At 38.8% G+C, this 55,550-nt stretch overlaps 1 protein-coding gene and 1 non-coding gene across 2 annotated transcripts; both read right to left on the reverse strand.

Annotated features, from left to right (window-relative positions):
- Window positions 1–3,349: 3,349 nt before the first annotated feature.
- GTF2A1 (general transcription factor IIA subunit 1) lies at window positions 3,350–46,931 on the reverse strand. Its single transcript, XM_049770449.1, has 9 exons — window positions 46,866–46,931; window positions 40,514–40,615; window positions 25,339–25,543; window positions 22,573–22,637; window positions 18,567–18,642; window positions 16,623–16,756; window positions 12,462–12,782; window positions 5,452–5,541; window positions 3,350–3,964 (listed from the first exon to the last, which is right to left on the reverse strand). The coding sequence occupies exons 1-9, from the start codon at window positions 46,893–46,895 to the stop codon at window positions 3,857–3,859; spliced, it is 1,131 nt and encodes a 376-aa protein (XP_049626406.1). The 5' UTR covers window positions 46,896–46,931; the 3' UTR covers window positions 3,350–3,856.
- On the reverse strand, window positions 23,573–23,717 carry LOC126005319 (small nucleolar RNA SNORA79). The gene has a single exon (XR_007494456.1). It is a non-coding gene; the product is annotated as a small nucleolar RNA SNORA79 (small nucleolar RNA).
- Window positions 46,932–55,550: the final 8,619 nt, after the last annotated feature.

Raw genomic sequence — 55,550 nt, forward strand, 5'->3', positions numbered from 1 at the left:
ACAGAATGAATTTTACAAACATAATAAATATATTTACGCCCTTACACATAACAGTATGTACAACAGCAGTTGACAATAGTAGCTCAGAACAGCAAAAGGATTAGTGCCCCTACCCCCCAAAAAAAATTGTACCCATGACACATATTAGACAGATTTAGGGAAATTTGACTAAAATAATTATCATAACTCAATGTACTTCTCCCTTTACAAGAGAATAATCTCCGTTGTTTTTCAAAATAAAACAAAAACACTAAGTCACGTGTTTTTCCTTAAACCACAGAAAATGTCAAAAGATAGACTAAGGCAGGCATAAAAAGGGAATATAAACTTCAGAGTAATTTCCATAGCATAATAGATTATTCAAATGCAAAACTATAAACATAAGCCCATGAGAAAATATATAAAGTAATTTTAACCAAAAAAATTCAAAATCTGAAATAGCTGACTCAGATGATAAATGAAATAAAAACAAAAACATACAAAGATGGATCAATAAAATATAACATTGCACAAAAGTTCCAAAAAGTTCAAGATGAAAACAGGAATTTTCTCAAGTTGGAGAAATGCTAAGTTATAAAGGGAACTCCCAAGAGTAAATTTATGTCTGTTTCCTTGTACAAGGCATATTTTATATTTCACCTTATAAAGGATGGTGACATTATTGCTATAAGGTAATCAAAAATTACTTAGAAGGAGGCAACCCTTTTCATTCTTCAAAAAAAACCCAGAAAACAATAGAAAACCAAAACCTTGATTTTCAATATAGCAAAAGAAGATCTTTATACAAAAGATATTGTACTTTTGTGTTCTTGCTTTCTAAAACCTGAATCTATTAGAGTATACTTTTCAAGAACACATTTCAATGACTACATATACTGTTTAAATCTTGATGTTATCTTAGGAGAGTCACATCAAGGTGGCTTTGATTTTGAGAGGCAACATCACTGTGTTATTCTGATGACATTTAATTAACAGAAAGAAATGTGAACATTTAAAAAAATATAAAAGCCCAATATAAAGATCCCCCTCACAGACATTTTACTCTAGAAATTAATTGCACATTAAAGAGTTGGTTTAGCCAAATGTGGCACTCCACAGAAATTAAATGTGCTCTTGGGTATTCAAATGGTCTGATTATCCAAATGACAACCAACAAAGAGTACAAATACTGAAAGGCACACATTTCCACACTTTATCTAGTACTGTATATATTTTGCTTAGCACTGTTATTATTAACCCTTTATTAAAGCAGAAGGTGCCATGACCATTTGTGCAAACCTAAACAAATCCTCCTCCTGAAACCTTATTTTTATATTGAGTCTGAACTACTTTCCTCTATGAATAAACATGTTCTTCTTTAAAAATTCTGAAAGTGGGAATCCTTGCCTTTTCAAAGGAATGACATCTTAATAGAAATTAAAATCATTTTTAATATAATGGTAAAATCATGATTAAGAGTTCAAGTACAATAAAAGATAAGCAAGTGGCAGTTCTTAAAGTAAGCCACTACAAGAAAACTAAAACATGCTATTTGATTTAAAAGAACACGATGCAGTGATATATGAGTACAATTTGGTATGCAGTGTTGTTTGGACAAGCTTTCAGAATCTTCACAGGTAAAAAAGCATTTGCCAAAATGCCATAATTAATAAGCAATACACAGGTGCAAATACAATGTCCTGCTTCAAAATAACCCTCATGAGTCACTCCCAAAGCAGTGATTGCTCATGTTTGAAAATAACATTCTAAAAAAGGGCCTATGCACAATTCTATGAATATAAAGGTTCGCCCAAAACAATGAGCTGAATATCATAGTAAATAGCCAAAGTTGAGTAGTATGAGAACTACGAGACAGCCAAAGGATTTCATCAACACTGCAGCACAGCTAAACTTTTATAGGTAGTTTAGGTCACTGACTTCTTTGCTGGGTAAATATAAATCTACTAGCAACTATATTCAGAACAGCAACTGAGTAACATGACTTCTGTGATTTCACTCCCACCTCTCTTCTGTCTCATTAACAAAAACAATAAACAAAAATCTGTGTGTGTTTTGTGAGTAGAGGGGAAACAAATAAGCCTTCCCCCTAAAATCTAAATTAATGTAGCAAAAATAAAAACCGTATTACCAATTATGGCCTCTAAATAAAAAAAACTTTCAGCTTGCTAGAAACCACAATTTACAGCGAAGTTCAGAACACAAGTTAACCAATGAAAAAATGAGGTGGGAACTAGGCCAAAAAATAGAAGAATTCATTAGCCTTTCTGTGCTAAAAAAAAAAAAAAAGAGAGAGAAAAATATGTAATAGCTCACAGTTTAGTTTTTCTTTGCAATATACTTTGTTTGCTACTTCCAGAAACACACATCAAAGGCAAAAGACAAAAATGGAAGACTTATAAAAATTAATATACAAGGAACTTAAAACACATGTGAATTGTCAAGGTAAGTCATGAAAATAATTAGTTGTAAGAACACAATGGTGAAAACTAGAAGTGTTTCTACAGTTCTCCCAGGCAACTAAGCTCACCCCAAAGACAGCAGTGCCACATCGTTCTTTAGAGCCCCTTAGAGAATACAGAGCTATGCATTCTTAATATACATATTAAATTTCTATTAGTTTTAATATACAAGTCAAATGTCTATGCTTTTATTCCAATGTGCAAACTGGATCCCATGTTTATATTATCAGTGGCCTGAAAGGACCACCAAATGAGAGGTAAATAGGTATTAGTGAGCGACTCCATCTAACCCCAAATTGTCCCCTCAAATTACAAAGTTGCATTTAAAAAATTGTTTAATTAGAATAAGAGTTTTTAAATTCTTTACTAGATAGAAACTTTTATAATTGCTAAATTGCTTAATAAAACTCCAGGTCCTCGCAACATGTCCTATGCTTCAACCAATACAAAGTATGTTATATGAATCTGTTTAGGTTAAAATAAAACACATACATAAACATGTTTCAGTCCAAAAGAAAAATGATTCTATTTTCATGTGCATCTAGTATCTGCTAGATTTACTTTTGTGAAACAAAACCTATGCCAAGGAGCCAATATGGAGTTTCTTTATAAGGTTTGAGGCTAAAATAAAAATATACTATTTTTCTTAAAGGAAAGTAAAGTTAGCCTTTTACTTCTACTCAACTCAGACTAGTAACAAGTCTTTATACTTAATAAGTATGAAAAACCTAATTAAAATAAATAACCATTCCGGGGTCAATATGTGTCTCGAAACTGCGATTACTTCCTTTACTTTTAAATAGATGTTTCTTAAAGCAGGGAAGAGGTATATATTACTGAGGGAGAATAGTAGGTAAAAATATTTAAGACCTATTATGAGAATTCTAAACTGTTCTCTTATACAAGTGAATGAAAATTCAACAGCATAATTCTTACCCTTTTGTAAAAAGCTCACACCCAATTTTTACCAAATATAACCACATACAATAAGCAGTTTTACTTCAATCTATCAAAAGGTAAGTTTCTTCAGTTCATTCCAACAAGTATCTGCTGATCAAACCCATGTTGGAGGAAGGAATATAAGACAGTTTTACATGCTAATTATCGGTGGCAGGTACCTGTATTTAAAATGGACAATCATGGTTTACCTACACAAAACCCCAACATCCCCCCGCCCCCCAACAATCCCAGGTGCTACAGTTCCATGGCTTGCCAGTTAGAAGTAGTGTGTGTTATCAAGGTCTCTGTGTTCTGTGTTCCAGTAGCTTGGCTTCAATGGCACTTTTCTGACATGCAGAAATTAAGTTTTGGTTGGTTTATGTCCCATGTTTCAAACTGTCCACTTAAAATTTTTTAAGTTTCTTTCATTTTATTTATAAAAGAAAAGAAGCAACTCTTCACCATTCTGCATCTCCAATGGCTTTGGAAAATATATAATCTCTTCCATTAAGATTCATAATGCCATCCTTGAGGTGAAATTTCCATTTGTTTTTACTTCTGTGTATCTAAATAAAAAAGATAAAATCAAAAGATAGAAAATAAAAGCACACAAAAATGTTGTATACATTACACATCACATTTGAAAATTGTAAACTGAGATCGTTTATATTAGACACTGTATTAGTCTCAGATCTATAGTAATCCTGTACTCACGTGTATCAGAGATATGATGGTGAATACATCAACCATAATATTTAGCAGCACCTTATTTTTTTGTAATGCGAATTTTTGATTTCTATTCTTTGAAACTATTATTTTTCTTGGTGACAGATTTAGTGGGCCTAAAATAGAGGTTACTCCAAGCATCACTTTGAACAAATGATTATTGATTAGATGCTTGATTCACCAACTGCCTGGGGACCACCAGGATACCCAGCTGTTCTTCCAAGCAACCTGCAAATATCCAACCAATATTGTCCACTACAATCACCACACTATATACGGTATTATTCTTAGCAATCACCATCTTTTCTCTTTCTACAAGCTAGACTTTTTGCATATTTAGATTTCACACATATGGCATGTTTTTGCCTTATTTCAGGGGTCTTAAACTCGCGGCCCTCCACACAACATTTTGTAGTCCTGCCCTAGAGGAATCTTTTTTTTGTTTTGTTTTATTTTAATTGTTTGGGTCACACCCCCAATGTTCAAGGCTTACTACTGACTTTGCATTCAAGGATCACCCGACTTTGCCTCCTGCGGCCCCCAGGTAAATTGAGCTTGAGACCCCTGCTTCTTAGCGTAATGTCCTTCAAATTCAGCCAAAAATGGCAATATAATATTGTGTATATATTCATATACAATATTTATAACATTCATTTCTATAAAAGCAACACTAGTTTAAATTGTTCATCAACTTGTAAAAATATTCAAGATACAAATTAAGCATAATCGGGCTCGGAGAGATAGCACAGCAGTGTTTGCCTTGCAAGCAGCCAATCCAGGACCAAAGGTGGTTGGTTCGAATCCCGGTGTCCCATATGGTCCCCCGTGCCTGCCAGGAGCTATTTCTGAGCAGACAGCCAGGAGTAACCCCTGAGCACCGCTGGGTGTGGCCCAAAAACCAAAAAAAAAAAAAAAAAAAGAAAAAGAAATCTACAATTAAAAAAGCCATACATTTTCTTTCATTATTTCATTAACTTATTTTTCAAATGTAACGTGACACAAACAACTTTTCCATTTTATTAAGGGGCCTGAGCAATAGCACAGTGGTAGGGCGTTTGCCTTGCACATGGCAGATCCAGGACTGATCTTGGTTCCATTCCCAGCATTCCATATGGTCCCCCAGTCAGGAGTGATTTCTGAGCACACAGCCAGGAGTAACCCCTGAGCGCCACCGAGTATAGCCCAAAAACAAAAAAAGATCTGGTAGACTCTAAAAATGTTTTCAATTAGTGTATATACTTCATACTGCCCAAATACCTAAAACAAGGCAAAAAGGTGACAACTAAGTTACAAACAGAGAATGTCATCAGAGTGATGAAACCCTTACTTTATCATACTGGCACACGACAACGTTTTCGGTATCAAAGAGTTCCTGTCCTTCTTCATCACTCACATCATCTTCACTATTAAGGGGCTCCTAAAAAAAATTAAAAGTTTATGCCTCATTTATTACTGGAAAAAGGTACTTATAGTAGTTGAGAAGAAACACAATAGCCTTTGAGAACTACCGTATTTTTCGCTCTAGTCTAGAAGATGCGCCTGGCCATAAGAAGCAAGTAGTTTTTAGATGCTCTTCTCCCCTGCACTCAACTTCCAGTGGCATTCACGCCACAAGATGCACTGGGGTGGGGGGTGCATCATATGGTACGAAAAATACAGTAAATGCCAGGTAGATGAATACATACTCTACAAATAAGGCTTAACCAGTGTTAATGAAATTTCAGCAATTAAATATCCAATTATTACATAATTTGCCAATCTGAAAAAGATGTTCAACTTTATTTCCTTCATTAAGAGTAACATAAGATGGGGGGAGTGGGGGGGGGGGTGGAAGAGTAACACAAGATACCTGGTAAGCAGATACCTGTAAATAAGGAAATATGAAAATTTAAAGACATAAGCAATAGCATTAGTAAAGAAATAGTGCTTAAGGAAAAATGATAAAATTGGAGGGGAAAGCAAAAGAAAAAAGAAAAAAATGAGCTAGCATTCTAAAAGTAAAGAATGAAACTGAATGTATTACAATTGTGATGGTAATAGTAGATTATAATTAAGATAATTCAACTATGAGAGGAATTTCCTTCTGATACCAAAAAGTAAGTAAAGTTCATGATTTAACTAAGTGATCTTCAATCTCTGGTAGATATAAAGATTAGAAACTACTGATTTAACTAGAAAATAAAGTGGTATATTGTTAAGTAAGACCTCAAAGACAGCAATAATATTAAGCCATGGCAGATAATTACACAAATGTTATATATAGGTATGTGTATATATGTATGCATATGTATATATATACACATATGTATATATACATACAAATACACTGTCCTGAAATAGATTAATCACGATATACACATGTATAGTAAAATATAATTATACATAAAATATAAAAATAAAAAATAAAATATAAATATAAAATTCATTTTAAACTGTATAATTCAGCCATACATAATGGGTGCAAACATAATACTAAATCCAAAACAATTTCACCACCTTTACCATTAAGCGTTACTCTCCTTATACCCTTATCCCCAGACCCTGACAATAATTAACCTGCTTTCAAGGATTTGCCAATCCTGAGTATTTCATACAACATACAGACACATAATACCATATATACTCAAGTGTAAGTTGACCCACGTATAAGCTGACTTCCCTAAATTTACTCTAAAATCAGGGAAAACAGTGACTCAAACCAAGGCAGAAAATGCAGCAGTGACTGGTATATTTCAAAAATAAAAATATATACCAAAAACAATTACTATAATTGAGGAATCAGTAGGTTAAATGTTTTTCAGTATTTATTGCTAAAGAAAAACTGTAAACTAGAAACAAAAACTTTAAAACCTTAAAGTGCAGAAAACCATAGCTCAACAGGTATTCAAGCTAAATCACAAAGTTTTGTTAAAATCTTTCAAAACTGGATTCCTCCTCCTCATCATCTGTATGTCCAAACAGAAATTCAGCTGTATATGATGTGAGGGTAATAGCATTGGCATTGTCATTATCACCGAGTTCAAAGATATCATCAGCACTGCTATTGATCTCATCCAAAGCACAGTCTTCTCTGCCATCCATTGCATTACTAATGGCGCATTTCTTGAAGGTGTGTTGCACCATTTCCTCTGGAATCTCTTCCCATGCATCACGAACCCACTTTTCTATCAGTTCTATCATGGGCTTCTTTAGATTTCTGACTTTTGTCAATTGGGCTTGACCAGATGGCATCCGACATCTTTTGCACATGGTCTTTACACACATCGAGGGTCTGCAATGCAGATGTTAAGTCCACCAAGAATAACAGCCAAAGTAACCTGAGATGACTTTGTCAGTTTTTTTTATGTCATCAGATGTGTAAGCTCTAACATATCCCAAACCAGCAGCGATGGTTTTTCCTTCAAGGCAGCTCCTAATCATCATGTGTTCCAAATTTCTTCCAGCCATTGTTTTCTTCCGTCCTCATCCATCCAGACTTTTTCATGTGCACGCACTGTAATTTCTGGTGGGTATTTCAGCTTTTTAGTCAAGGTCTTCCTTTTAAAAATAATGACAGGCCTCAGCTTAGTTCTATTAGCCAAACATAAAAGAACGACTGTGAAATGTAAAATAGTTTTCTCTCCCAAACTTGCCACAGTTCTATTGCTTGGAAGATCACAGGCCATAGGTGTTTCATCCATATTCCCAATATCTCCCAGGTCATAGTTATGGATCCTTCTTTGTTTTATGATAAATGAATGAAATCACATCACTCTTTCAACCTGGTCTTTTGGCAACTTCTGTGAAATTTTTGTCCTTGCCATAAACATAGGACATACCTATTCATGAAGTGGGTACACCATCCTGTTGACGCAACAAAATTTTCAATGCCTGGTGCGTAAGCAAATTCCTATCCATAACTCATTTATGCAGTTCAGTCTCTAGAGCCCCATATGAAGTTGTCAAACCATGTCGAGCATTTTCTGTCTTTGGAATCCTTTCCAAGTCGGCTTTCATTTTCTGTCATTCCCTCACTTGTTTTTCGTCAACACAAAATTTTCTGCTTGCAATTGTTTATTATTGCTTTCTTCTGCTCTTAACACAACCTTGAGTTTAAAACCAGCTTTATATGACTTGCCTTTTTGTTTTGACCCAGAATTAAAAGTAGAGAGCTTCATTTCTGACATGATTAAAAAAAAAAGCCTTTAAAAAAAATGTCATCGTTGGGGCCGGAGAGATAGCACAGCGGTGTCTGCCTTGCAAGCAGCCGATCCAGGACCTAAGGTGGTTGGTTCGAATCCCGGAGTCCCATATGGTCCCCTGTGCCTGCCAGGGGCTATTTCTGAGCAGATAGCGAGGAGTAACCCCTGAGCACTGCCGAGAGTGGCCCAAAAACCAAAAAAAAGTCATCTCAGTTGAATTCTCAAAATATATTGTAAGCCTTATTCCAAAATAAGCCATATTAAAAGTAGTATATCAGAGTTTATACCATAACACATAATATATACACTGCGTTGCATCTGCAGTCATTGCATGCGCTGTGTTACTACATATGCTGCATGACTGTAAGGCAGTCATCAGTAGGTATAGACTGATAGCAATAATGGGCCATCTATCGAGCCAATAACTGATATTAGATAGCCAATATTCCTGTACATTTAAAAGGTGTATTTTTATTTTGTGTACATTTAAAAATATTTCTGTATGTCAAAGACTTTATTTTTAATGACTGGATCTCGTTAGATCAGATTTGGAGTCTAAAAGACCGCAAATGTTTCTAGGGACCCTAAAATGGGTAGTAGCAGAGTAAGAGGAAGTGTTTGTGTAACTACGCTAAGATTTTTTATTAAGGTAAACATTTAAATACATGACTATTTGAGATACTGTATACCATTAACATACCACATTAGCCCATAGTATTCAATAGCAACTTTAATAAAGTCAATAAACCATCGAAGACAGTAAAGCATTATAATTAAGTGGTTAAAAATCTTGAATCCTTATACTCCAAAACCCCTGATTATAAGGACTCAGGATTTATAAATATTTATTTACACAACTTTACTGTCTTAAATGGGTTTTGCTTAATTAAATGTGCCATTGAATATTGTGGGTTAAATAGTTCAATGGCATACAGTTCAGTTCAGCCGCCTACCTATTCAGTCAGCCAGGATTTGTGGACTGAGCTGAGGCACTGGCCCCTCCAGCAGAGGGCAGAAGACAGCTGGAGACTATGTGCACAAGTGTCAGAAAAACTTGCTTATACTTGAGTATATACAGTATGTATTTTGCCTATTTTAGCTGTCTATGATTCACCTATGCTACACCATACAGCAGTAACTTGCTCCTTTTCCATGGATAAAATAACTTTCTGCTGTTGCTATGCTATTAGTCCACTCATCAGCTGGTAAGACATTTGGATAGCCTATATTTTTTAGATTGAGTGAAAAGGGCTGCAATAAATCTGTATGTACAAATTTTTGCTTGAATACCCATTTTCAATTTATATATATATACTTATATATAAACACTTAAAAACTTTAATTGCAAGATCATCTAATTCTGATTTTTTGAGAAGCCAATTTTCCATAGCAACTATTTTATATTCTCAACAGCAATACAGGAAAAGAATGCCTATTTCTCCATATCCATGCATGTTCCTTTCTCATCTTTTTAATTATAATAATTCTAGTCGATGTGAAACAGCATCTCATTGTGGTTTTGAATAATGCTGATGAGCATACTTTCACAAGCTTATTGCTATTTGTCTATCTTTCTCTGTATGCCAGAGAAAATTTCATTCCTATTTTTGAAAAATGATTTTTGGTTGAGATTTTTTTTTTTGAATTTTTGGGTCACACCCGTCAGTGCTCAGGGGTTAATCCTGGCTGTCTGCTCAGAAATAGATCCTGGCAGGCACGGGGGACCATATGGGACACCGGGATTCGAACCAACCACCTTTGGTCCTGGATCGGCTGCTTGCAAGGCAAACGCCGCTGTGCTATCTCTCCGGGCCTGAGATTTAATAGTTTAACACATTAATTCCGTATCAAATATGATTTGTCTATACCGTTGTTATACTTTTATACCAATACACAACTATTTATAATTACTGTTTCTTTGCTTATGCTTTTAATTTTGTATCTAAGAAACTTTTGTGAAATCCAATTCTGTCATACACTACCTTCATTTCTTCTAAGAATTTTACAGTTTTAGACAATATATTTAGGTCTTTGATCCAACTAAGTATTTGAATATGGGGTAAGGGTTCAATTTCAGTTTTTACATGTGAATCATATCTAATCACCATTTACCGCAGACTAATTTTTCTTTACAAAACATTATTGTTCCACGTAAAATTTTTCTAGTATGATACATACTAGAACCATACATAGCATACTCAAGAAAACAGATACATCTAAATTTAAGTATGAAAACAGTTTGAAAATTAAAGGTAAGAGTCATAACAGAAAAACTCTAAATAAAGCCGAACTAGATTCATTCTTAGTTCACACAAAATGACCCGAGGTGAGGGAGTGGGGAGGAAATTCTGGGGATAGGGGGACACATTACTGGAAGTAAAGGATAATATAATCATAAGAACTCATTTTTAGGCTCTTAATATTTTAAGAAAGGGAAGAGAAACAAATACAGTGTCATGTAATACTTATATATTTCACTATACTGTTAGTAAAACAGCATATATATATAATATATATAATATACACACACACACACACACACTTAAATATATTTCACTAACTCAGTACTTCTCAAATTATTTTCTGTCATGCCCCCCTAGGAAGAAGAAAACATTTTTCACGGCCTCTTGCGAGTAAATAGTATCTTTGTTTAAAAAATAAAACTTTAACCTGCAAAACAAAAATATATAAAATAATTTGAGCTGATTTTTATCATTTTTTATATGATGGACATTACTAATTTTTGTTTTCTGATTTGAATGGTAATTAGTAGTTTAATATGTGTCTTGGTACACAGAAATTGCAAGAGTTCCTCTAAACATTAAATTGTTAGATCCTAAGGCATTCACATCTTCAACTTTATGATAATGGAAGTCAGATTGTACTGATAACACTCTTGACAGACAGTATATAATTGGGCAGATATCTGTATGTCTTTACCAAAACTCAGTTTTATTAGGTTTTTTAAAAGTTTCTGTCACTCTAGGTGTCTTGTTTTGATTTTAAATTTACATCTTGCTGGTTAGTATAGTGCCTTTAATTCATGTTTCTCTATGGACAATAAAGTTAAATATGGAAAATGACAGTTTTTCTATCTTGTTGACCAATCTCTCTACAACAACTGATTAGAAATGGTAATATAAGATAGTCATCTCCCGTCCTTAATCTAAAAGAAATCTTTCTATGATTCACAGTGCTACTTATTGTAGGTTTTCATGGGTGACTATTAGTAGTAGTATTTAGCACAGTAGGTGATTTCCCTTAGAGTAGAGCACTGCAATAATTTAGCTGTAGCCTTAGGGCAATTGGGAAGGTGCTTTGTGTCCTTGTTCTCTTAGAAAGTGATTTCCATGGGACTGCCAAGTGATTTGTTTTCAGAGAAGCTGGCCAGACAAATTTGTAGACCTCTGATTTAGAAAGCTTTTGTATGTTCCACCAAGCCTACCAGGAGGGATCTCTGAGAGAAGAAACAGCAATAAACCCACAGCACAGCTCTGGTGTGTCCCTAATATATATAAAAAGTTTCCTTTGGGGCCAGAGATAGTACACCAGGCAGGGCATAAGTTGCCTTGATCCCTACCACCCCATTCATTTATCCCAAGCCCTGCGAGGAATAATCTGTGAGTATAGTGCCAGAAGTAAGCCCTGAAACTCCCATCAGGTATAGCCGACAAACAAGCACCACGCAAAAACTTTTCCTTTTATAAATGAATACTGAATTCTATTAAACCTTTGCTCTGCAACTATTAATATTTTTAAACTATTTTTTTGAATTATGTTTGATTTTAGTTTGTAAAATAAAATTGAAGTCCTTTTGTGCTCAGGACTTACTCCTGGACTCCTGGCTCTATCCAGGTATCACTCCTGGATAGAATCACTGAAAGAAGTAGACTCTTCATTTTATAAATACAATATAACTTGGTATACATTTCTTTTATTACCAGCTAAGTGGAACAATGCTTTATGAAGATGAATAAAAGTAAGCCTAGTTTAGAAGCTGTATTGTCAGAAACATCTAACTTTATATTTAAAATCTTACGTTGTGTAGCACCCTAACAGCTCTAAAAAAAAAAGGGGGGGGGTAAGTGGTAATAAATATGTCAGCTTGTCACCAACAAATGAAGTTCTCATTTCAAGTCTTTTACTAGAAACTTACTTCTTCTACCTGCCCATCTTCAGCTCCATCTTTTTCTTTATCTTCCTCCTCGTCATCATCATAGTCTTCCTCCTCATCTTCATCTTCTTCAGATGATGTATCCCCAGTTCCATCAACTTGTAACACTAAAGGAGTTTGTTGCTGAGCTGGCTGAGCCTGTGGTTGCTGCTGGCCTGTTGCAGTTATCTGTGCTTGTGCTGGTGTAGGTGCAGCTACAGTTGTTGGAATAACTTGAGTCTTATTTCCTGTAAATAAGATTTGCTGAGGCTGGATAATGACTCCAGTTTGTGGTGAGATCCCTCCAGGAAGAGGAGCAAGTACCTAGTACAAAAGAAAAATACATATCATCCACTATTTGCAGGATCAGGAAGTCTAGTTTTCATTACCTGGTACACAAAAATAGGACTACATGCTAAGGAAACAGCAAAAATTGTCCTATCTCATGCATCAATATTCTTCACCACCAGTGTGCAGGAGTAAAAAGATTAAAGAGTGCTTCTATACATAGGTAAAGCTTATCAAAACACTAAAATGTTTAAGTTCTGTACTGACCTATTAAATCTCTGAAGCAAGTGTTTTACTTACTTGTACTTCTATGGATATGCCATATTTCTTGGACCAGAATTCTACATTATTCACTTAGCTTGAAGATTAGTAACTTGTATTTACTAACCTTGTAGTTACCAGAAGGCAAAATTTGAATTCAGACTCCTGGTTCTACTCTTATTATGTCAGATGGCCTCCATAATGAAGATCATTATACTGAAAGGCTCTAGATGAATTCTAGTACTAAGATCAGAGATATAGCAGAGAGAAGTAACTGACCTCTCATGGTTTTAGTCATTTATTGCTGAAACAATAGATGTCAACTCAATACTGACTGCAAATAAAAACACCCAGTAAGGGGCCAGAGAGATAGCATGGAGGTAGGGTGTTGGCCGGAGAGATAGCATGGAGGTAGGATGTTTGTCTTGCATGCAGAAGGTCGGTGGTTAAAATCCCGGCATCCCATAAGGTCCCCCTGAGCCTGCCAGGAGCAATTTCTGAGCATAGAGCCAGGAATAGCCCCTGAGCGCTGCAGGGTGTGACCCAAAAAAACAACAAAAAAAAAAAAAAAAAAAAAAACACTCAGTAAAACCAGAGTGTAAAGGGGAGGGAGAGGTAGAGAGGGGAAGAGGGAGAAACAGAGACAGAGAATGGGGAATGGGAGTGGGGAGGGAGAGGGAGAGGGGGGGGAGAGAGAGAGAGGGAAAGAGGGAGGGGGAGAGAGGGAAAGAGGGAGAGGGGGGGAGAGAGAGAAGGAGGGAGGGAGGGAGAAAGGAAGGGAGAAAGAGAGGGAGAGAAAGTGAGAGAAAGAGGGAGGGAGAGAGAGAGAGGGAGGGAGGGAGGAAGCAATTTGCTTGCCCCAGGAGCAAGGCAGGAGGGTGAATGGGAGACATCAGTGAGAGTAGAGTGCACTGGTAAAGAATGGTGTACACTATATGAATGAAATCCAATAATGAACTATTTTGTAATCATGACGCTTAAATAAGCAATTAAAATATAAACACCCAGTATTTTTATCTATTAGTAATATAAATTCCATTCAAAATTCATTGAGATGTGCGATATAATTTGTTCACTTTATTTATGATTCACCAGATGGTATTTTTAATATGCAACCATGGGTCTGAACTACCAGATCACATGACTTCTAAAATTCTACCATCTACATTTCTTATTAACATACTCTATTATAAATATCACCTTTACTTTACAGATATTCAAATAGTTTTCTTCTAAACAATTCCCAACCAGGATCATTCTCCCCGTGTGTGCAGGTTTCTCCTCCCTATGGATTCCTTTTCTTCTAAACAAGACATTTTCTCCATCTGAGTGAGTGTGGGTGTGTGTGAGTACATCTTGTGGAGGAATGGTAAAATATCCAGGTTTAGTTTCCTGGAGACTTGACCTCTAAGTCACTGTTGTGATTGGCTTCAATCACTCCCACTCTGAACCATAACAAGCAGATTGAAAAAAAATAAATGAAAAAAAAAAAAAATAGGGGTAGTTTGGGGCCAAACCCAGAGGTGCTCAGGGGTTATTCCTGGCCTCATACTCAGGAACCATTCCTGGTAGGCTTGGGGGACCATATGGAAAACCAGGGATGGAACCCAGGTCAGCAATGTGGAAGGCAAGAGTCTTATTACCTGCTGTGCTATAACTCTGGCCCCTTAAAAAGTATTTGTAAAATTAGAAAACCTGAGTGCTTGAGTTTTGCGACAAATGTCTGTGTGAGTTTAACACTTATAGGTTTTCTGTTTTTTAACTTCTGGGTCACACTGGGCAATACTCAGGGATTCCTCCTGGCTCTACACTTGGTAATCACTCCTTGCAGTGTTCAGGGAACCATCTGGGTGTTATGGACCTAACTCAGGTCAGGCATGTGCAAGGCAAAAGCCTTACCTGCTGTACTTTCTCTCCAGCCCCCAGAATTAACACTTGATAATACCATTTAGTATATGGTAAGATTGGTTTTGTTTTGTAACCATCATTTCATTTCATGGTATAGTTTTAAAATATCTATCAATGTCACTGAAAGTATTTAAAACACAGTATCTATATCTAGTAATTAAAGAGCACTGACAATTATTTGTCATTTGATTCAAGAAATACAAAAATTGAGTTTTTTCTCTTAAGAATTTTACAGAATAATACAAGAAATAAGTAACAAAAATATTTTTATTATGAAAACAGAAGAGTATACTACAACAAATTCATTATGAAAATTTATTCATAATAGTTAAGGAAATCCTCCTACGTGGGTATTAGTATTTGTTGTAATTTAGAAGATTAACAAGGTTTTTCTGCTTGATTAATTTAAGAGTATAGAGTTGCTAGAAAAAAAGCCAAAAATTTACTTTCTAAATTGAAGGATAATATCAAGTAATACCCAGAAATAATTGCAGGAACAAAATTAGAAAGCCGTGAGTAGACTTAGTTCATATTCTTCTAATCTAACCTCCTTACCTCTAGCGCCACCTCACTGGCCCCATATGTACAGTATTTTAAAGTACTAAACTCCTTAAAAAATACCATCTGTCGGGCCCGGAGAGATAGCACAGCGGTGTTTGCCTTGCAAGCAGCCAATCCAGGACCTAAGGTAGTTGGTTCGAATCCCGGTGTCCCATATGGTCCCCTGTGCCTGCCAGGAGCTATTTCTGAGCAGACAGCCAGGAGTAACCCTTGAGCACCGCCGGGTGTGGCCCAAAAACCAAAAAAAAAAAAAAAAAAGAAAAAAAAAAAATATATATATATATATATATATATATATATATATATATATATATATATATATCATCTTTTTTATCTTTGTTCTTATGGTACCTCAAGTTTTTAAAAAATTTTTATCTGAACAGCAGATGAGAAATTTAAAAATTCAAGATCATACACATATATTAATTATGCTATGGTATTCAAACTTTTTACAATAAGGTATAGAAAGTTATAAAATATTTTAAAATTTTCAAAAGACTGATTCCAAATATCTAAGCATAGTACTCAGGTTAGAAGGTATAATATTAAAGACAGAAATTAGGGAGACTAAGGCTCAAACAGAATTTAAAGTGAGAAATTATGAGCAAACACTAAAGAAATAACAAAAGATTTTGAGAAAATATACTTCAGACTCATTAAGGTAACAAACAAGTTAAAAATCTCAGGAAATGAAGTAAAATAATACAAAGTACTAAAGAACTGGTAGAACTGTCATGAAAAACTTGACTTTAAAATACAAAGGACAAAAATATATGATCAATATACAATATGATCAACAATAAAATAAGTATCTAGTTTCATGATGGCTTATATAAATCTTCAGCTCTTTGCTAAAAACCCTGATATTCAGCCACTTGATAATTGCCTGCTAAATAAATACCAAATAACTAGCTCAGAGGTGGTTGAACTGATAATAGTTCCACCAAAAGAAAAACCTGTTCAGGAAGATCATTTGGTTTTAAGCTAAAATAAACGTTAAGTGTGAGGAATAAAAGGAATGAAAACAAGATTTAATGTGTATAAAGATCATGGGAAGGTAAGGAAATAGTCCACGGAATGTATACAACAGGCGGGGGTGAGGGATTAGTAATAATGCTTAGTTCTTGTAATTCAAGATTCATTTACCTGTTGTATAACGGGAGCTTGAACTCCACCAGGCTGCATTTGTGGTATAACCTGTTGTTGTAGAACCACTGATTGTTGAGGTTGAAAGATATACTGGGCACCGTTGGCTGCTCTGACCACCTGAAGCAGCTGGCCTAAAGCAAAATGTATATTGTAAGTTACTGTTTTAGTAGTGTTCGTCTCAAAACAAATTAATTAACAGTAAAAGTAAAGCAACCAAAAGGACCTAGAAATTTCCAAGTAAAAAGTTTTAACGATTTTATTAAGGTTTATTGTAAACTAGAATCATTATCTTCTCCAACTTCCTTTCATATTGAAATACACTGATTGGGTGCTGAATAATCCTTATTCTTATAAAGCTCTTTTCCAGTAAGTTCTTTTGGGGAGAAAGTAGATTCCTAGTAGTGCTCCCCACAAGTGACATTCAGGTAATTAAGCTGATGGTTCAATACTAGGTTACAAAGACCACCTCCTCCATGGTACTCTGTGGTCTGTAGGACCTCCCCTGGCAGAGTTCAGGGGAACCCAGCCTGAACTGGTTCAAGTTGCACCTAGAACTTCTTGTAGTGCCAGGGATAGAACTGGATTTGGCTGTATACAAACCATATGCCTTACTTTTTCCCCAGTACTTCCGCTAAGGTTTTTTTTTGTTTTTGTTTTTTTTGTGTATGTGTGGTTTTTGGGTCACAGCGCCAGCAGTGCGCAGGGGTTACTCCTGGCTCCATGCTCAGAAATTGTTCTGGCAGGCACGGGGGACCATATGGGACGCCAGGATTTGAACTGATGACCTTCTGCATGAAAGGCAAACACCTTACCTCCATGCTATCTCTCCAGCCCCTCCTGTAAGGTTTTAATAACTAATTGAGTTTTAATTTAAAAGCTTAAATTACCTTTCCTATCGTGCTAGGAGTCACGAGAGAGCAGTAAGTAATATCAGATTATTTCAGAGGCTGCTCAATATTAAAGCTTTAAAAAAAGTGAAAGCGTGGGGCCGGGCGGTGGCGCTAAAGGTAAGGTGCCTGCGCTACCTTGGAAGGACCGCGGTTCGATCCCCCGGTGTCCCATATGGTCCCCCAAGCCAGGAGCAACTTCTGAGCAGATAGCCAGGAGTAACCCCTGAGCGTTACTGGGTGTGGCCCAAAAACCAAAAAAAAAAAAAAAAAAAAAGTGAAAGCGTAATCATTCAGCAATCTACTGACCAACGCTACACATTACTTACTAGTTTCTATTTGCTTAAAAACGGTAAATGTGCTGAATCACTGCCATATAACAACTGATTACTGATTTATGCACACAGAAGTCGTTTCCTATGTTTTGCTTTAGATGATTCATAGTCTTTAAAAAATAAAATTTAATGTCAAGACAAACCCTTAACTATAAACAAATTTACAAATTAACAAGAAAATGAGCACAATTACAGAAAGATTCTTGAATTCATTGGAAAGTAATCCAAATATTAATATGCCAAAACCTGAGTAAATTTTGTCAATCTAGTCACTAATAAAACAAAATACAATAAAAATGCTTTTATAATAGAATTTAGTCTGGCATCACAAATTAATCTAAGCAAGCCAAGATTAATTTAAGCAGGTGAAACATGTCTTCCAACAACTAAGTCCATAGGACTGAAGAGATAGTACCGGTATGTGTTATTATGTTTGCCTGGGATGCAGCTGACCGTGGTTTAATTCCTAGCTCTACACTTGGTCTCCAGAGCACTGTCAAAGGTCTGAACAAAGAGCCAGAAATAGCCGCTAAACACCAAGAGGTAAGGCCTAAATACCCCACAAACTAAGTAAATAAACATTTGTGTGTATTTCAGTGAAGAATAGGATTTTCATTCATGCAGTAACCTACATGAATTAAAATTTCATTCAATCAAAACAAAGTCTAGAAAGCACACTGCTGAGTTACATACATAATGCTTCTGTAGTTCCTTATTACCTGAATTTGTTAATATCTGTTGAACAGGAGTCACACCTGCAGGGAGTGCCAAAGTAGCAGCTGTAGCAGCAGCACTCTGGAAAAAATTACCCAAAGGAAAAAAATACATCAAAATTATTGCATAACAGCATCTGTTTATCTGGTTTATTTTTAATAGTATTTGAAATTGATCGTTTTATACTAAAATAAAAAATTCTAAGAATCAGATTAAAATTCTAATCAATGAAACAAAATTCAATTTTATGACTGACCTAAATGCCCTAATTAATTGAAGCCATTACGTTCGATAAATAATATTGGTTTCTATCTTTAGGGAAGGTGCTCTAAGGTGCTGTTTCTCAACTTTTACCAAACCATGGCCCTATCTTTTAAACCTTGTTACTACCTTCCTTGTCCCCTAATCTCTCATCTTATGGACACTCCTTTATGCAACTTTCACCCTGTGGACCCTTAAAATACCCTGGAGGTCACAGGCGCTATGGATCCAAGTTAAAAAACAATATTCAAAGGAACTCTCCTATTTATCAGCAATATACAATATTCTCAGAATTCAGCTACAGTCTACCAGGCTCTCTTTATGAATTGCAGGTTTTGCATTTCATGTATTTTTAAAATCTTATCTGTATAGTCAAATAAATTAAAGGTTAAGAAACACTGATAACATACTGAAACATATACTGACACTGAAGTGCCTATAATTCATATTTTTAGAAGATTAGTAGATCTCCCTCTACTGGTAAACTGATATAAAAGTTTCTATATAGCATATCTGACACAGTAAAAATACACAGCACTATATATTCAATAAATAATGAATGATGTATAACTTATAACTACTAAAAATAACTTTATGAAATAACTCTTACATAGGCATGAAAGCAATTATTTCACAAAAAAACCCTGCAAAACTATTATTTAAAGATCGTTTTATAAAAACTAGATAAGTCTCTAACATAGTGTATATCATATATATTAACATTCTTATAAATTTATGCATTTTGTTATACTTATTTCCAAAGCATATATATTAAGATCTATTTTTAAGAACTGTGAACGGGAATAGCATACGCAAAAAAACCCAAAGGCCTTTACCAGTAGTAAAACAATGCTTTCTCAACAAATAAGAATCTTACGGAAAAGTTATTGTAAAAGAGCCATGCCCTATACTATTTACGTTTCTAAACATGTTAAAGAACACAAGTAAATATAGAATGCAAAAGTAAATAATATACTAAAATAAGTTGGGAGCATCGCTCAGTGGCAGAGTGCACTGCTTGCCTGTGTGAAATTCTGGATTCAATCTCTGGCACCTTTATTTTTTTAATGCTGAAATACATGCAAATGTTAATCTCTTTATTGATTTATGTCTGACCTAGTTTCTGTTTGGACATACATATATGCTCTTCACATTCAGCAAAAGATTCAGACATTACTTTTTAAAGTGGTTTCTTTAAATACAATCTTAATTCAAAACTCATAGGCCAGAAAGATAATTCAGAATGTAAAGTATTTGGCTTGCACGCAGCTAAATCTGGTCTGAAGCCCCAATATTACACATATGGTGCCTCGAGCACCTATAGAGGTTACATCTGAGAATAAATCCCTAAACAGCATCAGGTGTGGCCTAAATTCTACCCCAAACTCCTCCAAGTTCATTCACAAAGCATTTGAAATTCTTCAAAATCAGTTATGTCTACCACAAATGATTAAATCAAACTTGGTTCTAAAATGACACAAACAGATCCTATAATGAGATTTTTTTATTTTATTGGGGGGGGGGTTGGGCCACACCCAGCAGCACTCAGGGGTTACTCCTGGCTATCTGCTCAGAAATAGCTCCTGGCAGGCATGGGGGACCATATGGAACGCCAGAATTCGAACCAACTACCTTAGGTCCTGGGTTGGCTGCTTGCAAGGCAAACACCACTGTGCTATCTCTCCGGCCCCTAAAATAAGATTTTTATGTTTATGGGTAAAAGAGAAAAATTTGTAGCCATTAACTGGAAAATGGAACTTTTTTAATAATAAAAATTCTTGTGAGAGGGGCTGGAGCACTAACACAGTGGTAGAGCATTTGCCTTGCATATTCAGCCAACCCAGGACAGACCTGGGTTTGATCCCTGGCATCCCGTGAGGTGTCCTGAGCCTGCCAGGAGCCATTTCTGAATGCAGAGCTAGGGGCATCCCCTGTACATCACTGGGTGTAGCCCAGGAAACAAAAATAAAATTACTAAAAAATAACTTGTGAGAATTGATAGGCATGAAATGTGGGGTTTTATGCTAAGAAATTATTCTAATAATATCTTATATAAGTACAGAGATTCTTAGTATTTATTTTGGGGGGGTCACACCCAGCAGTGCTCAGGGATTACACTTGGCTCTGTGATCAGAAGTCACTCCTGGCAGGCTCAGGGGGCCATATGGGATGCTGGAATTTGAACTGGGGTCCTCCTGTGTGGCCGCATGCAAGGCAAAAGCCTTACTGCTGTGCTATTGCTCCAGCCTTGATTCTTAATATTTCTAAATACTACGCAGTTACAAGAAATGATGAAACCACAATTTGCTGCAATCTGATTGGAACTAGAAAGTTATCACATTGAGTGAAGTAAGCCAGAAGAAGAGAGAAAACACAGGATATTTGTGATATATAGAACAACTGGATGAAGAAATGTAATTAAGGGGGGATGGGCCAGAGAAATAGCACAGCAGTGGGGTGTTTGCCTTGCACACAGCCGACCCAGGACAGACAATATCCTGGCATCCCATAATGGTCCCCGGAGCCAACCAGGAGTAATTTCTAAGTGCAGAACCAGGAGTAATCCCTGAGTGCTGCCAGGTGTGATCCCAAAACCAAGATATAAATACATAAATAAACGAATATATAAATAACTCTTGCCTTCTTAAAAAAAGAAAAAAAAGGACAAGAAGAAAAAAAACAAAGTGGGAAGAAAGAAGAGGAAAAGGAAAGTAATGGGAGTCATCAGGATTTGTTATACTGATGATGCAAAAGGGTGGTACAATACTAAACCCAAAAACACAGAGACTCAATACTGATAAATGAGATCTAAGCTACAGCAACCAAACTGTGTCATGAATCTGTCAAGGGGGCAGGAAGGGAATGGGAAGTGGGGAGATGGGGGAATAATGGGAATATGGGAACACTGGTCATTGGATTTGACACTGGTGGTGGAACTGATGTTGAAATATTGCCTAAAACTAACTATCAATAATAAATCACAGTTCCTTATCTTAAAAATTTTAACTGGCTAACAATGAAATGTCCAGCCTTGGACCGGAGCAATCGAGCAGCAGTAGGGTGTTTGCCTTGCATGCTGCTGAACCTGGGTTTGATCCCTGGAGTCCCATATGGTCCTAAACGAAGAGCGATTTCTGAGCACGTAGCCACGAGTGACTCTTGAGCATCACCAGGTGTGGCCCAAAAACAGAAACAAAACAAAACAAAAAGACAAAGAAATGTCCAGCCTGAGATAACATTGTCTATAAATTTTAAATAAAATCAAACAGCCACTTATGAGAAACGGCTGAGAAATTAATCATACATTGTTATATGTAAAGACTTTCTAAGAAACCGTAAATGATTCTTTCAATACTTTTACTATGATGATTTACATTTAATGGAAAACATTGTATGTCCTAAATGAACTTAAAAAAATATATGAAAATGAAGCGAGTCTGATAGTGTAGTGAGTACAGAATTTTCCTTGCATGTAGCCAGCAAAAGAAAAATCCTATCATCCCTAAGCACCACCAGAATTCCATTCCTGAATGCAGAACTACCAGTAAATCCTAAACACTGCCAGGTGTGGGCCAACTTTTATTTTTTGATACATCAGTAGCTATCCTTTAGAAGCAGTAAACTCTAGTAAATAAAAGTCATTTTGCTTGTCTTAAATTTCAAGATGCTAAATTATAAAATACCTAGACATAATCAAATTTTGAGTTAGAAATAAGTACTGCTAAACAAAATGCTTTTTCTGAGTCTTACCATGTTTGATGCATTCATATGCTGTATGAGCTTAGACTCAGGAACAATAACTTGTGGTGCAGCAGCTATAAAAAAAACAAACATACATGCAAACCATGACTATTTAATAACCATAAAAATGCTATAAGAGGAGTCAAGGAGATATAAAGTACATGTTAACATATGTGAGGCTCTGAGCTTAATTCCTAGCACCTGAGCATTAATGGGCAATTCATACACCCCTTTCAAAACAAGTATGAGATGGAGCTTGCAATAGTACTTCGGATTAGGTATTTGCCCTACATGCAACCAACCTGGGTTGAGCCTACACACGACATATGGTCCGTCCCCTGAGAACTGCCAGGAGTGATCCCTGAGTGCACAACTAGGAGTAGGCCTTGGATACCACATGTGTGGCTCAAAACAAAAAGTATATGCAGCATTTTAAAAACTCTTACTAAGCTTTCTACATTTTTTCTGCATTCAAATGTACTTAATTATTGGTTTTTGAATGCTTTTAATTTCTATTATAAATAACTCTAACAATATCAACATTAAACTGGAAAACTTAAAATCAAAGATTTAAACAATAACAATCTGGGTATATATATAACAACTAAATATATTATCTTGACAAATTAATTCAAAATTAATTCAATTTTAATGATATCGTGAATCAGTTGAAATGAACATTAACTCATTAAAAATAATTCTTAAAAATGATTTTCAGCTTGAAAGTTACCAGAATGTTACTTTTAAGAGCACTGAAAAAAAAAATTAAGAAATGGAAATGATTCTTAACAATAAAGGAGGATCTAGAGAGATAGCACAGCTGTAAGGTGTGTGCCTTGCATGCTGTGACCCAGAAGGCACCCAGTTTGATTCCCGGCATCCCATAGGGTCTCCCAGCCTGCCAGGGCAACTTCTGAGTGCAGAGACAGAAGAAGCCCTGAACGCTGCTGGGTGTGGCCCCAAGCCCAACCAATCAATCAATAAATAAAGTTTAAAAGAAAAGAGCACCATTTGTTTGATTTTTGCAAATTTCAGAGAACAAGCAGATAATCCCATTATCACAATATTCTCTGAGTAAAGAAAATCAATTTTTAGTTTATGATGACCTAAAATCCTAGTGCCAGCACTCTAGGCAATAGGAGGAACAGTCATCAAAACAAGTTAAAAGAATAAAAATATCTGAACCATGCAACAGACTAAAACAGTAATGTCATGTTTTAATATAAAGAATAGGAGAACCGGACATTTTGACTATGTGTCACTATCAGGCTTAATATATGTCAGATAAACAAATGAGGCAATTGGGTCACAATGCAAACTTTTCTTTTCTTTTTTTTTTTTTTTTTTTTTTTGGTTTTTGGTTTTTGGGCCACACCCGGTGATGCTCAGGGGTTACTCCTGGCTATGCGCTCAGAAGTTGTTCCTGGCTTGGGGGACCATATGGGACGCCGGGGGATCGAACCGTGGTCCGTCCAAGGCTAGCGCAGGCAAGGCAGGCACCTTACCTCTTGCGCCACCGCCCGGCCCCACAATGCAAACTTTTCATTTATCTTCACTGTCCTCGACAGTAACAAGAATTACAAAATGTAAATGCCCAGAAATTTTTTTGTTGTTTTTGGACCATCTCCAGCGGCACTCAGGTTACTCCTGGCTCTGTGCTCAGAAATGACTCCTGGAGGCTCAAGGGACCATATGGATCCCAGGCAAATACCCTACTGGCTGTGCTTATCACTCTGGCTTCATGTCTAAGAAATTTTCTTTTTCTTTTTTTTTTTTTTGTTTTTGTTTTTGTTTTTGTTTTTGTTTTTGGGCCACATCCGGTGACACTCATCGGTTACTCCTGGCTTGGAGGACTATATGTAACACCTGGAATTAGCATGCGAAAGGCAAATTTACTTTTGCACCACAGCTCCAGACCCATGCCCAAGAAATTTTTAACATAATTTTTGCCACAACCAAAAAAAAAAAAAAAAAAACTACGTGTAATGGACCAAATGCCTTACATTTTTCCCAAGGGCCCAGACTTTTCAACTGTAAAATACTGACAAGAGCTACTTCAGAAGGCTTTTGTAAGGCTAAATAAAACAACAATGGGACAAAACAAAGCACTAGGGATAAAGTTTAAAAAACTTTATTTCTTAACTTGAAATATAAATTAACTTTAATCCATACATACCACTTAGAAAAAAACCTGAATTTATAAAAATTACATAGAATAGAAATTTCAGACAGTCAAAGTATAATCACCGTTCTTTAGAGTTTAAGAGTATTTATAAAAATGAAACCCAACATGGCCAGAGTGATAGTATGGCGAGTAGGGCACTTGTTTTGCACATGGTAGACTAAGATTTGATCCCTGGCTCCCCTTTCCACCAGCACCCCTAAGCCCTGCCTTGCTGAGGAGTGATCCCTCAACATAGAGCCATGAGTAAACAAACCCTAAGCACTACTAGTGTAGCCCTCAAACAAAAGACCAAAACATAAAACAGTTTTGAAAAAACAAATCATTTTTAGTTTGCTTTGACATAGCGATTATACTATATAATTAGATTTATAAATCAACTTTCATAGGCCTAATTTATTTCAGGAAACCTACAAAACCTCTATAAAAATATATAAATATAGCTTAGAATTTCCATTAATAATCAATTCACATTTTACACAAATTATTAGCATACACACAAACCCATCCGCCAACAGAAAAGAGATACCTAGACTACCTGACTGACTCTTCCCAGTGACAAACCTCACTTGTGAAAACCAACCCAGTCTTACCTTGCTGCGACGCAGGAATGAGGACCTGCTGTGTCTGTGCTTGTTGAGGTACAGTCGGCTGTGGCTGAGCTTGTTGGTGATGGTGGTGGTGGTGATGCTGCTGCTGCTGTGGTTGATGTTGTTGCTGAACTTGCAGTAGCAGCTGCTGCTCTTCGGAATGAAATCCATCGACTGCTCTGGACTGCATTAATTTACTCTCCCAGAGCTAAGGTCAAAGAGCATTACAAAGTTTTAAGTTCAACATCACCTGGAAGCAATCCTCTACCAGGGAAGAAGACCCTACCGCTCGCTCCCCTGGCATCAACTTACTCCGAAGAGGATTCCCTTAACACCCAGAAGACTTAATTGCAACAACAACCTTCTTTCAGGACAGGGCTCTCCGCATTGCCCTCTAATTGTGAGGTGAAACCAGAGGACACTCCCCATCATCCTGACTTGGATGTAGGATATGCACAGAATCCAGGATCTTTAACTACAGAAACCTGACACCAACAACAGCGAATGTGTGAAAAAAATTTTACTGGGACCACAGAGATGACTCGGGTTGGACAACCTAGTATGCCTGGAGCCCAGAGCTGGTCTTATGCCAGAAAATTTCAGGGGTAAGGTCTCATATTTAGGCCAAGGCTTTTCCTTTCCATTTCCCCCATATTTTGCTGTGCCTATGCAAACAACAACAATCGCCACTTTAACACCATTTTTACTGTATTTCTTTAACTCTTATCTTTAAAAAAAAAAAAAAATAGAGAAGAGCTTACTAAACCTTTAGCCAGGTAGGGTTTTAATGAGTTCATTGGTGATTCAGTAATTTTCAAATTGCTACTGAATTTCTTCTTATTTCCTTCCTCTTTCATCTCTTTAGTATTTCTATTTGAATAACTTTGCCTTTGTTCTTCCTGAGACAAATGTATTATGATCAATTGTGTCAACTATGTCTTTTTCTTTAAATAAAAAAAAAAAGCTAAGTTCAAGTCGGAAGATGACTCCATAAATTTGAATAAAACTTTTTCTATTTATAAATCTCCCCATTTTCAAAGGAAATACAATAAGTGTATGCAATAATGAAATACCTGCCTATAACCTCATTTTCTCTATCTTTTCAAAATAACTTTAATTGCCACGTAGTTTCATATAAAAAAATGTTTGTAATTGAAATTATACTTATTAAATAGCCAAATCTGAGCTGAATCATGGCATAGTGGGCAGGACATTTGCCATGCACACATGGCCAACACAGATTCAATCCCAGGCATATCATATGGTCCCCCAAGTCTGCCAGGAGTCATTCCTAAGGGTAGTGCATGTAGTAGTACAAGGGGTAGTATCTGAGCACTGCCAAGTATAGCCCAAAACCAAAACCAAACAAATAAAAAACCCAATATCAAACCTATTGCTGTTTGGGTCCTAGAGCAGTGGCACAGAGGTAGGGCACTTGCCTTGCATATGGCTGACCCAGGACAGACTGTGGTTTGATCCCCCTGCATCCCATATGGTTCCCCAAAGCAGGAAAGATTTATGAGCGCATAGCCGAGTGTCATCGGGTGTGGCCCAAAAACAAAACAAAACAAAAAAACCTACTGCTGTTTATAGAAATCTTTCCTTAACTATTTTCTAGCTTTTAAACTTATATAAAACATAAAGTTATCATTGCTTGAGTAGAACAGTAAGAAACACTATACAGGCATCTGAATTTAAAAGGTACAGGGGTAGCAGGTAAGGCACAAGTCCCTTCTTGATCCCCAGCACCATATATGGATGGTCCCCAAGTATAGAGAGAGCCAGGAGTAATCCCTGAGCACAGACAGGTCTGCCCACAGCTTACAAAAAAACACAACTTCTGTCTGTAATCCTACTCAAGAAAAATGAGTCAGCAATGCCCTGTATTTGTTAAAGGTCTTGACTACTCATCACACTTCTTGAAATTTTCCACGAAGGACCATCTTTTTCTGCCTAGCTATTTCTTTTTTCTGTTTGGCCTTTCTACTTCTTATCTCACTCATCAATACTTCTGTGACAGGGAGGTAAAAGGAGGGGCAGGAAAATCAAGCAGAGAAAAACAAGAGGAAGAAAGTATTTACAACTAAATAATGAAAATCGGTAATTTTGTACATACAAAGGGCTTTTGTAATCTCCTGAGACCTGCTCCTGGAATACTGCCTAACTCACAAACTTCAACCACCAATCAATCCACAAGCCAGTGTCAGAAATATCCTGATTTTTGAAAAATTATTGTCATGCATAACTTTTTTGCAGAATGGCAGAAATTTTTTATGACGTGGAAGGTACAAACTACGATCTGACTCGCCCGAGGCTTCCACCAGATCCTTAAGAGGCTACCTTTACCACAGTCACAGGAATTCTAAAATTTCCTTTTACTTCTAGTCATTTTAGAGATTCTAGCTTTCAATTTACATATTATCAATATTTACAGCACTAAAAGAGAAATTCCCCCCCAAACAACCCTGCGGCCTAGTATTTAGATTTGAGTCAACAATATTCTTACAAAGATTGTCAGAGCAGTGACACAAGAGGTAAGGTGCTTGCCTTGCACATGCTGCCTAGGACAGAACTGGGTTCGATCCCCCCAGCATCCTATATGGTCCCCTGAAGGTCATCGGGTGTGGCCCAAAAACCAAAAATAAATAAATAAATAAATAAATAAATATATATATTCTTAAAAGATAGTAATAATATCTGTATCTCATGGTCTATATTAAAATAACCAAGTAAAACATTATAAGTCTACCATAAAGGTGGCAATCAATAAATGTTATCATATGGACATAGTATTAACTTATAATGAAGTATTATATTAGAAGTCAGAAAAATAGTAATTCCTAATTATTGGCCTCTATGTTTGTGGACAAAATTATCTTTTTCATGCCATTTTCCTCACTTATATAATGGACGACAGGAGAGAGGCTGAATTAGCCAACTTCTGGACTCCCAGATGATAACTCTAAGACTGCAAATTCCTGACAAAATAACTGGGTTTCTTCCCCAAAGCAGTAAAACAATACTTTTAGAGAGTCCAAGTTTTATCTGTCTCATCACTGTAGAGTACCACCTAGCATAGGGCACAGTATGCCCCATACAAACTTTCCCTGAGAGATAGCACAGCGGCGTTTGCCTTGCAACCAGCCGATCCAGGACCTAAGGTGGTTGGTTGGAATCCCAGCGTCCCATATGGTCCCCCGTGCCTGCCAGGAGCTATTTTCTGAGCAGATAGCCAGGAGTAACCCTTGAGCACAGCCAGGTGTGGCCCAAAAAAAAATTTTTTTCTTTTTTAAAGAACAGTGATTTACCAAGTTATTGATAGTTAAGTTTTAGGCATATTTCTACACCAATCCCACCTCCAGTGTTAACTCCATCACCAGTGTTTCTATACTCATTATCACCAAGCCCCTGCCTGCCACCTTGACAGATACATTACAAAGTTTGGTGGTTGCAATTTAGATCTCATATTTTCACTGTTGTTAGGTCTTTGCTTTGGATTTACAGCTATACCACTCTCTTGTATTACCAATAGAACAGGGGGAATACCCTCATAACTTCCCTTTCTCATTTTCTTCCTTCTTGCCTTGATTTCTTTCCTTTTCCTCCTCCTCCCTAAGATCTGGGGGTCAAGGACAATCTATGCAATCTATTATTCTATGTATCACATGTAAGTGAGATCAACCTATATTTTTCTTTCTTCTTCTGGCTTACTTTACTCAACATGAAGTATGGAATCTTCCAATTCCAACCAAGCTGCAATTAATGATTTCATCATTTCTTGCAGCTACATAGTATTCCATTACCCTAGCCCTAACTTTCCTTAGACTCCTTCCTATTCTAAAACTAAACACACCGAGCTTCTAGCCAAAAATCAAGGTGAAAGAGTATGTCAATCAATAAACATTTAAAAGTCAAATTTTGAGGGGTGGAAAGAGTTTGGCAGGGGGTGGAGTGGTGGGGAAGAGTGGTGATTCAGTCCAGTTCAGGCAGTTCCAGAAGTGACACCTCAGCACAAAGCTAGGCACTGGTCCTGAGCACACCCAACACCCCCTCTCCAAAGCTTTTCTTAAGCCAAAATGGAAATAACCCTGGTGACACCACACACACACACACACACACACACACACAGTTTGTGTTAGTATTTACAGTACAGTATATACAGTATATTGTTCCATATGGGAGGAAAGCACTGCTTAAACCCAAGTATCTATAATGCTCAGCACCACCGGGATAGGGTCACCAGGAATAGTCCACGAGGATCCCTAACACTGCTGGGGAACCCCCAAATCCAAGAATTAAGATGCTGCTGCTCTTGTGGTACTAGGGGAACAAACTCAGAGCCTCACAAAAGATATTTGCACTCTACCACCAAGTCCACCCTTTGTCAAACAAGATCATTTTTTAAACCATAATATTATAAATTTAAAGTTTGTTTTAGCTGTTTCATGGCAAACAAATAACAAGCTATTTGTGGTGCTAAGCACTTGGTTTATACCCCAAATCAACAACCTGTAAGTCAAAATTCATCCTAACACTTTCATTGTTATCAATTTTCTTTCTGAGGTACTGTTCCAATCTATCCCAACCACAGTGGCATTGATTCAAGTTCTTTCTAACCAATGGCAGTAATGCAAACAAGTAGTCATTGAGCTCACTGAGCTCTCCTTATCAAGCCATACACTGTCAACGTAATGATTTGCATATGCTTTTATACTAGACACAGTTAGAGACATTGAGAACAGTAAGCAGATCTGATAAAAATCCTTTCACATAACATATTCTAATAGAAATTTGTCCTTCTAATCTATCAATCAATGATCACTGATCCTTAAAATGTGATCCTAGGAATAATACCAGTATAATCTAGAATCACAAAATTCCTACCCTCAACGTTCCATCAACTCTGGGGACTAGGTAAGCTATCTGTTTCAATAATCTGTCCAAGTTATCTACTACAGTGAAGTTGCCAAACAATCTGGCTAATCTTCTGGGAGAAAAAAAAAATTAACTCAATAAAATCCCTCCAATAGGATGGGAGATGGGGAAACAAACATGGTATCAACCACCTTGAGAATCACTTTTAATACATGCTAAATTGAAAAGCCATCGTTTTAAAGCCAAAACCAATGCTTTCCAAGCCACATAACCCATTAATGAATCATAAAAGTCAGTCTATATACTCTTTTTAAATGAATTCAAAAGAATCTCACACCACTGCAGTTGTCTTTTGCTTCTGTTAAACACTCACTGTGTACGCACATATGTCTAATATTTCATCAAACTATTAAATTTAAAATAGCACATATGTTCGCCACTGAAGTCTAGTTTCCATCTTTCACCATATAACTCTTAATTGAAACCAAGTCACCCAATTCCACTGTTATTTCTTTAAAGGAGTTCTAGCCATTAAATCTGAGAAATATCGCTCTACACTATCACCAGGTAAAGTTTCTAAAATTCACAAATATGATGTCTCTCCTTAATTATTATACCTACAGCAGATCTTAATCTTACTCTGCAGACATCAATTCTAATTATCTAGAATATACAGAAAAAATACCTGCTTCACACCTTAACCCCAGACTTACCCCAGAAGTCTGAAAACACCAGGGGCCAGAGCAGTGGTGCAAGCATTAAAGCGTCTGCCTTGCCCATGCTAGCCTAGGACGGACCTCTTTTCGATCCCCTGGCATCCCATATGGTCCCCCAAACCAGGAGCGATTTCTGAGCACATAGCCAGGAGTAACCCCTGAGTGTCACTGGGTGTAGTCCAAAAACAAACAAAAAAACCTGCATTTTAACTGACATCCCAGAGACTTGACTTCACTCTAAATGGAATACTACACATATAGAATAGTATATATTCTTTTCCAACTGCTGCTATTTTCTAATGGTCTCAAACTTCATCAGTTCTCTTTAATAATTATGAATATCTCATATTTGAACCTTAGCAAATTACTCCTTATCTTCTTTTACAATCCTTAAAACAATAAAAATGTCAATATCAAATAACCTCAAAGAAATCACTAGAGTTCTACCTTCTGGGTTTAAGTATTAAATCCTTCAGGGAGAAAACCTGTCTTACTTAATAATAAACAGTATACCTAAACACTTAGTATTTATTACATATAATAAGAAAGGCAGACAAATTAGTTTTCAGAGTAGTGTTTCTCAATAAGAATGCCACTCTTTACTGAACAGGCTAATACTGCATAATATATATAAGTCAACATTTCTAGTCTTAGACTTTTAAATGTCGTGAAAGCAAAGTCCCAGACATTTTCCAACTGCACTGAATAAGGGGGTGAGAATAGGTAAAGTAGGGAAGGTTGGAATAATGCTCTTTTGAAAATTGACATTCACTAAATACTAAATGCTATTTATTCCAGGTATATGAAAAGCTTCAAAACAGTATAATATTTAATTTATTACATATCATGTCATTTTCAAATTAAATACTTTTAAGTTTCCAATTATATTTTTTGTATAATCTTCCCTTCATTGTCATATTTTATCAGTTATTTGAAATCAATGACAATTTTGGCCAAAGTAATCATATTACTACTTCTCTAAGACAACCAACCAGAAGTGCTATTTTTTTTACCCTTCATTTGCATAGAAAATCGGAAGAACAAATGAAAAAAGAAAAAAGAAAAAAAAGAAAATAGGAAGAACTTTCAATCACTTTTTTTTCTTTTTATTTTTTGGTCACACCTGGTAACAACTCAGGGGTTACTCCTGGCTTGGGGGACCATAAGATGCCAGGGATTGAACCCCAGGTTCATCCTGGGTCAGCCGCCGGCAGCAAGACAAAACGCCCTACAGCTGCACTATTGTGCCGGCCCCTTTTCAATCACTTTTTTAAAAAGCCCAAGAGTGGTACCAGGGATCAGGTCTGTGTGAGATGGCATACATTGTTATACTGAGCAACATCCTCAGCCCTCAATCTCATTTTCTCTTTAATTTTTTTTTTTGATGGCGGGGGGGTGGAGGGGGGCCTTTAGCTGTGCTTAGGGATCACTTCTGTCAGGCCTGGGTGCCAGGGATTGAACCAGGTCAGCCATGTGCAAAGCAAGCACTTTGCCTAATGTACTATCTCTTTCGCCCCACTCTTGAGGTTTTTGTGTGGGCACTGTAATTTTCAAAAACTATTTAACAGAGGTTCAGGAATACAGTGTTCTAACTCCAAATCTACACCAGTCCCTCTACTAATGTCCCATGGTTCCCTCCCACTCCGCCCCCATTCTACTTAGTAAAATCACTTTTAAATTTAATTGTTATAGGTCAACTGTTTTAGTGTTTTTAGGTTTTGATGTACAATTACCACCAAAATGTCCAAGACCCTCCTCGACCAATATCCAGTTTGCCTCATCATCTCCCTTCATTATCTATCCTACCTCTTACTTAGTGGGCCCACTTATGTAACCCAGAGCCAAGGGTCTGCCATCATTTGATAGCTCCCATTCTCGTTACTCTATATACCACATGGTGAGCATATCCAGAGTTTTTTGGGGTTTTTTTTGGGGGGGAGGGGGGAGGATAGGTCACATCCAGCGGTGCTCAGGGGTTAATCCTGGCTCTGTGCTCAGAAGTCTCCTGGCACGCTCTGGGGACCATATGGGATGCCAGCATTTGAACCGTGGTCCATCCTGTGTTGGCTGCGTGCAAGGCAAACGCCTTACTGCTGTGATACCGCTCTAGCCCCTTTATCCCATCCCCCCTTTTTTAACTTCATTTTACTACTACTCTCTCTTCCCCAACACAGCAGCTGCTCTTGGAAAGCTGTCAGTCTTTTCTGGGAACTAGATGTTCTGTAATCACTCAACATGCAGCCAGGGAACAACTGATCTAATACTATTTTAAAGATCAAAAAGGATATGGGGGGGGGGGGGGGGAGATATTGCAACGTACTATCTCTAGTAAGAAAAAAAAAGAAATTTAAATTTAAAAAAGGCATCTGCCTTGCTCACGGTTAACCTAGGTTCAATCACTAGCATACTATATGATTCCCCAAATTGCTACCAAAAGTGATTCCAGAGAGCCAGGCCTAAGCCCTGGGCAGTGCCAAGTGTGACCAATCCCCACTCTCTCTCTCTTTTTTACCTCTCCTTCCTCTCTCTCTCTCTCTTCCCCCCCCCCCTCTCTCTCTCTCACACACACACACACACACTCGGCCCTGGTTCGATTCATGGCACCACACTATTCAAGCATCACTGGGTGAAGACACACACACACACACACACACACACACACACACACACACACTATTCAAGCATCACTGGGTGAAGCCCCCATATACCATTCTGGTTACCTGAGTTATCTTCAGCACCACAGGCGCTATGTATGTAGTCTGGCATCCTCAGTCCAGTGCCCTGAATTGTCACCCTGCTGGCAGAAAACTACCACGAGGGTCCCCTTGCCTAAGCACCAATTGGAAGCACTCCACCCCATCCTAAACGTACTCAAAAGAAAAAGGATTGGTGGTGTGGGGAGAAAATAGCTGTCTGCAAAGGCAAATGAAGTGGAAAGATAATTTGTTGCTCAAGTTCTATCCCAAGTACTAATTATATGCCGAGTTTATAGTCATTCTCAGTTGGGATAGGTTTTGTTTCTCTAGAGACATTTGATACATAAGACATTTTTGGTTGTTACAAATAAAGGTAGTACTGCATATACTGTTAATATCCCACAGTAAGACAAGTCTCTCAGAGTTCAAAATATGCACTCCATGTTCATTTAAGAATGATTTGTAACAGCCACAACCTATTAAAAATTCAAGTCCTGGAGGGTAGGTTAAAAAAAAAAATGAAGGGGCCAGAGAGGTGGCGCTAGAGATAAGGTGGCTGCCTTGCAAGCGCTAGCCAAGGAAGGACTGCGGTTCGATCCCCTGGCGTCCCATATTGTCCCCCCAAACCAGGGGCTATTTCTGAGCACTTAGCCAGAAGTACCTGAGCATCAAATTGGTGTGGCCCAAAAAACAAACCCCCCCCCCCAAAAAGAAGTACCAAAATTGAAAAACGAGATATAAGGTGGATATAATGACTTTTAAATTTGAAATTATTGTAAATTTAGTTTTGTTTCACTTAAAATAGATATATGCCTAGTTTTACAACTATTATATTTATCATTTGGAGATGAGTATAAGTTTAGCAGGCTAGAAATATAATTTACCTTAAAAAGGATTTATACATTTCTCATCTCCAATCTCTTACCAGAAACTTGATTTACATTCAAATACAGGTTTAATGAAAATCAAGACTTATTTCACAGTTCAAACACTAACAAAGGTCCATAATGTTTTAAGAGATAACCTTGAGAATGGATTAAAACTTTGATCAAATCCTATGTAATTAAGCTTCAAATTACATGTACTCTCAATACTCATGTTCATTCTTAATAGACCTCACTACTATAATCATTCATTATTCCCAAGTTATATGAAAATCTTTGATAAGTTAAGAAGAGCTGGAGGTTTTTAGCTCAGTCATGAGTTCAAACTTTGTAATATATAAATGCTCTAAGACTGTGTCCTACACCACCTAGAAATGTAAGAGTAGGAGATGAAGCTTTTTTTTTTTTTTTTTTTTTTTTTGGTTTTTGGGTCACACCCGGTACCGCTCAGGGGTTACTCCTGGCTATGTGCTCAGAAGTCGCTCCTGGCTTGGGGGACCATATGGGACACCGGGGGATCGAACCTCGGTCCGTCCAAGGCTAGCGCAGGCAAGGCAGGCACCTTACCTCTAGCGCCACCGCCCGGTCCCAGGAGATGAAGTTTTAGCAAGACTATCTAAACCTCTGCTTTAGACCAGTCTGTCCCGAAGTGGAAGCTTTCCACTTCCAACAAGGAGGCACTGGAATAATCTAGAAATAGCTTTGGGTACAACTGAGAGTAGTTTGCTCACTTGAAGAAGGCAGACTTCTAAAGGTTGCATGCTGGTGCTGAGTTAACTCTTTTGTTAAAAGAGTTAAGCCAAGTAAATATGAAAACCTCTAGTATAATTTATGTATCTAGAAATGATATTAAATAATTAGTTCAATCAATTCCATTAATGACATTTCAAGTGGCTCCACTGCAACAGAAAGTTCTACTCACTAGTGCTAACTACCAAATCGCTAAAACTAGGGCATATTCAGGAAATTCTTATGAAATCCTGAAGAAATTTAATGCAGGGAATTAAATACTTAAGTTTTATATTAATCTTACAAACCAAAATAAAAAATGTCCACTTAAAAAATTATATAGCAAAACTACAAGAGTTAATACAAACAGTAAAAGTTTCTTTTTATGCAATTTCAGCATCTACAACCCAACTCCACAAGGTACCAAGAAGTACTATAGGATTCTGAGGTTCCCTCTTTCCCCATGAAAGTTTCAGCTTTTGGGGCCAGAACAATAGCACACCAGTAGGGTGTTTGCCTTGCATGTGCCGATCCAGGACTGACCGTGGTTAGATCCCCGGTGTCCCAGATGGCCCCTGAGCCAGAAGAGATTTCTGATCGCATAGCCAGGAGTAACCCCTGAGCATCACAGGATGTGGCCCAAAAAGCAAAAAAAAAAAAAAAAAAGTTTCTGCTTTTGTTAAACTGCTTCTGTATAACCCTTAGTTAGCAAGTTAGCTTGTTAGTTTGTGGGAATGAGGCCTTCCGATAGAGTTGGAAACAAAGGAAAACTCAAGATCCGGAACACGGCACCCACGTCCAGAATATGGCACCCACTTCCGTGCACTCGGGATAGGCCTTAACAGATCAGCCTTGTAACATCTGAATTATGTATCTTGTGGCATTTGAATGGTGTATCCCTTTTATCTGCTTCATGGGGCTGTACATTCAGTTCCAACCCATGGATGTGATGGCTATTCAACACGAGTAAAAAAGTGACTCGGGGTCCTTGACTTTCAGAAGCCTGTGCCCAGGTGGAATTCTTGGACCCTTAGCTAGCTAAGCATATAAAACTCGCTTTGTGACTTGCATTGCAGGTGGTCTCTTTGTCTAATCACTGGGATGCTAGCACGAACCCAACAGTACTCCCTGAGAAACAGAGTCAAGAATACACCCGGGGCCGGGCGGTGGCGCTGGAGGTAAGGTGCCTGCCTTGCCTGCGCTAGCCTAGGACGGACTGCGGTTCGATCCCCCGGCGTCCCATATGGTCCCCCAAGAAGCCAGGAGCAACTTCTGAGCGCATAGCCAGGAGTAACCCCTGAGCGTCACAGGGTGTGGCCCAAAAACCAAAGGAAAAAAAAAAAAAAAAAAAAAGAATACACCCTAAGCTCCACAAAATTCCTGTACAAACAACAAAAAATTCTTGTTTTACAAGAATTTTACATATTCTCTGAAACCCATTTCACAACCTTCAATGTCTATTTTCCTCTATGTTATTCTAAATAAAACTAATTTTACTAAAAATAAATAAATTACTTTGGTCAGCTAGATACTGGAGTCACGTTTATTATTCATCAACTTCAGTTAAATATTTACTAAATGCCAACTACATATGTAAAACATTGTGGTTAGAAGACTGGGTTTCAAAAATATGAAGTCATGGGCTTTTGTCATTAAGAACCATTAGGGATAGAGAGGAAATACAGAGAGTAAGGCACTACTAGCCTTGCACACAGATAACCCAGGTTCAGTTCCTGGCATCATAAATGGTCGCCAGAGTATCATGAGAAGTGATTCCTGAATACCCACCACATGTGCCCCACACCCCAAAAAATTAAACAGAAAACCAGTTCACAAGACTCAACATGTACCCTATAAAACACATATATACACATCTATAAAGTTCAATATAATAAAAAAAAATTAAGGTGGAGATTCTTGGTCTCACATATCGCTCACTCACTTTGTCAAAAATGTCCTGATTTACCAGCGAACAACATAACATCAATTCCCCAATCTTTTGTGAAAAACTAGAGTAGATAACAAACAACCTGGAATATGGACGAGGTTTTCTATACCTGCTGTGCACAGCAGGTAGCGCTTTTGCCTTGCATGTGGCTGACCCAGGTTCAATCCCCAGCATCCCATATGGTCCCAAAGCCTGGCAGGAGTAAACCCTGAGTGCTAATAGGTGTGGCCCAAAAAGAAAGCTGTATCATCTATGATTAGTCAGAGAAAAAAGATTATGAGTCTAACAAATTATCATACATTCTCTCCACAAACTTAGAGAACTAAAAATAAACTTATTCTCCTCTTACTCAAATCCGAGTCATTTGAGCAATTTATACTGCTACTCTTCCAAGTCATGTCTCAGAATTGGCATTCTTTCCTTTTCATTTTTAGGTACTACTCTTCACTATTATAATTTTCTTAAACATGTATTTTCTCATTTCCCTTATATTTTTTTCCTTCCTCACAAATTCTTAAATACTTCTTAGCAATCACTAAGATTACTTGCTTAATCATAGTTCTAACAGATCTCAGCTTCCAACTCAGCAATTATGAAACTTTTTATTTTAAATAGTGACCTCCCTAGTAGTGCAAGCTTCTATTATACTACCAAGAACATATTCAATGATGCTGGGGAATTCTTTATTGCAAGAACTATAGCCTAGGCCTACCAAGTGCAAAGCATATGACCCAAACCCTTAGAGAACTATCGTCCTAAGATACCTTTTTTTAATGTTTACTGCCAGTTATATTTAAAAATAAAACCAAAGCACTTCATCACCTAGTGGTGAGATGAAACCAGAAGACATTGTATCCTAGATCTGTGAAAAAAACCAAGATCTCTAATTACAGAAGACTGACGACGACAACCGTGACTAAGCAGAACTTTTCTGGGCCAAAAAGAAAGACCTAACTAAAGACCAACTAACATGCCCAGAGCCTATAGTCTGTTTTATGACAGTATGTTTCAAGGGGAGAGACACCCTGTATCTCTTAGGCCAAGAGAATTTCCTTTCTAATTTTTCCAGTTTACTGTGCCTATGCCCCCTCCCCAAAATGCCACATCTGCCTCCCCTTTTCCTTCTTTTAATTTTATTTGTATCTTCTAGATAGGGGTTCCCGCCTTTTTCATAGAATCTTAGAACATGAATCATTTTGTTCTGCCTCATATTTTAATGTCTTCCTACAAATCAAGGGGAAAAAATGTAGATGGGACCCAGGGGTCAAGTAAATGGTCTCAGGAGCATTGAATGGGGAGAGAGAGGAAGTCAGATCTAAATACCCAAGCCAAAGTCAACAATAGAATCAAGAGACCCGGGGGCCGGGCGGTGGCGCTAAAGGTAAGGTGCCTGCCTTGCCTGTGCTAGCCTTGGAAGGACCGCAGTTCGATCCCCCGGTGTCCCATATGGTCCCCCAAGCCAGGAGCAACTTCTGAGCACATAGCCAGGAGTAATCCCTGAGTGTTACCAGGTGTGGCCCAAAAACCAAAAACCAAAAAAAAAAAAAAAAAGAATCAAGAGACCCAAACTGTAACAAGCTAAATACAGAATGGACCTGCTACACTAGTAGTCAAGGGGCAAAGGCCTGGGGTACAAGCAGGGAACTATGGTGGAGAGAAGTCAACACTGGTGATGGGACTGGCCCTATCACTACATGCCTGAAATACAACTGTGAAAGACTTGTAATTCACAATAGTCTCAATGAAAAGATAAAAAAGAGAAAAGAAACAGGGCATATAAATAAAATTTTACATAAAAATATTTTCAAATTAAGTTTGTGAGAAATGACTTAAATGAAGATAGATTCTCAAACAGCTTCAGCATTCACTGTGCTATTTCAATTGAAATGTGAAAAGTTGACTTCTTACAGTTAAAAGAGTTAAAAAAACATTTTTTAATGGCTTCTTCAAAGTTTGATGTAAGGCACTCTAAAATCACAAGCAAAAGAACTTTTCACTTAGCTTGAAAGCCACTAAATACTTCAAAGCAATAAGTAAATTCATAGTCATGTTGTACTTATGATATCAAATAATTGCCATTTCTTTTTTCTTGGTTTTTGTGCTATAGCTGGCAGCAGTCAAGGGTTAGTCCTGGCTCTGTGCTCAGAAGTCACTTCTGGCAGAGGACCATATGGGATGCCAGGGATGCTGGGAATCAAACCAGGGTCTGTCCAGAGTTGGCCGCGTGCAAGGCAAATGCCTCACTACTGTGGCTGTGCTACTGCTCCAGACCCTCGCCATTTCTTAATAAGGAAACTAATTTCATATTAACCCTAAGAATTTATCTTTTGGGTTTTTTTTTTGTTTTGTTTTTTTGGGCCACACCCTTTTGATGCTCAGGGGTTACTCCTGGCTAAGCACTCAGAAATTGCCCCTGGCTTGGGGGGATCGAACCGCGGTCCTTCCCCGACTAGCGCTTGCAAGGCAGACACCTTACCTCTACCGCCACCTCTCCAGCTCCAGAATTTATCTCTTAAATATTCAGTGCATCAAAATAAGAAACATAAAGCATTCCTATTCCTGCTCATTTGTAAGTTATGCAGATTTGAGCTGGAAGATGAACTGGTAATTAACTTACCCTCATCCCAATCCTGAATAAAATTTTTACAGGAATACAATAAAACATTGTCATTTGGCCAACCTCCTGAACCTTTTGAAAAACTTAGAAAATGCCAGAAGTCTAAAGACTCGTTAGAGAACTACTGTCTGAATATTCTGGAATATGGTAAAAATCTCCAATTTCATGAGTCATTAGAAAAAGGCATCAAATGCACAATAAAAGGTCCATGAGAAAAAAATACCAGCACCCAAATTTGCATTATATCTGGCTCATAAAGAAATTCAAGAACTTGAAATTCTTTATTAAGGGCCCCATAATCTCTAGGTATTTTAAAATATAAGTGCATTAAGACCATGAAAAAAGAGATAATATACATTGAGGTATGTCAATTAGGCCATAAAATGCAGAATGCAATCCGTTAAGAGCTAACGCAATAGCTAAGTACTGTCTGTGCTAAGCACTTTATATGGCTATTAGACTTAATCCTCAAAACAACCCTAAATGCATATATCTTCTTCTACTTCTACTACTACTAATCATTTCTCATGTACATAACAGAAATAGAAGTTGTTTTCCTAAATAAAAAGAACAAGTGGTAGGATTGTGATTTAAACCTGTTCCCTTCATGAAACCATTTATTCATCCTATGGAAAAAACATGGATTACTAACTAGGCTGAAGGAATATTGTTATTTTCTTTTTAAAATGATTTTTTCCAATAAGCATACTCACAGTTTTTAGTTCCATCAGAACTTGCTCATCAACTCCATCATCCAGAAAGATATCTCTTACATCATTAATAACATCTTCGATCACAGATCTGTATAATTTAGGCTATAAAGAAAAAATAAAGAACTGTAAAAAGTTCATCTGTACATACATTAAAATGTTGCAACATATTTCCTCAAACTCAAAACAAGGACAATATTCATTTTAAACCTAGCTAAAACTGATTTTAGAATATTAAAAAAAATGATTTTAGAAGCTAAACTTAAAATACATGATCCAGGAGACGGTGAGGTGGCGCTAGAAGTAAGGTGTCTGCCTTGCAAGCACTAGCCAAGGAAGGACCGCAGTTCGATCCCCGGCGTCCCATATGGTCCCCCAAAGCCAGAGGCAATTTCTGAGTGCTTAGCCAGGAGTAACCCCTGAGCATCAAACAGGTGTGGCCCGAAGGAAAAAAAAAACATGATCCTAGGGGCTGGAGCAGTGGTGCATTTGCTTTGCACACGCTGACCTAGGAGAGACCACGGTTTGATCCCCTGACATCCCATATGGTCCCCCCCAAGCCAGGAGCAATTTCTGAGCACATAGCCAGGAATAACTCCTAAGCATCACTGGGTGTGGCCCAAAAACAAAAAAAAAAAAAAAAAAATACCCTCAAAAACATCATTAACCTTAGTTAAAATAAATTTTTTCATATACTTTGAGTATTAAGAACTATATAATAATAATAATAATAATAATAATAATAATAATAATAATAATAATAATAATAATAAAGGGGGGGGCAGAGAAATAGCACAGCGGGCGTTTGCCTTGCAAGCAGCCAATCCAGGACCTAAGGTGGTTGGTTCTCCCGGCATCCCATATGGTCCCCCGTGCCTGCCAGGAGCTATTTCTGAGCAGATAGCCAGGAATAACCCCTGAGCACAGCCGGGTGTGGCCCAAAAAAAAACAACAACAAAAAAACAAAAAAAAAAAAAACTATATAATATAGTACAAGGGGCCAGAAAATTAACACAGGGGTAGGGCATTTGCCTTGCACATGACCAACCCAGCATGGACCCAGGTTCAATTCCTGAGCTAGGAGTAACCTAAGTGCCGCCGAGTGTGGCCCAAAAGGGAAAAAAAAAAAGCTATCAGTGCAATATGCAATAAAACCTATAGTTCAAAAGCAGATCCATATGTATGTCAATGCATGTATGTATACATATACAAGATCCATACAATTTCATTCTAATTTCCTCTATAATATACCAAAGCACCTCATGCAGGGGTCTCAAACTCGGCCGCAAACATACATTTTGTGGCCATGCCCTCGAGGAATCTTTTTTTTTTTTTTAGTAGTTTGGGTCACACCCCCAAGTTCAAGGCTTACTACTGACTTTGCACTCAAGGATCACCCTGACTTTGCCTCCTGCAGCCCCCAGGTAAATTGAGTTTGAAACCCCTGACCTAATGTGACCTTATAGCAGCTTTCTAGGTTGCCATTTCTGCTTCCTTTTCTTCCTGTTTAGCTTCACTCCTATTACATAACCTCATAATCTGGTTACTGAGTCTCACATTTCAGAGAAATCCAAGTCTGATAGTCATGTACCTGGTAGTAGTGATCAGCAACTTAAAGTACATTCAATATAAGAACTACCCAACTTGTTTTCCTTAGTCAGCCTGCAACTTGTTTTCCTTAGCCTGCACTTCAGATGCCTACAATAAAACAGTAAAGCTCCAAAGAAGCAGGAATACAGATATTTCCGGGCTCTCTTTTCTTCTAGTATCCACATGATGCCATAGAACAATCAGGAACAGTTTATCTATGTATTCTGTTTATAGTATAGTCGAAAGGAAAAGGAGGGAATTAGAAGGAATTTGAGGCCAAAGTGATAAAAAGTAGAGCTGCCTGCTAATAAATACTATCAGATTTAAAATAGCCCTTATCTTTTAATGCTTTGTCTTTATTTTGGGTTTTATGTTATTTAAGTTGCAAAAGTTCCTGGCTATCCAATAAATCCAAAGTTCTGCAATCTAAGCAAAATCATTTTCACTGGTATCTCTACCAGCTATACCTCTAAGAGGAACTTTTTAGGGGCCAGAGAGATAGCATGGAGATAGGGTGGTTGCCTTGCATGCAGAAGGACGGGGGTGGGGGGGGTGGGGGGGTGGGGGGGGGGGAGGGGGGGGTTCAAATCCAGACATCCCATATGGTCCCCGGAGCCTGCCAGGAGCGATTTCTGAGCGTAGAGCCAGAAGTAACCCAAGCGCTGCCTGGTGTGACCCAAAAACCAAAAACCAAAAAAAGACAAAAAACTATCCCTTTTTAATACAAGCAACTAAACAGTTCATGAGGTTCAAGTGATAGTACAACAGGTAGTGGTGTGCTTGCCTTGTATACCCGACCCACTGGGGTTCAATGCCCAACTAGCCCTAGAAGTGATTTATTAAGCACAAATCAGGAGTAAACCCTGAACACCATTAGTGTGTGGTCCAAAACAAAAACCAAAAAGCAATTTATGCATCTAACTCACTAGTTCACTGACATCTTCCCCTCTGAACTGTATTCATGTCAAACATAAATCACACATTTAAGATGTGCCTCACTACAGTAAGTCAACATTTATTCTCTTTATAAGGAAAGTGTAGCTGATTAAAGGTCTCATTCATTTATATAACTAATCTCTACATAAACAATCAAGTAGCAATTTAACTACAGAATTACAGTACACTAGAAACTGAATTTTTGAAACCAATTATGACCCTCCACTTCATGGTATTACAAAAGTTTTCCGATGTTTATTGAAGCACTAATTATGATAGCCAGAATCTGGAAACAACTCAAATAAATGCCCAAGAACAAATGAGTGAATAAAGAAACTTTGGTATATCTACACAATAAAATACTATGGAGCATGTTAGGAAAAAGTCATGAAATGTGCTTATCTGGATGGATGGATGGATGGATGGATGGATGGATGGATGGATGGATGGATGGATGGATGGATGGATGGATGGATGGATGGATAGATGGATGGATGGATAGATGGATGGATGGATACAGAGTATTATGCTGAACTAAATGAGTCCGAGGGAGAGGGATAGAGAGAGATAGATGACCAAACTCATTTGTGGAATATTAAAAAAAAATAGTATGGTAATAATACCCAAAGTCAATAGAGATGAGGACCAAGAAGACTGGATCACAGTAGGCAGTTTGACACAGAAAGCAGGGGAGTGCAGTTAGGGCAGAGAAAGGACCACTGTGACAATAGTTGGGAATAATCACTCTGGACAAAAACTGGGCATTGACAGGATGTAAAGTTGATATGCATGATACCCTTTTAGTAACCATATTGCAAAAACCAGTGTCTAAAAGTAAAAAACGGGGAGATAGAAAAACTGAAAAATGTCAGCCACAGAGGCAGTTAAAAAAGAGGAGGCCAGGAAGCAAACCGGGGACAATGGGGATGAAGGGAATGAACACTGCTGAAGGGATGGGTGTTGGACATTGTATAACTGAAACTTAATCATGAACAACTCTGTAACTATATTTCATGGTGATTCTAAATATATATATACATATATATGAGCAATAATAACAAAGTTTCGTATGTGAGCACTGTAAGTACTAAAAAAAAAGCAGTGTTATCTTAAAAGAATAGTACAAGTATGAAAGTTAAAAATCAACTCTGATTCATAATAGATATTGTTTAGGTGTTTCAATCACCTCTAAAAACCTGGCTTGGAGTGCTCTAGATATTTACAGCTATAGAAAGTGCTTTCTCCTAACATACCCCATTGAATGAAGTAATCTTGCTCCAAATATGTTTTTGTGTTGATTAACCCACAACTAAACCATTTAAGTCATAAGCACTACTGCGAAGGGCAAATAATACCATTTACAAAGTATACACCTACAGGAAATTTTAGCCCAAGTGCATGGAAAAAAAGTCCTCAAAAAACTGACGTTACCAAAACGTGGGCACTTTAAAGAAATAAGGGAACAAATTGTTTAAAAATGTTTAAAAGTAAGTTTTACTTGAGCCAGATATTTTTTTCCTCTTGTGAAACAAAACAATTCAGGCTTGTCCTGGTTTTCAAAGATACTGCAAAGCTCAAAACTGGTAAATTACAGGCCAAGAGAATTGTCTAATGATTAATTAGGTTTCGTGCTTGTTCCCTGATGCAATGCTAAAAAATAATCATATTCATTTCCTTAGTGATTATCATGTTATTATTTAATGTAATATATAACACTAGGAAACTTGATTTTATTTTTCCTTTAAAAAAATTCAGCTTACATTTTACCTCCTGCCCCCTCCTGACTCACAATTCACCAATAAATACATAAAAAGCACAGTGGGTATAGACAAGCCTTGAAACAAACAGCAATGAAAAATGCAAGCATTCAGCTCTTCTTTTTTTTTAAAGCTTCTATTTCCTAGGATCCAGGAAAACATCATGAAATACTTCCCACCTCTACCTAGCTAAGCTATTGACAGAAACCTTCATAAAGAACAAAACGCTAGCCACAACAAGCCCTCTGCAAGCTAACGTGCAAGGCAGCAAATGTTTTTTTTTTCCATCTCCAACAATGGCATCTTCCCATAGCAAAAACCGCTGAGAGAGCATCTGAGCTACAAAAAAAAAAAAAAAAAACTCCATTTAAAAAGAATAAAAGAAAAGAAAAACAAATAAAAGAAAGGAACCGCAGGGCGAGTTTCCCCTTGAAATCAAAGATGACAAACCTCTCTCAGCTGCCGCATCTCAAAACCCAAAACCAAAAATCCTGAAAGCCTAGCTAGGTTCCCCTCCCCAACCAGGAGTGCGAATTTATACAGCGGCAATATAAGCAAATAAAAATCAAAATTAAAAAAGAAATAAAGCCCTAGGAATAAAACCCGAGCTCTGCCTGCCTCTCGCCTTCGAGAGCAAGCCAAACCTCCCAGCCCCGCTGCAGTCTGCAGCGCCGCGCTCCACTATTTAAAGCCGGATCTGGTGTTTAAATGGAGAGGCGGTGACGTAGGCCTGAAAAGCACCTTCCCATCCTGGCAGAGTCTATATTAGAGAGCGGCAATGGCTCTATATAAACAGGGCAGCCAAAGGGAGGAGGACCACAAGGCTCAGGGACTCAAAAGCCGGCTGGGCGGCCGCAGCCATGATGGATCGAGCCGACAAGAGTCGCCAACGGTAACGGAGGGAGTGGAGTGGAGTGGAGGAGTTGGGCCTGCGGCTGGCTGGCTGGCTTACTCGGAGGCCTTTGGGGCGCCGGGCACCCCCCAAGTGTTGTTTTTTTTCTCTTTTTTTCGGAATTAAAAAATAAAGAGGAGGGGGTGGAAAAGTCGTGGACACACTTGGGCTTTCTTTTTGGAAATGTGACTGCTTTTTTGCAAAACCTGTGTGGCATGGCCAAGTCACCCAAAAACAGAGAGAGAAATCTCCGGAGTTGGAAATAAAAAATAAATAAAAATTAAAAATAAAAAAAGCAAAGAGAGGGGTAACCGGAGACAGACTGTGACCTTCCCCACTTTGGGGGGAATTTTTTTGTTTTGTTTTGTTTTGGTGCTTTTGGCTCATGGAAGGGAGATAGATACGCTGCGGGGAGGGTGGGGAAGAGAGGGGGGTTGCTTCCCCTTCGCCATTTTACCCATTGGGAAGGAAGGAAGGAAGGAAGGAAAGAGCCGAGAGAGGAGAGAAGAGAGAGAGAAGTGCTTTTCATTTTCAACCTTTTTCTTTTCTTTTCTTTTTTTCTTTTTGCTTGCTTTCTTTTTTCCTTTTGCAAATCCTCTTTTTAAAAACAGAAAACAGCCCCAAGTCAAACCCGCCAACGACCCTCCCTTCCCTCCCTCCCAGGAGCCACAGCTCATCTAGGGAGCCGCCTTCTACCCCCAACATAGTGGGGGGGCTCCACGATGAGGTCTTGGGGGTGCAGCCAAATTCCCCAGACACCGTTTGGGGGGGTTTGATTGCCGGATCCTGGCGAGGTGGGGCTCCCCCTTTGCTCCCCTTCCCGCCTCCAGGCAGACTAGGCAGGCGAGGCGAGGCCAGGCCGGAGAACCGGGCCTCCCTCCTTCCCTCCCCAGAAGAGATCGGGGGGCCGGGGCCACGCGCCAAGCAGCCCGATCCAACCGCCCCGCTCGGCGCCCCTACTTGCTCGCCTGCCTGCCCGCCCGGCCCGGCCGCCAGCTCGCGGCTCACCCCCAAAACCTCCCGGTCCCCCCGCGCGCCCGAGGCGGGAAGCGACCACGACGACCGATCAGCCAGCCAGCCAGCCCGGTCCCGGAGGCCGTTGCCCGCCTGCCCGCCTGCCTAGGCGCCTCTGCCTCCGCCAGCAAGCCCCCGCCGGCCGCCGCACCACGTCCTTCCTTACCACGGTGTTTGTATTTGCCGAGTTCGCCATTTCCACACAACAACCAAACAAACAAACAAACAGAGTGGGAGACGGGGGAGGGAGAAAAAAAAACACACAAAAAATAAAAAAACAAAAAACAAAAAACCAGCCCTGGCAAAAGAGCTCTTCCAAAACCAAAAGCAGGAAAGCCACACTCAGGATTCCAAAATCAGAGGGGGGAGAGGGGCTCAGAGGAGGTGAGAGAGGGGCAAGAGGAGGAGATGGGGGGCAAGTCCTCCAAGGAGCTTAAAAAAAAACAAAAAAAAAAAGGAAAAATCGCCCCTTAAAAAAATTTAAAAAAAAAAAAAAAACCACCCACGACCCTTTCGGAAACGGGGTCCTCGGGGGGGCGTCCCCCGCTCCCCAAGCCCGCGCCCAGGAAGGGTGGGGAAACCGCCGCTGCCGCTGCCGCCACCGGCTGCAGCTCCAGCCGTCCGGTCCGCCCGCTTCTCCCCTTTATATAGCGAGCCCAAGAGCTGCGCGAGCCGCCGCCGTCGCCGCCGCCGCCGCCGAGAGACAGGGCGGAGGGGGAGGGGGAGGGCGAGGGCGGGGCGAGCGGAAAGGGCGGGGCCTGCGCTGGGCGGGGCCGGGCGCGAGACCACGCGAGAGCCGCGCGTCGGAGGGAAGGAGGGAGGCAGCCACCGCCCCCCCCCCCCCGCCCAACTCTCGCGCGATCACGTGGCGAGGCGCCGCCCAGGCGGAAGTGTTTGCGCGCGCCTCCTCGGTCTCTCTTGAGGAACGCTTGGCCCCAGAGCTTTCTTGAAGTGGGCGTGCTTTGGGGGGGGACCCCTATGGATATATAAGTCGCTGAGGGGACACTCCCTCTCTCTCTCTCCAGGGTTTCTGGGTCGTCTTCCCGCAATCCAGGAGCTGGTTCTTGGATAATGGGCGGCCTCACCTCCTCGCTTGCCTTGTTGGATAAATATATGGTCGCCCAGGGAGGCCCCTGAGGCGTTGGGAGTGAACGGCCCAACTTGAAAGGTGGAGTCAGCTCGGGGCAGTTGTGGGGTCAGAAGATGGTCCCGCGTGACTCCAAGTGCGTTCTGCTTGTCTCCTGTCTGTTCTGGAAGGATTGGGGCTACCGTTCTAGTATTCTGGAATGCCCCCCAGTAAGGCCATCTGACCTGTCCACTTGTCCCACTTAGGGGATTTAAGGGTTTCCGTTGCCTCAATGTCAGGCCGGCCCTTGACCACTCAAGTAGGTTGACGTTTGACTTGTGAAAAAATAAAGAAGGAAGGAAGGAAGGAGAGGGAGGGAAAGAAGGAAGGAAAAAAGGAACGAGAGAGAGAGAGAGAGAGAGAGAGAGAGGAGAGAGAGAGGAGAGAGGAGAGAGGAGAGAGAGAGGAGAGAGAGAGAGAGGAGAGAGAGGAGAGAGAGAGAGGAGGAGAGAGAGAGAGAGAGAGAAAGAAAGAAAGAAGAAAAAGAAAAGGAATCATACAAACATTGATCACTGGATTATGACAGTACGGCTATTACTTTGGTTTGAAGACGCTGAGAAGAAACTTATCTAATTCACGTGGCCCAAGAGAGCATCAGAGTGCTTGCTGCTTTGAGACAACTGAAAGGACAAACCAGCTCTTGACAATAAATAAGCTTTTGACCTGCCGAGGCCAAGCAAACCTTCCTTTTCTATCAACTTTTCACGCACAACAGTTTTCTCTTTCGAAGACAGAATTCTTAGTACCCAGTTACCTTGTGCCTTAGGAATTTCCAGAGGCATGAGTGGGGAGTGTTTTAACCCTGCAAGGCAAAGGAAAGAAAACTATCCAACAGATTTGAACGCTAAACCCAGCATCAAAGTCAAAGTTATTTTTACCAGGGAACAGAAAAGATGTAACCTATCTGAATGAAGAAATATTCCATCAACTTCGGGGTCCTGAGCAGTGGTGCGGAGCTTCGATGGACACCCCAGCGTTCCATCTGGTCCCCCAAGCCAGGAGTAACCCCAGAGCATCACCGGGTGTGGCCCAAAATAAATAAATAAATAAATAAATATTCAAAATCTAACATCGGATCCTCCTCCATTCTCACAATAATCAAGTAGCTTCTTAGTTCCTGTAACAGAGGCCTATTGGAAGTCATTTAACTACATTCATTGGAAATGCACTTGACATAAAATTACGATTCCATCAACATTTGTTATTCACTTAGTATTCAGTTGATTTATACCCTCCCCAAAAAAGACCATTAATATGAAAGGTAATCTTACTTCACTGCATGTTGTTTTAAGAGAACTTATTACCTCTAAACTGTTCGTACTCCCACCTCATGGTCTTTTCTACCACTATGGTATATTTAACAAATAATCAAGTGTTTTGCCATCAGTTCAGATTGAGACCACCAGATAGGATATGGAAGAAGCTATAGATTTGCTTGCTGGGCCAGAGCGATAAAACACAAGTAAGGCGTTTGCCTTGCACGTGGCCAACACAGAACGGACCTTGGTTCAAATGCCAGCATTCCATATGGTTCCCTGAGCCTGCCAGCAATGACTTACTTCTGAGCATAGAGCCAGGAGTAACCCCTGAGCGCCACAGGGTGTGACCCAAAAACAAAAACAACAACAAAAGATTTACTCTCTGGTGAATTAAGGAAATTAGTTAAATTAGCTTGAACTTGACCTGTGAAATAGTAGAATGTAAGAATATAGTTACTGGTTTAAAAAAGTAAACATGGGGCTGGAGAAATAGCATAGCGGTAAGGCATTTGCCTTAGATGCAGAAGGACAGTGGTTCAAATCCTGGCATCCCATATGTTTCCCTGAGCCAGCCAGGAGCAATTTCTGAGCATAGAGCCTGAGTGCTGCCAGGTGTGAACCAAAACCAAAAAAAAAAAAAAAGTAAATACAACAACAACAAAAATCCCCACAGTCTAGGCCTCTTTAAAACCTTCAAATTAGCTCGCCACAGAAAGTGATGGGTGCAGTCACAGAAATAATTACACTGAGAACCATCATAACAAAATGTGACTGAATGAGGCTGAAGTAGAAAGCCTGTCTAGAGTACAGGCCAGTGTGGGGTGGGGAGGAAAGACACTTAAAAAAATAAAAATAAAAAATAAATTAATAAAACCTTCAAATTTTCAGGAGCCTCTCGTTACTTTTTTCTTTACAAACTCTAAACTGTAACAAAACCTAAATGATTAACTTTGATTAATATTTACCTAAACCTCATCTCCCCCTCAGATGCCTGGATCATGGTTTTCAAAACATTTATTTCATTGTTCTCTAATCCACAGTTAGCTGAAGGACATTTTTAATCAGGATGTAAGTGTGCCAGCCAGTTTAGTTTCAAACTGTGGCATCCCTGATTTTGCACCAAAACTGGGCCTGTCGAATTGTGCTACAGCCCTTTAATTTACAAAACAAAAATTTTAAACATAAGACTGGATTTAGCAACAACATTTTAAAATTATTTTATCTGAATTTTTTCTTCTTACTCCTGGAAAGCTTGAATAACATCTAATTTTAGCAGCTCTTTGTATTATGTGAAATATACTAACTTTTCAGTTAGCAAACTCATATTTTGTAACAGCTCTATACTTAACTAGATATATATATGTTCTCATTCTTTGGAACGGATTATTTTTAATTTCAAAACTTATATTAGAGGATTAAAATTTATTTTAATAATGTTTCCTTTAGTATTTTTTTAGTATTATAAATTCCTTTTAATATTTTTCTAAACACAAGATAACTCATGAAAATTTTAATGCATATATATTCAATACACAAAAAAAGACATCAACTATATATCTAAACATGTAAATGTTTATTGCCAAATTACTTTTGTTTTTTGTTTTTTGTTTTTGGGCCACACCCGGCGGTGCTCAGGGGTTACTCCTGGCTGTCTGCTCAGAAATAGCTCCTGGCAGGCACGGGGGACCATATGGGACACTGGGATTCGAACCAACCACCTTAGGTCCTGGATTGACTGCTTACAAGGCAAACTCCGCTGTGCTATCTCTCTGGGCCCGCCAAATTACTATTTTGAGAACAATACCATGATAGAAGAAAATCTTAACTTCCTCATGAAAATTGAAATATTAATGGATTCAAAGACATAGTACATGGGGCTGGAGAGATAGCATGTCTTTCATGCAGAAAGACAGTGGTTCGAATCCTGGCATCCCATATGGTCCCTCGAGCCTGCTGGGAACAATTTCTGAGAGTAGAGCCAGGAGGAACCTCTGAGCACTGCTGAGTGTGACCCAAAAACAAACAAAAAAAAGACATAGTACAATGGATAAGCCCCTTGCCATGTATGCAACAGATCTGGGTTTGATCCCTAGCATTATATTAACTCCTCAAGCCCTTCCAGGTATGATTCCTGAGTATAGAGCCAAGAGTAATCTTTAAACACCTCTAGGCATGTCACACACAAGAAAAAAAAATTTTTTTTTTATTTTGAAAGCTATTTTTTTTTTTTAATGCATAACACAAGAAAAATTTGACACTAAAATCTTATATGTCGGGCCCGGAGAGATAGCACAGCGGTGTTTGCAGCCGATCCAGGACCAAAGGCGGTTGGTTCAAATCCCGGTGTCCCATATGGTCCCCCGTGCCTGCCAGGAGCTATTTCTGAGCAGACAGCCAGGAGTAACCCCTGAGCAATGCCGGGTGTGGCCCAAAAAACAAAAAACAAAAAACAAAAAACAAACAAAAAAAAAAAAACACAAGTGACTTCTATACATGTCAGGCAATATTTAAAATAATTCTTAGTTTGAAACATCCTGTATTAAAGCAATTCATCTGCAATTCTTTTCTGGATATCAAAAGGAAAGCCAGTTTGCTGTGGCTGAGCAAACATAAAACATAAAAGTATATAAAGTGCAACATCTTTGTGGAGTCAGGCTTGCCTTTGCCATTTACCATGAGACCTTCTACCATAATTAAATCTGTGATCAGATGTGTTCATCTCATGATGAAAATCTCAAAGATCTGAGAAAGTACTCTGGTAAGTATTTGGTGTCTGTTTTTACTATTAACAATGTGATTGTTGTCATTAGTGCATTATTGTTATTAGCCATTAACAGCTACATCAATGACAGCAAAGCAGATCTTTGCCCTCCTTGGTTGGATTGTTTCTTGTGTCCCACTCAACTGCTATGCAGAGTAAGGCTGCTGCTCCTGCTTAGCAGAACTTGTAGTTCTTACATTTAACCTAGGATTCCTATAAGCATAGTATATTTTCCCCAGACCATTGAGATATCTTCCAGCCCCAAGAACTCAGGTCTTTAGAACTCACTTTGTAAAACATTACCATTACATTTTAATAATGCTGACCGTGGTTGATGATTAATCTATGCATAATAAATCTGTTCAAATGTGATACCCTTAAGTGGTGAGTAAAAAATATATATTATAAAAGTTTTAATATATAATAAAGATAATTAGAGAAAAGGTACAATCTGTCATGAGACAGGATCCTTTACACTAGAGCTAATTTATCAATTAGAATTCATCAAGTTGCGAGGTGTATATGTGTTGGTTATATTTAGCAAAATTATAGATAAATTTGCACTGTCTGACACTCTAGGTATAATCCCTCCTTGCATCTTTGCAGCTTTGGATGGTGACAGAAATTGTTGGCATTCCTAGCTTGAAATTGCATCACTTACAATCCCTACCTCCTTCTGTACATATTTTTCTCCCTGCGTTTTTACACAGAGCTTTTGCCTCTATGCGTGTCTCAGTGTCCAGATTCCCCCCCCCCTTTTTTTTTTTTTTGGTTTTTGGGCCCCACCCGGCAGTGCTCAGGAGTTACTCCTGGCTGTCTGCTCAGAAATAGCTCCTGGCAGGCACGGGGGACCATATGGGACACCGGGATTCGAACCAACCACCTTAGGTCCTGGATCGACTGCTTGCAAAGCAAACGCCACTGTGCTATCTCTCCGGGCCCAGATTTCTTCTTTTTATAAGTATACCAGTCCCATGGGTTTCAGGCCTACCAAATGACCTCCTTTTTACTTGATTGCCTCTGAAAAGGCCTATTTTCAAATAAGGTCATTTTCTGAGGTACTATGAATTAAAATGTCAGTGTATCTTTTGTGAAGGACATAATTCAACGGATAGGAAGAGCTTCCCATAGGGCTAAGATAGATGCTTTGGGCAAGGTGAGTCACTTAAGAAGAGAGGATGGCTGGTTGGTTGAGCACTCCCTCTGAGATAGGCGTGAATTGCCCAGGGACCACCAGGGCCAAACCTAGCTGTATGTAGGAAGCCATACAGTGTGAAGGCAGAACTTAGGGCCCCACACAGGCTGGTGCTCTACTACTTCAGTTGTTTACCTAGCCCCAAGCGAGAAACTTTGAACATATATATTTGATAGTAGCTGAATTTTAGCAACTAGATCCATGAATTTATAAGTGTTATTAATGTTGTATATGTAAACATTTTCATGGGATTATTATGTTACTGATCCTACCCTGATCGGTGATTGTGCCCTACCCTAGAGTGTGACCTGGCATTCTGCTCCCACCCTAGGGTGGTACCTGATTCTGATGTATAAAAGCAAGGGTCTGTGGAAGGCAAGGGCTTTTTTTGGGAGGACTGATTCTGGGGCTTTGGCTTCAGCCTTGTCCACTGAATAAAGCTGATATCTTCTGAAGCCTGACTACCTCTTAGCTTTATACCCATCATATTCACCTCAGAACCGCCAGCTGAACAGGGTGGCAGAGGCATGCGAGCTGGAGGAGAAAGACCTCATCCTCCATCCCTCCATCAGTCAGCCCCATAAAGGACTGACTTGCAACAATTAATATGAAAATGAAACAGAAACTTGAACATTCTAATTAATCATCTTTACAGTGCACTAGGGAAACAACTCTATTTTTTTTTTTTTTTTTAGTTTTTGGGCTACACCTGTTTGACGCTCAGGGGTTACTCCTGGCTATGCACTCAGAAATCGCCCCTGGCTTGGGGGAACCATATGGGACGCCGGGGGATCGAACCGTGGTCCGTCCTACGCTAGCGCTTGCAAGGTAGACACCTTACCTCTAGCGCCACCTTCCCGGCCCCTCAACTCTATTTTTGAAGATTGGTAAGTTAAAAGTATCCAAGCACCATGAACTGTATCACCTTGTAGCTAGAGTGGATTAAAAGGTGTCCCACGGGGCCGGAGAGATAGCATGGAGGTAAGGCATTTGCCTTTCATGCAGAAGGTCATCAGTTCGAATCCCGGCGTCCCATATGATCCCCCGTGCCTGCCAGGAGCAATTTCTGAGCATGGAGCCAGGAATAACCCCTGAGCACCGCCGGGTGTGACCCAAAAACCAAAAAAAAAAAAAAAAAAAAAAAAAAAAAAAAAAAAAAATAAAAGGTGTCCCACAGGGGCCGGAGAGATAGCATGGAGGTAAGGTGTTTGCCTTTCATGCAGAAGGTCCGTGGTTCAAATCCCGGCGTCCCATATGGTCCCCCGTGCCTACCAGGAGCGATTTCTGAGCATAGAGCCAGGAAGTAACCCCTGAGCACTGCCGGGTGTGACCCAAAAACCAAAAAAAAAAAAAAATAAAAGGTGTCCCACAAAAAGTCAGATTCATGTCCTCAAACCAAGAGCCTTGAATGTGACCTGATTTTGAGAAGGGTCTTTGAAGGTGTATTAAGGATTTTGTGATAAACTCATCCGGGATTACCCATAAACCCTAAATCCAGTGACAGATATCTTTATTTTTAAAAATTGCAGTCGCCTGTTTGAAACAGGCAAGCTCCATAGACTCACTCTTTTCTCGAAGGAGATATACACCGAGCTGTGAAAGATTATGTTTATCCCAGCCCACACAGTACAAAGCTGGCCACCTCAGTGTGGCTGCCAAAGAGATACTTGTCTCTACCACTCAGAATCTCCATTTCCCTAATGGCCTGCCTCATCACTGACCTCATCACGTTTCCAATGCCAATATAACCATACTTCAAGTACACCAATTGTTGGGCTGATATCACCCGGGCTTTTTTTTTTTTTTTTGGATGAGCGTGGGCAAACCTCCCCCACATCTTCAGTCTTCTAGGAAAGCCTGGAAGCTGTAACCATACTCATAAATCAGTCACTATGTTCAAACCAGGCCATCTTCCAGGAGGCCCTGCAGCTGAGTATATGCCCCTAAAATTTGTAGTACTATCATAGCTTTGAATTTCTGGACAACTTAATTTGCTAATGCTGTCATCCCTAAAGGAATGTTCCAATTTAACCAACTGGACATATAACAAGAGCTTACTAAACTTTCTGCCAATGTATTAATGACTTCATTGGTGGGTGATAGAATAATTTTCACAAATAACTTTGCTACTCTACTTTTATTTCTTTTTTCTCTTCTCTTAAATAAATAAATATGTGGGGAGCCGAACTATTGGAACCTAGAACAAAGGACACCTCAGAAATCCCTGACCTTGTCACCCATGTGACCAGAGGTGCCCATGCCCTGAGGACAAAGGAAATAGACAAATACTAAAGTAAATTCAAAGCAGCCCAATACATCCAGCCAGAAAGAAAATCATAGAGCAATTTGCCTTTGTGTTAGCGAAAGATTAATATGTTTACAGCTGATGTTTTTATTTATGCTTGCTGAGTAAAATTTATAAGACCCTGTTTGAATCTTGTGCTTTCAGTATAAACATGTGCTCAGGTCTACCTTTTTACCCCTCCCTATTACCTGCCCCCAGCTTATGC

This window comes from Suncus etruscus, chromosome 3, assembly GCF_024139225.1.
Source record: "Suncus etruscus isolate mSunEtr1 chromosome 3, mSunEtr1.pri.cur, whole genome shotgun sequence".
NCBI lineage: Eukaryota > Metazoa > Chordata > Mammalia > Eulipotyphla > Soricidae > Suncus > Suncus etruscus.

Bases quoted from the DNA above. Each gene is read 5' to 3' on its own strand.
- GTF2A1 (XM_049770449.1), bottom strand. From the start codon at position 46,895: ATGGCGAACTCGGCAAATACAAACACCGTG. The intron at 18,643-22,572 runs GTAAGACTCAGA...AATTTTTTCCAG, and splicing joins ATATGAATGCATCAAACATG to AGTGCTGCTGCTACAGCTGC. The intron at 16,757-18,566 runs GTAATAAGGAAC...ATTTTGCTTTAG, and splicing joins ACAGATATTAACAAATTCAG to GCCAGCTGCTTCAGGTGGTC.